Source organism: Protopterus annectens, chromosome 2.part0 (genome assembly GCF_019279795.1).
Source record: "Protopterus annectens isolate FY-2018-M chromosome 2.part0, PAN1.0, whole genome shotgun sequence".
NCBI lineage: Eukaryota > Metazoa > Chordata > Ceratodontiformes > Protopteridae > Protopterus > Protopterus annectens.
In genome coordinates, this window is record NC_056728.1 from 430,116,718 (window position 1) to 430,188,806 (window position 72,089).

Sequence of the window (72,089 nt, forward strand, 5' to 3'; positions counted from 1 at the left end):
CTAAACATATGCTGAGTGGCATGGGAAGAGACACCTGCACTGGGTGGAGGAGGGACAGCAGGCCCCTTCCTAGTACCCCTATCAACCCTCCTGCATGGCACCCTGCCCTCACTTTCGGTATGGCCAGAGTCAATAGACATTGAAGCCGCAATGGCCACACTTCACTGATTAATGGTCTCACCCTCCACCTGTCCAGTATGTGTGGGCTCACTGGAATGCATAGGCGTAGGCCTACTGGCTATGTCCAATGGAATTGCAGGGGTGGCTGTCTGTCAACCTCAGTGTCATATTCAACCTCTGCACCCCCGGACTGTGCCTCTGTTTAGACACCATCATCATCAAAATCTGCTGATACTGTGACATCAGGTGGCAAAGGGTTCACACTTTCACTGTCATGATCACCTGTGATGAAAAGCAACAAACACAGGAGAAAATTAATATCTGCACTGCTATAGTCCGATATATGCTAGCAAACTAACAGTGGTGCCACTATTACAGACAGTACAGAAATACACACAATAGGCCTGACATCAACATCACACAATAAATTATTTATTTAAATTGCACAGCAGTACTGATATAAAAAATGTTTGGCTTACCATCTGCAGGAGATATTCCCCTCTGCAAGTCAGGTGATCCTGGGAGAAGTTAAGCAAAAGGTAAGGACAGCATCATCACATTTAACAGTAACACGGGGGTAATGCATTTACCCTTTTATATGTCCATTAACTAATACTTTCAACATGAACGCAGCTGACAACTCCAACCTAAGCTAATAACTGTAGCAATCTTCAATCCCCCCAAAAAATTTAATGTGACTGAAAAGTAACATATCGATGTCAATTGTTTTACTATACAACAGTATTCAACTGTTGAGATACCAAAAGCCTATCTGAAAGCTCCTCCTGTGATGCGCTTGCTGTCTCTGAAACTGTCGCTCCAACATCCAGGACATGCTGTACTGCACTCTTCTGTGAGCTGTCTAGATCCCTGATATTGGCCAGAAACTCTACATTGGGTGTTAGTGGTGGTTTCCTAGCAGGCCTTACCCTAGTAATCATCTGGTCACAGCCCACTGCAGCTGCTCTCCTCTGTGCAGATGTGATCATGTCAGTGGCTCTGTGGCTCACCTACATATATGCCCTGCCATGGCCACCCACAGCATTCACATCATCAACTACCTGGCACCAAATTTGCATCCTGTGTGTCATATCTCCCTGTCCACTTTCCAGCATAAAAGAACCATGTTGCCTCAAGGCATCCACTATCATCAGGTTCTCAGCATCGGTGAAAGGGGTTTCTGAGTATTGACACGCCTGGGTGGCATACTCCTAGGTGACCTAAAAAACAACAGAAGGATAATGCACATAAGTATCACATAATTACAAAATAACTGTTTCCAGATAAAACTGAAAGGGTAGCCACACAGTATTACCCAATGGAGAAACATAAAACAGTCTAGAGATGTGAAATATGAACAACAGACAGGATACAAAACAAGGAGAGTAATATCAGCATATCCTTGTTTGTGCCATAGCAGTAACTCACTCCCCCCCCCCCCCAAAAAAAAGAACAGGCAAATGACACATTTTGCTAACAAGACATCTTTGAAATTCTAAAAGTGGTATCAAAGGAACTGTTCCTGAAACATTTGCACATATTTATCACCGAGCACTCCATTTTCACGAATTGGCAATGATGCATACCTCTGAAATGGCATGACAAACATGCCCATGCCAACAGCACACTTGCATACAGATAAAAGTGTAAAAGCCTTTGCTTCATATTTTTCTTAAATACATTCCAGCATATACAGTATGTAGCTGACAAAATGCAAGCATACCTACTGAAGTTCAGTAATCCTCTGTACAGATATATTCTGAAGAAGTAGCTTATGCACAGTCTTCCCAACATAAACAAGTCTTCTCACCATCAGTTGGCCTAGCTATTACTGTTGCCTTTTTATATGGTGTAGATTTGGGGCTGTTAGCATGGTAAAGAAGCAAATGAGATGTGAACGCATTAGAATTGCTGAATCCCAAATACTTGGATCCATGTAGGAGATGTAAACATACTACAGGCACTCTTTCAGAGTTTGTTACTAATGGATTGCAACTATGAATGATTTCTGGTTGGGAAAAGAAAAAACACAGTAGCACTGCAGGCTGCCTTACTTTGACTGGGTGTGTCAGGTTAGATCTACAAAGTGTTAGATGTAAGGTTGGAAATGTAAGTAAGCAGCACACAATTCACATTGTGTTCCTTAACCTCCAACCTCACCTTCATTTGTTGACAACTGCATATGATATTATTTCCAGTTAATATTCTCACACATTTTAAGGCCAGTGATATAGAATGGCTACGCAATGCATGTCTCAGAGTAGAGGTCAGATAACTGAAGAATGACCAACAAACACAGAAAGCTAAGACAGAGTTATATATTTGCAAGCAATAATCATAACAGGTTGTGTGATCCCTGAGTGCACTACATCCAAAAATAATAAATGTATAAAAAACAGTTGTATGGTTTGATATCACTGTAGATGCTGTTGCAGTTTGTAGTATGCAGAATGAGTTCAGTTCTTTGCTGCAAAGCTGTTTGTGTGGCAAAGAGGGTTAAGGCATCCATCCTGTGTTCTGAAGGGGCATTGGAGTCAGAGTTCAAATCCAGATCTACAGTATGTAGACACATCTCATGTGAGCCATCATTTTCTTGTGTGTATGTCATACATTGATTTTCCTCATGTCAACTACTTGCCCCTTGTTTTCTTTTTTTCCTTTTCTGTCAGGTATATCTCACAGAGGATACTGCTGTTGTGGAACAGCGTCCTCATCCATGTTAAACAAAGTTCATCCCTGTCCATATTCAAGCACAACTTAGATCTGTAGATGGGAAGCAGAACATTTGCTCCCATACTGCCCTCATACTATTAATGGATAGAAGCAAGTCCTAAATGATTTATCGCATGCATGGGTCCCCTTAGATTATCTATGGTATGATCCCAGTTATTCTCATCAGGGGTAATGTATAACTATTGACAAGTAAGGCCAATCTATAACCAAATGAGATAAGCTATTTCAAGCAGAAAAGGGGAAATTGGCTAGGCTTAAAATAGCCCACAAGGACAGCTAGCTTAGTACTTGTCCATGAACTTATGAACCTATATCCTCAGAATGGCAAAGACAGGAGAGGCATTACTGATAATGGTCTTTAATGCTGAATATAAATGGAAACCCTTTTTGTGTAGAAAACATCTGGCAATAGTATAATTCTTGAAACCCTGCATGGGGCAGATCTTAGACAGCCCCCACTGTAGCCTATTCAGGAAAGGGTAACTCCTAAACATGGTGGCCACAGATAAGATGAGGATTTCAGACTTGAAAGTGACCAGCTATTTGGGAACAAGTACTCAACAGAATAGTGTAGTGTATTGTTAGCTTAAATAGGTTCAAGCCAGTTAAAAGTAAGCGTTCTGCATTTAGATGAACAACTTTTGATAAAATGTGGCAGTGTCTCAGAAAATCACTAACTCAAAAGTATGGACAGTGTGCATATAGAAGAAGGGTTAATGGTGACACATCAAAACATCCATAACAGATGCAACAAACCTGCATATGAAAATGCTGTAGTGCAGAAGGATGATGCTCTAACTGAAGTTCCAGGGACCTGTGTTAATCTAGCAGGCCTTGATTTTGCAAGAGCCAGTCAGTGACAGATGGAAAAAGAGTGGTCAAGGCCAGCTCACCAATTCCAGTTGGAATGAACTGGTTATGTTCCACTGCTTAAGTAATACTTGTTATGCAGTTTTATGTTGTCTCAATAGATTAACATACACAGGCAGCAGGGCCTACCAAGAACTGCATAGCACTCCAACAGGAGTATGGATGCTTCAGCACAGTGTTGCAGGACTTGTTCCAGCAAGGCAATTACCCGCAATCTGAGGGTGAAATGAGTAGGTTAAAACAGGAAGTCTGAGACAACTGTTGATGACAACCTAACTGTAGATGACAGCTTAATGTCTGACCCTTGGTACTGCCTCACTAGCCAGTCAAAGACGGTCTTCAAAAAGTGATTTCAAAGTAAAAATAGGGGATCACCCTCTACATATACAGGATGATGTGAGAACTCTGGGACCAGCAAGACATGGCAACTAAAGAGTGGAAACTGACTAAGACAACCCAAAATCATAAGGCTCAAGCAAAAAGTAATATAGTCACTTCCCTCAAGACAGGGGATAAAACATTTATATAAAAACAAATGGAGTGATATCATTAAAAAGGAGGATGACCGAATAAATAATTCTGCTCAGTCATCATTATCAACACCACCCTTTCCCATTTCTACATAAGTTGGGGCATCATCTCAGCTGTTCACCACATCTCTCAAGTCAGCTTATCATTCATAAAGTATAGGAATTTTTACCCAAATCAGTAAGTAGCAGTGTCAAAGGTGAAGGAGACAAGACCAGTCCTTTCACAGAGGAAAACATCTTGAAAGAAGTGAAAAATTGAAGCGCAAAAGCCAAAAGTGTCACCCACACTGTAAGAGGAAGGCAACATTTCTGATGCCTGGAAGTAGATTGGTGTGATTTGTGTCCACAAGGGGAAGCAGTACAGTGGATGGAATCACAACTGAAGGAAAGAATGTTTGGCCTTCGGATTCTGGAATCCTTTAGGGCTCAGAACCAAAGCAGCAGAGATTCAAAACAGGAAAGATATGTCAAAAAATCTGAAACAGTTCCCTGGTTGGATAACTAAAGGAATTCTCTAATTTAGCAGCCAGTGCATTTGATCAGAAAGGGTTGAAAGGATGGGACATATTTATGTTGTACCAAAGAATTTAATAGCACATAAAATGTTAGTGAATAAATCTGATAAACTCAGAGAGGGTCTTAGGCTGACAGCATGGATAACACAAGAGTTAGATAATAAGAAACAGAGGCTAATATAGCAATAACCCATGGCTGGGTGTGGGTAATGCTGGATTTACCCACACCCAGCCATGGGTTATTGCTATTATACAATGACATTATTTAAGAAATTACTTTTTTTTAAATAATGGCTTTGTATAATGGCGCTGTGGTGTTCTTCCACATTGTTTCCGAATTCTGCCCTTTGATGATGTACTGTGCATGTGTCTAGGACTTACATTCCCACGCTTACACAGTACATCAGTGCTTTAGAAAGTAAGCAACAGAGAAGGGATGATCTCTGTTGCTATTTTTTTAAAGGAAAAAAATATATCTCTGGACAGTGTAGAGGTACAAGAGAGACAGGGGGTAAAATACTAGGAAAATCAGGTATGTTTCTTTAGTTTTGCAGAACGTACCTGATTTTCCTTGCATTTTCTCTGCTCTCATATATACCCTTCGACCTCTTATTCCAAGAAATGTGGACAAAGCATAAATAAAGGGGGGGGGGACAGCTTGTTAATATTGTTATTATAAACTTAGAAATCTGTGAGAATAATTGTGCATTGTCTGAAGGAAAGAAAGTCTGAAACTGATATGCATGTCATTTTTTAATGACTTAGTTCCTCAGTAATTTTTCAGAAAACCACAAATTTTATGAGGAACAAAGTCACTAAATAATGACACACCTTTCAGTTTCAAACTTTCTTTCCTTCAGACTAATGCTTGTCTACCATATACCAATAGAAAAAAAAAAAAAGTCTAGCCGCTCAATGGTAATTTAGTGACCGCATTTTTTTCTATTGGTATAGGCTCGATTTATAATGAGTACTCTGGTGGGTTTGTCCAATCAGTGTGCTCATTTATGAATGTTAATGGCCAGTCATTGTATAGTAACAAATAGAGTTCACTTGGATACAAGAATGGTAGCCATAGGGGTATCTTAGGGGTTAGTGGAAGGCTGTTGTTGTTGTATCTTTCGGCTTTTTCCCGGTTAGGGGTTGCCATAGTGGAACTCCGGTCCGCTAATGATTGGCAGTAGATTTTTTATGTACTGACTTGCCAGGCCTGATGCACAATCTTCAACGAAGGTACGCCCATTCACACACATCTCCACACAGAAGACGCTTTAGCTGAGAATCGAACAGGACAACGTCTTACTGTGAGGCGACAACGCTACCTCAGCACCACCACCGCAGCTTGAACCTTTTTAATGTTTTTATAAATGACCTTGCAGATGACCTAGAAAGAAAATTCTGTCTTTCTGATAATTGCTGAAAGGAATGCAACAGGATTAATAAGAAAGAATGTCTAGAAAAGATGACAATAGACTTGAAAAATGCAATGAAGCATTAAAAGATGGCAGCTTAAAATTAAGGAAACAGTTCAGAATAATCCATCTGTACAGAAAACAACTAGGAAAGGAATATATAACTGAGGGAAAAGGGGCAAGTATCAGATGACCTGAAGGGAAACACACTGTCCAAAAAAGTAACAAAGAAGGGTGGGGGGTCCTGGAATGGGCTATGAGTCGTTTCACTGAATTCAGAATAATTAACACTTACTTTGACAAAACTAATCTGCTAAAAATAGTTTTCTGAAGCAGGGACTGCATTAAGGAATTAAACAAAAGCCCCCCCTTCCTCCCTTCAAGGATTTCATCCACTGCACCCCAGTGCTTAATATAATCATCTCTAATGTTTCTGCATTTTCCTCATTGCAGCAGCAACAGAGCGAGCATCTTTACACAGACCACCATTAACTAGTTCTGTATATCAGTAAATATTGATATATCAGTAAATATTGATATATCAGTAAATATTGAATTCTTACTGATACGCCGCATGACTTTAGAACTGGTCATGAGACACTCACTACAATCTGCACAGTGACTGATAAACTATTATTGGCCATAGAAAAAGACTGACCCAGAGGATTTGATTTTTATGGACTCCACAAAGGCTTTTGAGAGTGTGACCCATACTATACTAGAGTCAGTATACTATAGTAATAGTGGCTTAGTAATTATTTGTCCCACAGGAGTTTTATAGTCAAGCTGAGTGGTAATTTGAAGGTCACCTTCACTTCAGGAGTATTCTTGGATCCAGACTATTCTCTCAGTTTGAGAATGGCATCACAAACTACATGCTTTCCTCATTCATCACCCTTTACATCAGTGATATTATTCACTACAAACCTCAAATGACTAAAAGCCAGTGAACCACAATGCCGAAATCAAATACCTGTAACACACAGGGGCAAAAACTCAAGATGTAACCATTTTTCAGGGGATGCCTCAGATGCTATGCTCCCCACTGTGGGGTCAAATCTCCACCCACCCAGAATGTTATAGGTAGTTCTGGGATGGTCTACACCTTTGCCCTCTAGACTTCCAAATATTAGCTAAAACATTGTTCTCCCCCATAGTGCCTTTATAGGTCCTTCTGACATAACAAATCAGAACCAAGAAAATCAAAAGGTGCTGCTGTTCATTGTTAGAAGACTAAATAAATAACTCCACTCCCCATAAACTCACCTTACCCTCAAGAATGCTGACATCTGTACAGTCACTGAGACATGGCTTAAAGCTGTGTAGAACACCGGGTAGTGCAAGGCTATAATGCCTTCCACACATTCAGACCAGCTACTACACAGGCAAGGACTAAAGGTGAAGTTGTCTCAATTTACATAAAAAATAAATATACCTCAAGCCTGGTCATGTGGGGTGATGCACTTGAGCTATTCCATGCTGAAATCATAATAAAAAAAAAATCCCATATCACTTCCTTGCAAGCTATAGCGACTGCTTACCTGATTAAGTATATTTTTTTCTGCTATTACCTGTGCGACTGACCTTTCTCGCTGAAAAGCGAGAATATCTGCTCTTTTGCCTGTTTAAAGCTGTTTTACAGTTATTTTTTACCTGCACTTTAAAAATTTGTCCTGTTTGTTGAATTTCCCCGTTGAGGCTACACACTCAAGTGCGCTAGCCTGTGTTATATATTTACTGCATTTTCTGCTGTTTGTGTACTAAAAAGCAAAAAAAAAAAACAAAAAAATTATCCTTGTTTCCCGCCTTTCCTGACCTAGAATTGTCCCTAATACAGGCTTTGCTGTATTCTGGACTTTTGGATAGTTCCTGTGTTGCCCATTTCCTTTCTTGGATAAAAGGAGGCTTCTTTGTTCACCAGTGGGAGTGGGGAGTTTAGAGCAGCCTATCTGTCCCTGGAGGAGTGAACCCAGCACAAGAATCTTGTAGTCTATTGGCCATTTTGGGCCAATTTCTAACTCTTTCAAGTACCCCTGTATAAAACCTGCTTTGGCACGGTTTTTGCGCTTGTTCCTACTCAGCAAAGCTCCTCGTGGTCCTGCAGAGTGGTGCTAGCAGCAGAGAGACAAAAAGAGCGACTGCTTACCTGATTAAGTATATTTTTTCTGCTATTACCTGTGCGACTGTCCGTTCTCACTGAAAAGCGAGAATATCTGCTCTTTTGCCTGTTTAAAGCTGTTTTACAGTTATTTTTTACATGCTCTTTAAAAGTTTGTCCTGTTTGCTGAATTTACCTGTTGAGGCTACACACTCAAGTGCGCTAGCCTGTGTTATATATTTACTGCATTTTCTGCTGTTTGTGTACTAAAAAGCAAAAAAAACAAAAAAATGATCCTTGTTTCCCACCTTTCCTGACCTAGAATAGTCCCTAATACAGGCTTTGCTGTATTCTGGACTTTTGGATAGTTCCTGTGTTGCCCATTTCCTTTCTTGGATAAAAGGAGGCTTCTTTGTTCACCAGTGGGAGTGGGGAGCTTAGAGCAGCCTATCTGTCCCTGGAGGAGTGAACCCAGCACAAGAATCTTGGAGTCTATTGGCCATTTTGGGCCAATTTCTAGCTCTTTCAAGTCCCCCTGTATAAAACCCGCTTTAGCTCGGCTTTGCGCGATTTTGCGCATAGCACAGTGCCGCTTAATCGGGTTTAAACCATTCTCGGCTCCACAAAGTCTACTCTTCACTTTTTCCCTTAAAACTGCTCTAGCTCTCAAAATAAACACCCTATTCTTAATCTAAAGCCTGGCACTTGCTCATACAAGCAATGCTATATGTTAGCACTAAAAAATTAAAAGCACTGCATCCTTACATACTCCCTTTGAGTACTCTGTTCCCCATTGGCCCTTTTGATTAAATTATAAAGGAGTTCCCTATACTATTCTAGCATGCCCATAGGTCAGTTGTCGGTTTCCTCTCCAGTCCAGCTGGTGAATCTGGGAATCTTGAGGCAATGTTACAACTGTCTCATGTACACAGACAACCCTCTCCTCCTCCCAACAAGTTATAACATATGTGAGAGATGCAACCATATAGCCAAACTGGAGGCTGAGCTCTCTCAACTCAGTACTGGCATAACCAGTCAGGAGAAGAAGGTATCCACACACACACCACAATTCCAGTCCCACATAGACCTACACAACAGCAAACCAAACACATAAACACACAAAAACATACTCGGAGGCTCTAAATAAAAATCTGCCTAAGCAGCAGAGACCTCCAAAGCAGACATCCAAGCAACCGCTACCCCAAAACAGAACATGTGCATCACATAGTTCACAAAGCCAGTGTGCTGAACAGTCACAGCCCTTAAGGCTAAACAACACACCTGATACACTTGTAATAGGTGATCTCTGTTGTCAGACACACTGACGTCCAGCTCACCAGGCTGAACAAGGAGAAGGTCACGGTGAGCTGCCTGTCGGGCGCTAGGATTTGCCACATAACACAAGCACTCAGGTCACTCCAAGGCAAGTACAAATATGACTCAGTCATTGTCCATTCTGGTGTGAATGACCTGAGACGTATCTCCCTGGACTACATGAAAAGAGACATAGAGGAGCTCTCTGAGCATGTAGCCCAGGCCGGTATGACCCTGACCTTGAGTAGCATCTTACCCTCACCAAGAATGATGCCACAATATAAAGACAAGATGATCAATTTCAACAATTGGCTAAAGTTTTGGTGTCATTCAAAGGGGATCCAGTGCCTGTCAGCCTGGGATGACATGCTCGACAAGCCACGTTGCTTCACTAGGGAAGGCTTGCACCTGTCACCCCTGGGCTTTCAGACATTGGCAAAGGCTCTTGCCACAACCATACTGCCTTTTTTAGGCAAGGTTCAAAAGACAAACCCACCTCCATAGATAACACAAGGAAAAAGAAACTAAGGGTAATGCTACTCAATGCCAGAAGTCTAAACCTCAAGATGCACGCACTCAAAGCTCTCCACAGCATGGAAAGCATCGATGTCTGTGCAGTGACAGAAACCTGGTTCAAGGCTCCTGAGAACACCCCAGCACTACCAGGTTATACCTCACACCATGCTTTTCGGCCCCAAAACTTGGACCGAACCACAAAAGGAGGGGGAGTATCCATATTCATCAAAGATACCCACACCTCCAGGTTGGTGGCACTGCACGAAGCATCGGAGACCATCCATGTGCAACTAACAGTGGGTAAAACTGCCTTTCAATTTATAGCCTGCTACAGACTACCCTCCCAAACTCAGGAACCCCACTTGGCTTTCCTGAGAATACTGAAAAATATGAAGGTCTCTCCAAACACCATTATATTGGGAGACTTCAACTACCCAAACATAGACTGGGAGCATTACTCAAGCCCCAATACCCTAGCCCAAAGGTTCCTAGAATTTATAAACTCAAATGCTATGGAACAACTAGTCACCACTCCCACAAGAGGAGAAAACATACTGGACCTGATCATCACCAACATGGGGACTCTGTGCTCCATCTCAATAAAACAATGGTGCTACTGCCAACTGCAAACGATACACAACGATAACACACCAAAGAAATTTATTTCATAAAGCTTTCGGGACTACACCCTTCATCAGTATAAAGCAATAACATTACTACAACATTTAAATAGGAGAGATCATATAGTCACATGCTTCAGCCCATCCCACTGCTTAATAATCAACCAAATCTTAAAAGGACAACACATCATTTAAAATCATACTAAAAATTCTATCTAACTATAATATTATAAAATATAAAACTTAATTAATGCATCAGTATTTAAAATACCATAGTAAAATATCTTACGATTATATTGCATGTAGTTATTATGCATGTTATAATGAATATATAAATACACATACAGACATATATAAAAAAACATGCAACCACCATCATATACATACATACATATAAATACAATTGTACACTTTTACACAACATTTCATAACTATTACATAAACATATATTTTATACATTATATGTATTTCATAACCTTTCCCTTTGCCTCTTCATTAGTAAGGGCTTTAGGCTGACGGCATTATTTAGACCAGGGGGCACATCTGCCTGAAGTCTAATAATCCATTCTAATTCTTTTAATTCTAGACAATTATTTATATCCCCCTTCCTTAGACTAATATCTATTGTAGCCAATGCTCTAAATCTGAAAACATGCTTTTCACCTTTATCAATAATGTGTTTACTTAAAGCATTTGTCAATACTTTCCTTCTAATCTCCGATTTATGCTCAGTTATTCTCTCTTTTAATTTTCTAATAGTTTTGCCCATGTAGAAAGATGCACATAATGTGCACATAGCCAAGTAAACCACCCTTTCCTCATTACAAGTGGTCATTGTTATTAATGTGAATACTTCACCATTAGTGGGGTGCTTAAAGATATTCTCTCCTTCATATAGGTCATTACAACAAGAACAGTTGTAACATTTCCTTGTGCCCATTATCCTGTCTTTGGTTTTATATTTTGTAATATTATAGTTAGATAGAATTTTAGTATGATTTTAAATGATGTGTTGTCCTTTTAAGATTTGGTTGATTATTAAGCAGTGGGATGGGCTGAAGCATGTGACTATATGATCTCTCCTATTTAAATGTTGTAGTAATGTTATTGCTTTATACTGATGAAGGGTGTAGACCCGAAAGCTTTATGAAATAAATTTCTTTGGTGTGTTATCGTTGTGTATCGTTTGCAGTTGGCAGTAGCACCATTGTTTTATTGAGTTCGAGTTACTGTGGTGTATACTGTCTGCACCTGTTCGTTAAGGAGAGCTTCAGCCCTTGGTGGATGTGATATTTAATTGGAAGTTTGGAAGTCTTATCTAGGATTATTCCAGTGGTTTTGCATTTATACCATGGAAGCGGTAAGACAAGAATCAAATGACTCAATTAAGAAATTATTGAGACTTCAAGAAAATCCTTTACTGAAAGTAATTTTTGATACAGTTCCTGGACAGCCAATAATGAATAATGAAGTAAAAGAATTTAAGGAGCAGCTTTTGTCTCTGGAGAAGAAAGTACAAACGTATAAACAGCTTCAGTGGCAGAGGCTGAGTTTTCAGGCATATTTGGAGTTAGGTATTGTGCCAAGAGGTCTAAGAATATTAAAAATGCCCTCTTATGGCAATACCTATAATGAACTGTTGATGCAATGGCAGCAGTTAAATCTCAAATTAAGTGCAGACTACATGAAGTTAATGAACACTTTCTTTGAACCAGTAGAAAATAAACTCATAGAAGAAATAGAGCTGCTGGAATACAAAATCACGAATATGTCCTGTTTTAATGATTCATTGGAACTCTATCAAAACTTTTTGTTCTGTATTCAAGCTTTAGATATGAAGTTGCAGCAGAGGAAAAAGAATAAACTGCAGAGAGATATGTATGATTTTAAACAAAATCACATTTTCTCTTGGCCGAAAGAAGAGAATGGTACTTTATTTCAAAAAAGAATACAGCGCTTTATTAACGATAATAATAACAAGAAGCCGAATCTTTTAGATCAACTTGATACCTTTGAGCAGCAGGGGAGAGTAGCGGGGCTTGATGCACATAAGAAAAATCATATAGCAGCAACTGTCATGGCTAATACTAGTCCTGCACCTTTAAATGGTAAAGAGGATGCAGTACGTGAATTACCACTAACTGATGGTGAGACTGACGTCAGAAATAATGACGCTGTACGCCTGAAGACGAGAACCAACATGGCACCGAATGGTATGGACATGAGTAAAAGAGCGTCGCAAAGGGAAATAACATCTTTTTCCCCTTTTCACCTGAAACAACCAGAGAAGGTTGTTTTACAGACACAGCAGAAGGAATCTTATTTATCGCTACAGCAGCAGCAACAGAATACGTCTGGGAAGAGAAAAAACAGCAGTCCACTGGTACACAGCAAACTAAACAGACGATAAGGAAAATTGTTAAAGGTACTTTAAATTTGTCAACAGTTGAGCTAACGGATGCTCAACTTTCACTTTTGAGTAAAGGTCTTAAATTTATCCCCAACATGAGGGATGATATAGTTCAAGCAATACTAGATTTGAAAATGTTTTTACGTAGTGTTAGTCTTAAATTAATCTTTAAAAATGATGAGTCCCATGCACCAATATGTAAGAGATTGAGTGTGTTTATGCCTATATTATGCCCTGTACTAGTCGCTTTCTCTAATATAGTTGAACGTGAGTTATGTTCATACTATAAAGGAAATGTAGCCAATAAGAAAGTATATAATATAACCTATCTAGAATATTTAGCTTTGAAAGAACTGCAAACTAATGATAATATAATAATTAAACAAGCGGATAAAGGGGGAGCAGTTATTGTCATGGAAAAGGATTTTTATCTTAAGAAATTTAATGAAATGTTAAATGATGCCTATACTTTCAAAAAAATGTCCTATATGGAAGTACAGAAAGTAATCGCTGAGGTAAACATGGCAGTTTATGAGCTACAATTAGTAAATGATTTGAGCTTGGAATTATTTAATTATTTGAGTGTTCCCTGTCCAAGAATACCTCAAATTTATGGTATTCCAAAAATACATAAAGATGTTGCTAATCCACCCCTAAGACCTATTGTCTCGGGTAGTGGATGGATAACAGAACCTATTTCGAAATATCTTCAGAATGTGCTGGGGCAATATATTTGCATCTGTAATACTGTATTAAAAGAGACAAGTGATTTTTTGAATAGTCTTTATGTATGACAGTTAGATTATGACGTAGTTGAATACATCATGGTCACTTTAGATATTACTTCACTGTTTACAGTTATACCTAATGTTTATGGAATTAATGCAATACGGAATTTTTTAAACAGTGAAGTGAGAATGTATGGAAGGGAAATTGAAACTATATGTGCTCTTTTGGAAGTGGTCTTAACGCATAATGTTTTCATTTTTGATGGGAATTTGTTTCTGCAACTTACTGGTGTTGCAATGTGCACACCAGTTGCAAACACCTACGCCAATTTGGTGTTATATGAATGGGAGAAAAAAGTGGTATTAAATAAAACAATCATCTTAATGAAAAAATGGTATTTTATAAAAGGTTTGTGGATGATTGTTTTTTATTATGGAAAGGCTCCCGTCCAGAGTTAGAAAGTTATATACAATATTTAAATGAGTCAACTGATTTTTTAAAATTTAAAATGGAGTCATCCCTTGATAGTATAAATTTTTTAGATGTAACTCTGTTTAAGAATAATAATAAATTTGAGTCAAAAGTGTATAGAAAGGAAATAGATGCGTTGAGGTATATAAGTAAAGACAGCATGCATGCCCCCCATATATTTAGAGGAGTTTTGAAGGCACAGTTTACTAGATTAAGTAAGCTTAATACAGATGAAAGTATATTTAGTGAACAGGTCAAAATTATGGCCCAAGAGTTTGAGAATAGTGGCTATTCGAAACAACTTATTAATAAAGCAGTTGAGGAGGTGAAAAGAGAGAGGCAGACTAAATTTAAACCAGTCTTGCTGGTAGGTATGACAGTGCATGGAGAAGGCCCACGTAAAGATGTGAAGACAGTTAGATATTTAACAACTTATAATTTAAATACACGTGGAGTGAGCACTATAATAGAGAAAAACTGGCCGATTCTATTAGCTATGTCTGAAGTAAGATCTATTGTGGGGGACAAACCTAGTTTTGGATTTAGAAGTGCCGAAACATTAAAACGAAAATTATGTTACAAAGATTTCCGAGAGAAAAATAAGACCAAAGACAGGATAATGGGCACAAGGAAATGTTACAACTGTTCTTGTTGTAATGACCTATATGAAGGAGAGAATATCTTTAAGCACCCCACTAATGGTGAAGTATTCACATTAATAACAATGACCACTTGTAATGAGGAAAGGGTGGTTTTCTTGGCTACGTGCACATTATGTGCATCTTTCTACGTGGGCAAAACTATTAGAAAATTAAAAGAGAGAATAACTGAGCATAAATCGGAGATTAGGAGGAAAGTATTGACAAATGCTTTAAGTAAACACATTATTGATAAAGGTGAAAAGCATGTTTTCAGATTTAGAGTATTGGCTACAATAGATATTAGTCTAAGGAAGGGGGATATAAATAATTGTCTAGAATTAAAAGAATTAGAATGGATTATTAGACTTCAGGCAGATGTGCCCCCTGGTCTAAATAATGCCGTCAGCCTAAAGCCCTTACTAATGAAGAGGCAAAGGGAAAGGTTATGAAATACATATAATGTATAAAATATATGTTTATGTAATAGTTATGAAATGTTGTGTAAAAGTGTACAATTGTATTTATATGTATGTATGTATATGATGGTGGTTGCATGTTTTTTTATATATGTCTGTATGTGTATTTATATATTCATTATAACATGCATAATAACTACATGCAATATAATCGTAAGATATTTTACTATGGTATTTTAAATACTGATGCATTAATTAAGTTTTATATTTTATAATATTATAGTTAGATAGACTTTTAGTATGATTTTAAATTATGTGTTGTCCTTTTAAGATTTGGTTGATTATTAAGCAGTGGGATGGGCTGAAGCATGTGACTATATGATCTCTCCTATTTAAATGTTGTAGTAATGTTATTGCTTTATACTGATGAAGGGTGTAGACCCGAAAGCTTTATGAAATAAATTTCTTTGGTGTGTTATCGTTGTGACTCTATGCTCCATACCAGAGGTATACCCCTCACTGGTAAGATCGGACCATAAATTAATCTCACTGGATATCCACATCCCGACCCCACCCCCAGCCCAGAAAACCACAGTGAAAAACTTCTCTATCTAAAGCAAACTTCTCACTCCTCAAAACTGTGGTGGAATCCTTCAAACCCCCCAGGCCAGTGGAAACTACGGTCCAAACTGCAGAATCCTTTATAACAGCATTCTATGGACACCTTCAGGAATGCATGGATCATGCAATCCCAAATAAAACCAAGACCCAATCCCCCAAAGGCAGGCGTCCTGTCTGGTGGACCCCACCCATAAATAAACTATACAACAGAAGGAGGAAGCTACTACATGATAGAGCAAAATCCCTAAAAGGGAAGGCATCTCTGATCAGTATTAGTGAAAAACTACGGTCCCTCATAAAATCATCTAAGGCCAGCTTCAAGAGAAAAATTGCACAGGACACTAAAGATAACCACAAGGCTTTCTTTAGTTATGTTAGGAACCTGGGTGGTAACTCCCAGGTATGCTCAGAGTTAGTCCAAAATGACAAAAAATACACTGAACCCACAGACATTGCCAACATCCTGGCTGACAGGTTCAGTGCAAACCCCCCCCCCTCTCCCAAAAGAGCAAATATCTATCCCAGCTGAGTGCTGCCCCCCTGACATCTCAGATGCTCAGGTAAGAGCTGCCCTCTCCAAAGCAAAAAACACAGCATCAATCGGACCAGACGGTGTCCCTGACTGTGTCCTACATGAATTCCAAGAAGAGCTGAACCCCAACATAAAGCTACTGGTCAATCTCAGCCTTACTACAGGATATGTACCCAAAGAATAGCGTACAGCAACAGTGGTCCCTCTCCACAAAGGTGGTGCCTCAATGGACCCTGGAAACTACCGCCCCATAAGCCTGACTAGCCTGGTCTGCAAAGCTATGGAGAGGATCATCATGGAACTCATAAATAAAGATATTGGGGACCTACAGACACTGGATCTTACCCAATTCGGCTTTGTTAAGGACAGATCCTGCCTTTTGAACCTGGTCAATTTCTTTGAAACAGTCACCAAGGCCATTGACGAGGGGAAGGTGGTCCACACAGCCTACCTGGACCTCGCAAAAGTCTTCGATACAATACGCCACTCAGGCATCATAGATAAGCACTCCAGCTTAAATATAAACCCTTATGTCATAAGATGGGTTGCAAACTGGCTCAAGGACAGAACCCACATGGTCAGAATTGCTGGAGCCATGTCAGACTCTAAACCAGTTACAAGCGGCGTCCCACAAGGCTCAGTACGGGGACCTCTCTTGTTCGGTATATATTTTTCGGAGGTATAGGCCAACACGGGAGGACTATGGCTGACCAAGTTCGCAGATGACTGCAAACTGGGCGCCATAATCGACTCTCCAGCTGACACAAGCATCCTCCAAAAGGGTCTCATTGAGACAGATAAGTGGTGCCAGAGCCATGGCCTCAAGCTAAATGCCAAAAAGTGTATAGTCATCCCCTTTGCCAAAAACAAAGTGCCCACAAATTACCACATAGGTGGAAATCCATTAAGTACGGAAGAAGTAATTAGGGACCCAAGTTGATAGCAATCTCTCCTTTGACAACCACGTGGCCAAAGTGGTTAGAAAAACCTTCTATATAGCCCACCTTATCATGAAGGGATTCACATCTAGATCAAGGGAGGTCATTGTGCCCCTTTACTCATCCCTCATCAGGCCCATAATTGAATACAATGCCCCATTCGGGATGTACCTTACCCAACACCTGCAGCAACTAGAAAGACCCCAAAAGCACCTCAAGGGGCTCAAACAGATGCCATATGCTGCTCGGTTAAAGAAACTCCAGCTCTACTCAGTTGCATACTGCCTACTTAGAGGCGATCTATGCCTGACATATAAAGCCATGTCCAACCCAGAATTAATGGACATGCTTCACCTCAGAAAATCCAAATCCCTTCGAGCTATGTGCTCGAGGGACTTGAACCTCAGCACAGAAATAAATAGGACATGCTAGAGGGACAGATTCGTAACCCAGAGGCTCCCTTCACTCTGGAATAGAATCCCAGTCCACGTTAGGCAGAGTCCTTCACTGACTCTCTTCAAGAGGAATCTTGACGAGTGGATGGGAGATCATAGGTTTACCCCGGGGATCACTTCTGTGTCACTGCTAGACAGAGGCACAGTAAACTAACCTTGAAAAAGGGCATAGCAAAACTCATTTAAATTGGGTGGCAAAAGCCAAACACACTCTGGCTAGGCTTATAAATGCCCTAGGGCAGATAGCCTAGTATGAACCTATGAACCTATGAACCTATTTATGACCCAGAAAATCCATAACACGTATTTAAGCTTACTGAGGCACTCACCATCCAATTCAATAATATATTTATGGGCAACTTTAATTACTCCACCATTAACTAGGAATCATATATGACACCAAACATGCAGGCTTAGAGATTCCTAGAGTTTGTAAGCACAAGCTCCCTAGACTAGATTGTCAATAAGGCAACTAGGGATGCAAATATACTGGGCCTGGTCCTCAGTAATATGGGAGAGGGCTGCACACCCCTAGTATAATGAATTCTCTGGTAAGGTCAGACCACCAAATTGTCTCCTTTGAAGTCAAAATAAAACCCAGAACCCCAACTAATCCTGGAATTTGCAGGAACTTCTCTATGGCTAACTTCCTACTACTAAGTGAAAACCTGTTAAAATTTCAAGACACCTAAACACTGAGAACACTGCTGCCTACATAGAAGTGTTCACAAAAAGCCTATACAAGCATGTTAATAATTATACAGAGACAGCTGTACCCACAAGGAATAGGTACTGAACTGATTCTAAAAACAAGCCACCCTAGTGGAATTACAGCATCAATGAGATGTACAACAGAAGGAAGAAAATCATGGTAACAAATTAGATGTAGCACCCAGCAAGATAAAAACACACATCAAACTAACTAAACAATTCAGAGGACAAATAAAGTCTCCAAAGCCAAATATGAGGTTAATCTGGCCTCTCAGACCAAGGACAACCAGAAAGCATTCTTTAGCTGTGTCTGCAACCTCAAAAGCAATACACAAATGTGAGCAGAGTATTGTTAATGGAGCTACCTACACTGAGCCAGAAGATATAGCAAACCTATTGCATACAGATTCAGCTCTAACTTTACCCCTCTTTCTCCCTCCTAGCTTCCCCCCAGGAAATATCATCAAATATGACTCCCTCATTCATTAAGTAACAAGTCCTTAATGTTCTCTCTGAGGCCAAAAACACTGCACTGATGGTCATCGATAATGTCCCAGGCTGCCTTCTAAATAGCATGAAACACAGCAAACCAGGCCATCTGAAATCTCTGTTTAACTGTATTCCCCAGTCCCCAGACAAACTTTATGCCTCATGAATGGAGAACAGCAACTGTCATCCCTCTGCACAAAGGCAGACTGTCTATGGACCCTGCAAACTACAAATCCATAAGTCTCACTAGTCTCATAGGCAAAGGCATGGAAAGAATTATCATGCAAATGATCAATAATGACAGAAAATCTTCAGATACTGGACTCTACCCTGTTTGGTTTTGTCAAGGGCAGCTCATCCCTATTCAACCTGGTGGATTTCTTTGAGAAGATCACCAAAGCAATGAACAAGGGCAAAGCAGTTCACACTGCCTACCATGACCTGGCCAAGGCATTTGTCACAATTCCCCACTCGGGCATTGTTGGAACATTCAAGAGGTTAGGTATAAGCCCTTATGTCATCCAGTGGATAGCCAGTTGGTTCACAGACAGGACCCAAGAAGTTGGAATTGTGGAGTGAACCTATACAAAGATGCCAGTCACCAGCAGAGTCCCTCAGGAATCAACTACTTCTCTGAAATCAAGGACAGCTGATCAAATTTGCAGGATTACAAATTAGGAGCAGACATTGAATTCCTCACCAGCAATAATTTCTCCAAGAAGGGCTGACACATACAAATATCTGCTGACAAGAAATGCATAATAGTATCTTTTGGAAGTTGGCCACCCCTGGTAACTGCCATATTAACAACACATCCCTAAGAGTTAACTCAGTAATCAGGGACATGAGGGCATACAAAGACAGCATTGTTGCCTTTGGTCATCATGTGTCTCTGGTAGTGAGGAAATCATTCTATGTTTTGCAACTTATAAACAATGGTATGGCATCAAGGTCCATGGAGGTCATTGTTCCACTGTATTCTGCACTCATCAAACCTACCCTTGAGTACAATACATCCTTTGGTATGTACCTAACCAGGCACATCTAAGAACATGAACATCCACAGAGGTTCCTCATTAAAGCATACAAGGCATAAATAACATGTACTTTGCAGACTGTCTCAAAGATCTATCCCTGTATTCTGTCTCCTACAAGCTGTTGAAGGGAGATCTATGCCTGGAATACAAGGTATCTTCGTATCCTAGTCTGATGGACCTCCTGCATATCTGCAAAGCAAACAGCACCAGAATTACCAGTTCTAAAGGCTTAAACCTTATCTGTGATATAAACAAGACCTCCAAATAGACATGAATGTATCCCAAAGACTACATCTTCTCCAGTACAGGTTCCCCATTCATGCAAAGCAGAATTCCTTCCTAACCCAATTCAAGTGTAACTTCAACAATTGGATGGAGAACCAGAAATTCATCCCTGGTTTGGCATCTGTGTTGCACATAGTCAGCTTGTAAATAGTTCATCTCCAAGGCCCCTGCTTTTAAACGTTTCATCTCCCACAACCCTGTTTATACTACCAAGGGCACCAGAACTTTTCAGAGATTTGTGATGCATGGCTAGGATAAAAAAAAGGTTGCAGTGATCATTAACCTAATACACACCTATGAACCTATACACACACACGTGTATATATATATATATATATATATATATATATATATATATATATATATATATATTTATATTTAAATAAGTTTATTAGTTGCACAAACACAAATAAGGGAGAAAGCTCCCAAAACAAAGGCAACACTGCTGGTGCACACTTGGACCCCACACTGGCAATGAGTTTCAATGGTAAAAAAACATTGTTATTTTAATCTTCAGAGTCTTGTGATTTGAACACTTGGCACAAAGGGAAGAGAAATTTGGCAACTGACCAAGAAGTCTTAAAAAGCAGACCCATTCATAAAGTATTACAAAATTACTTCTCCCAGTTATGTACATGGCTCACAACTAACCACCTTAAACCTAACACCACAAAAATAGCTACTGTATTTTTTCATACCTACCAAAAGTCAACAAAACGTCCGCCTCTGACCTTTGAAACTCCAGATAAACCTCAAATTGCTTAGGTGACACTATATAAGTACCTAGCGCTTACCCTATATTCCTACCTGTTCTTTAAACTCACATTAACATGATAATGCTTAAGTTCATAGGGTCATAGGTATATACAAGGCTAATGATTATCAGGGCTTTTATAAGCTTAGCTGTGCAATCCAACCCAGTTGTGTCCCTATGTATCATGGGCATTTATTTTTAGGGGTATATTAGTTAATAAGTTTCTAGAGGTTATTTGGGAGGGGTATGTATGTTGGGGCATTATTCTCTGCCTCTGTCTATCAGAGACATGGGGGCCAGACTCAGGACGAATTTACAATCTCCCTTCCATTCATCAAATTTACTCTTAAATAGGGTGAGGAATGAAATCTGCTTCACATGGATGAGGAGTCTGTTCCAGAGCATGGGGATCCTCTGAGACACATATCTGTCTCACCAACATGTCTTATTTATGTTCCAGAGCATGGGGATCCTCTGAGACACATATCTGTCTCACCAACATGTCTTATATATGTTCCAGAGCATGGGGATCCTCTGAGACACATATCTGTCTCACCAACATGTCTTATTTATGTTCCAGAGCATGGGGATCCTCTGAGACACATATCTGTCTCACCATGTCTTATTTATGTTCCAGAGCATGGGGATCCTCTGAGACACATATCTGTCTCACCAACATGTCTTATTTATGTTCCAGAGCATGGGGATCCTCTGAGACACATATCTGTCTCACCATGTCTTATTTATGTTCCAGAGCATGGGGATCCTCTGAGACACATATCTGTCTCACCAACATGTCTCATTTATGTTCCAGAGCATGTGGATCCTCTGAGACACATATCTCTCTCACCAACATGTCTTATTTATGTTCCAGAGCATGGGGATCCTCTAAGGCACATATCTGTCTCACCAACATGTCTTATTCATGTCACAAGCAAAATTTAAATCTTTGGATATAGTTTTTCTAATGCTGTTAATTTTGCAGATGTGCAAAAGGTCTATCATAGCTGGATCTGAGGATGTCTTGTATGTCAGATATAGATCACCTCTCAGTAACCTGTAGGAGGCAGAGTATAGAGAAAGGGCTTTAAAGTGGTCCATAGAGGACAATGTGTTTATATCCTGAATTCTCCTGCTAAGAAACTTCTGTGGGCATTCCAACTGTTACATATGTTTGGTCAGGTACATGCAGTTGGGAGGCATTATACTCAATGATGGGTCTTACAAGGGCTGAATAAAGTAGCAATATGACTTCCTTTGACCTGGATGCCATGCCCTTACTTATAAGTTGGGCAAGATAGAAAGAGTTTCTTACTACACTGGCCACATGTTGGTTAAAGGCCAGATTACTGTCCACATGTATTCCCAGATCCCCAACTGCTGGGTCAACTCTTAGGGGTGTCTTACTGATGAAGTAATTAGCCTGGGTGGCATTTTTCCAAAAGTTACTATAATGCATTTCTTGACATTGAGTTTTAATCTGTGACTTTGGCATCAGTCATTTGTCTGGGTTAGATCCTCTTGTAAGATGTTTGTGTCATGGGAGATCTATGATAGCTCCCAGTTTGCAGTCATATGTGAACTTGGTCAGCCAAATGCCTTTGACATTAGCCTTCAACTCCAAGAAAGAGATTCCAGATAGGAGCAAGAGCATGGAGCCCTGAGGTACCCCACTGGTAATCAGTCCCTTGGTAGAGGTGTGAGCTGTGAGACAGCTGGCAATCCAGCGTGTTATGTAGGGATTTATGCCCAGTTCAGCAAGTTTGTCAACATACTCAGTTGAGGTATTGTATCAAATATCTTGTCCAGGTATGTGGTATATATACCTTTCCCCTCATCCATTGCCTTGGTGACCCTCTCGGAAAAGTCCACAAGGTTTAGTATGCATGATCTTCCTTTGACAAAGCCAAACTGGGTTGGGTCCAATCAGTGTCTGAAGGCTACCTATGTCTTTGTTGATCATTTCCACGATAATTCATTCCATGCCTTTGCATATTAGACTAGTCAGACTAATAGGTCTGAAGTTTCTGGGGTTGGTTGATGGTCCACTCGTGTGAAGTGTGATAACCTTTGCAGTCCTCTATTCTCATTGTGCAACACCTGCTTTGACGCTATAGTTGAAGAGTGATTCAAGTGGTCCTGATAGGTCATGTTTCAAGCTATTTAGGAAGCATCCCAGGATATTCTTAGGGCCCTCTGAGGCTGTGTTTTTGGCCTTAGCAAACACCACCAGGACTTGCTCCCTGTTAATAGTTGGGGGGTATGCTAGTAGGTGTTTCATGAGGGCAGACAGGGGGGTGAAGGTGGGGGTGAAGTTTGAGCTGAATTTGTCAGCCAGCAAATTTGCTATTTCACTCTGCTCAGTGAAGGTGGCATCAATAACCACAAGTTCAGCGCACTAATGTGTGCTGCTTCTGCAGTTTTGTACATAGCTGCAGGTCTTGTGACTGTCTTTAGCTTGTGAGGCTATCTCGACCTTGTAATTGGCCTTGTTGTCCTTAACTAGTCCTCACAGAATATTATTTAGTTTAATTCCAGAGCTCCTGTCATTATAGGAGTTGTTCTTGCTGAATTTAGCTATAACTTTTTTTTCCCTTTCATTATATACCCTATTAAGGTTACGATTCCACCGCTGTGGTTTGTTTTTAGAGTTTGTTTTGAGCTTAATTCTAGTATGTACAACAGTCTCTATACAGCCATTTACATGGTTGTACAGGGTCTCTGTGAAAAATATCGCATAGGTTGCTGTGATCTCAGGGTTGGGAGGGGCACATAATTTGACAAACTGTTGCTTAATAGGATACAATTTGTTTTGAAATAGTCCCTAACTGTTTCAGAGTTTGCTGGAGGTTACAGAGTTGATTTTTATTTTGAAGGAGAAAGTTTTGTGGCCCAACCTCAGCAGTGAGGACATGACTCTGGGGGTGGGGCGGGTGGAGCTCTCTCCCATATTGGCGAGTACCAACATTGCAGTCAACAGTTGGCTTCAGTATGCACTCTTAATCATTATTCTAAATTCCTCTCAAACACTAAGATCATTATAATTTGCATCTCTAGCCAGGTACCACTGGATCTTACTCGTAAAATCATATTAATTTACCTTTTTTTGGCATTAACCTTTAATCTAGTCCATGAAAAATACTATACTACCTTGAAAAACAAGCTAATGGTAAAAAAAAACTGCCCCATATAACCTCTGTATACAGTCAGACAACTGCCTGATTTTGGTGAAAGGAGCTTTAGTACGATGACACCAACCAATTAAAACCACCTTCCACATGACCTTAGAACAAATAATTCAGACAAAAGCTTATCATATGACTAAAATATAGCTACTGCTTAACTTGTTTCACAGACTTGCCCTTTCGGCAAAAAAATATAAGTCTGTACAGTACTGCAGCAAACATAAAGATTACACTACTAAAGTGGTTGTTACCAATCAACTGAATGCAACCATATTTGCATGGGTGACACAGTGGTGTACCAGTTAGCATTGTCACCTTACAGCAAGAGGTTCTCTGGTTTGATTCTTGGCTGGGGTGCCTTCTGTGCATAGTCTGCATGTCCTCCCTGTGGTCGTGTGGGTTTCCTCTGGGTGCTCTGGTTTCCTTCCAAAGATATGTATCTGGAGCATTTCTCCCTGGCCCTCTGCTGAAAATGGACTCTGTCCCAGTTGGACTTTCTTGATAAACAAATGTTAAATAAATGTGCGTGTCTATATATATATATATATGTATATATATATATATATATACATATGTGTGTGTGTGTGTGTAGATATATATATATTAGTACTTTTTTTCTCTCAGCAGTGCTATTAAACATAAGATTTTTAAATATCTTCAAGTGTATGTTCCAAGGTTCAGTTATACATTTGCATTTTTCTTAAAACTCTTTATCACTTTGCATGTTATATTCTACAAGGATTGTGTTGATTTGTATTATTTGAAAATCCTCAGAATTATTGGAACTGCCACAGAGCACAGGTCATGGACTGAAAAGGATCTACGAACCAACCTATATTCCCAACTAACAAGTAAATAAATAAAAATGCTTACACACTTGCAGTTAAACCCAAACACATACACACACACTGGAAAATATAATCTCCCTCCACCGTTGTGCTGTATATGAAGAATGAGAATCAGCAGGAAATGCAAAGTTGTTACCAGCCTGTGTAGACATTAGGAAAGATCCAGACTAAAGCACAGAGTGGAGGTCTACAGGCCTCATCAGTGTAATGATGTAGACAAGACAGGGGCAATGCACAGGATGGCAACAAAATGGCTGATCTGTACCTTAAAAAACACACAAGGAGAAAGAAAAAAAGAGATTAATTTCTGAAGCCTTAAGGAAATGAGGCAGATAAGGGACATGTTAGAAACATTTAGAAAGAACTCATATAGTTCAAGTGGGTTTATTATTAAGAAAAAAAGATAAAGAAAAAAAATTACACAGTTTGATGATACAAGGTGGGCAGTTTCATGGACACACAATAAATCGTTTTTATTTTATTGGCTTGTTAATCAGATAGATACACTCACCAACATATGACCTTTTACAAGGATGGCCCAGAAGCATTGTCTGGTTAAGTGACCTGCTCAGAGTGACAGAGATGGTGGGTGACTGGAATAAGCCTTCCTGGAGATATAGTGGGCTCAGAAACAATGACTATATCCATGAATGCATGTTAGATAAATAATGCCATCCTTATGAGAACCAGGGTGGGGTTAATGGTTCATAAATGGAGGACTGTGAGCCTGCTTTGTCTGTGAGTTTTGAATCAACACTGTGGGTGCATATAAAGTGCACATATAACAAGTGTGTGGAACACATCATCTGTATGTGGTGAATGGCTAACATGCATACTATACTATAAATGGGGACGGGATACTTTCATAAGTGCCAATGAGCAGTAATACAAAAATGGTCAAATCCCTCATTTGTCACTGGTGGCTGCTACAGATTTTTTTGGCCCTAAAGTACAGTGACCTTGGATTTGGTTATAAGAAGGTAAGTGATACAGGGGGCACAGCCTATTTCATGGAGTGCTACAGAATTCCTTCCACACTTCACAGAAGCACAGAATCCTGACACCATAATATTGAAACTGAAAACACCCAAAGCACAAAGTCTTGAAAAATGCTGAATCTGAGGTGGAAACACAGTTCTAAGCTAGCACTAGTTGAGTAAAGGGACAATGTCCTGGCTACAGCCCAGGTGAGCCACATTTGACCACTAGCTCAAGCATTTGGCAGGGCAGGCAGGGAGGATGGGTATGTCCATCCTGGGAGGAAAAGGACAGTGGTTCCTGCCCATCTTATGTCATTGCTGCAATGACAGGACTTAGATATAGAGCAGAATTCAGTGTGGGGCAGATGTGGGTGTGGCTGTCAAAGTCAGTCATGGTAATCCTTGTTGGCACATGTAAGAGAGCATGTGTGGACAGAGAGCATAGGTGACCCTTGAAGTGACCCTGGTGCTCATGTTACCACAGGGGTAGGCAGGGGTTAGGCCTAAATAACAATGACTGCATTGCCAGGATGCCAGCAGGAATACAAAGCCCTCTCATGGCTGCCTGAGTGACAGCCACCTTGGGTAGCTTAATGTCTAATCAAGGGGAGACTTAATGGTCAGAAGGCCCAGGGATAAAGCTATACAAAACATGCCATCTATATAACAGAGCATGTGTACGTGGGCAGTCCACAGTCCTCATACTTAATTATTTTCTCTCCGGGTCAGACAACCTTTGAGGTAACTGCATTATTCAGTTTCAGATGTGTCAGAGTTTTGCAATAAGTTCCATGGCTGTGTGAATTCACAGAGAATAATTAATTTATGGCAATGTGAAGGGTGTGGCCTTCCACACGGTTTCAAAAGATCTTGACACCCTGCACATAGATAGTTATGCAGACGACATTGTTCAAAACTGTTTTTACCTCAAATATGGCATTTTTGTCAGGATATTGTGTTTTATTTATTTATTGCAATTTGATAATCAGGTAAGTGGACTGGTCAAGTGACCATTTTCAACCATGCTCCATGCCCCACAGGCACAAAAGTATAAAATATTACAGAAAATGCATCCTAAATATATCAGTGGGTGCTACAGGAGTTAATTTACAACATAAGCAAAAAATAAACAGCACATTTATAGAGACAAGTAAATTTAAAAAACAGAATTTTATCAGGGTCATTAATATTTTCAATATGAATAGAATAAATTATCCTTTAAAAGAGTATGTGCCTTTAGCAGAGGTAGATACACAGTTGAATGTAGCTAAACTTGATTCAGTTAGATGTACATTTAGTTAAATTGTTGTCTTGTTAATAAGCCATTATCCTGAAAGCAAGCACAGGTAACTTTCTCTTGTACTTTCAATCCACTAGTGAAGACCTTAAGTGTTTTTTCAGCTCTAATTTCAGTAGGTAGAGTATTCCAAGTTGTGGGACCAACTTTGGGAAATACCCTTTCCCCATATGGTTGTGCAAAAATAAAGCAATATCATCTTCCTTACTACCACTCAGGGCATATGAAGGGTCTCTTACGGATAGTGAGAACTTCAATGGGGGACATTAACTAAGTATCATAATTTTAAATAGAAGTATGCCGAGTAATATTTTGACTCTGCTATGTATAGGTAACCATTGAAATCCCTTTAGCCATATCTCTCAACCTTCTGTTATTAATTGTCCAGATGCAGAATTTAGAGAGATTGGCTTGAATTGCTTATTGGAGTTCAGAGATAGTTTTCTTTGAGGTCAGAAGCAGGAGATAATATACATGCATTACTATATTGAGATGTGGGAGGTAGTATGCTAAATTATTTATAAACTGTCTTTTGGCTTTTCCCGGTTAGGGTTCACCACAGCAGAACTCCGGTCCGCTAATGATTGGCAGTAGATTTTTACGTGCTGGCTTGCTGGGCCTAACGCACAACCTTCAACGAAGGAATGCCCATTCACGCATGTCGACACACAGAAGACGCTCTGAGAATCGAACGTGCAACATCTAACTGTGAGGCGACAATGCTACCGCAGCACCACCACCACAGTCTAGTATGCTAAATTATTTATAAAAAATGAAAAAAAAAAAAAAACAAGGATCCTAAAACAGATCAAGAGTACCTTTTTTTCTGAGTGGAAGTTATTGGTGTAGACTTGATGGGATCTATTTTCAAAAAAAAAAAAACATTTAAACCACTGCATGGTATTAGTCTCAAAGCTGAATTTATTAAGTTTGTTAAAATCCATTTAACCAAAAAGTCTATATCAGGAAGACCATTATTCCGATTGCAATAAATTTTACTGGTTGCCATATGATATGGAGTTCTAGTGTTGCACGTTTTTCAGAACACATGCTGCTGTTCATAAAGGAGATCATAGCTGTTTATATAATCAAACATTTGTGCGTACAACATTTTTTAAAATCTTTGTTTGGTATATTTAAATTAAATATTGGCCTGTAATGCTTAAATTCTTTTTGGAATGGTACACTGGGGAACTGTAACGCAATGTTTAAAGGGGAACAGATGATGTACCACTTTAGACGGATGATGTACCACTTTAGACATTTCTAGGTTCAGGATTCTGGTATCAGAAATTTGTGCTTCACCAAAGTGTGTGAAGGATTCTGTAGTGTCATCCTCCCTTTTCCTTCTGATAGTGCATGGGGGGGGGGGGGGGTCTCTACAGAAAAAATGGTTAAGGACTTTTTTGAATGCCATTTCAGTTTAGAAGTCCAAAATATCATTTTGACGGGTTTTTTTCAGTTTAAATAACATTCAGACTTGCTGCTTTCACTAAACTAACCCAAAGACCAATATTCTTTTCTTCTCTTAGATCCAGTTACAAACTTCTACTGTGAAGGCCGACATCATTGTATTCATGGATAATGTCTTAATTGCTTTCTGACAGCTAAGTGCAAAATGTATGTACATGCAGAGAAAAATGTCACATAGAACTTTGTCAATGTATTTGTATGTAGTTCTTGCTAACAGAATAGAGACATCCACTACATCTTCTAACCAGCTATATTAGCCAAGACACATACCAAGGTCTTTAAGCACATTGTCGTAGAAGCAGAAAATAAATCCTTTTCTCTCTCCATGGATCATTTCCAGCATAAACTCTTGTTCATGCACCCCTTCTCTGTCACATTTCCAGCACTTCCCTTACAAGTAAGTTCCTAAGGTAGACCTAACCAATGTTTCATATTTATTTATTTTACATTTGTTTACCAGGAATGTCTGACTGGACTAGAAGCCCATTTTCAACAGAGGCCTGGGGAGAAAAGCTTCATTACATTAAGACAATTGACAGTGAAAAAAGTAAAAAATACCATGATGTAATTATATCTAAGGTCCATATCTAAGGTCTATCCCCGGGATTCATGAAGCTCGGCGCAAGGCCGGCGTAAGGTCTGCGCCGGCGGTGCAATGAATAGCCGGTGCAGTAGCGCCATATGCATATTAATGAGAGTGCACCGCAACCACAGACACGTGCGTAGTGTACGTGAGCGAGCCCAGGTAGGATGCGTCTGGAGGCGTGTCTAAGCCGGCATGAGGTGAGCAACCTAATGTGCTGACAGCCACAGTCCGCCCATAATAGTAATGGCAGCAGCCAGGTCCCGTGCAGAATGAAACGCACGTAGAGTATGCAGCATAGTACCCATCCCAAATAAACGGAGAAGCAAATACAAGCCACGAAGGCTTAAGTGTACCCATCCAAGGAGCAAAGGATACGCATAAGACCGCGTTTGTCCCGCAATGCACCGTCAGTGGTTACACTCAGAGAAGGTGTACAGCAGCATGTCAGCGCGCCGCACCGACATAGGAGCAGCGACTAAGGTCACTACCTATTCCACTCTGGGTGGGGCAGTCTCTCTATGGGCAGTTGTGTCCCGAAAAAACGTATTAAAAATGGCAAATGTGCTAAGATTGTAGGACATAATGATATCCCTTATTTAATGTAATGGTAGCATGAATTGGTTATTTCTGTAACTGAAATACCTAAATGTCACAAGAAACAGAATAAGCAAGCAAACTGCCACAACAATAAGCTTTTAGTTAGGCAAACAAGTGAAGTCCTATGCTATATAGTGACTGTGTGTACGTGTCGGCCTGTAAAGTCAGATGTGAGCCCCGTAAATATCCCAGCTTGGAAACTGGAAAAGGTGGCAACCCCAGTAGCGACATGGGCATGGTCACCAGGGTTACCAGCTGTCCCAATGTGCCATGGACAGTCCCTGATTGGACAGTTGTGTCCCTGCAACAATCGGAAAAATGGAAAATGACCTCAGATCCCCTGCCAAAAATATTCCCGCAATATACATGTAATAGTAGTATAAAACATAATACATTTGTATATGAAACACATACATGGCAGAAGAAAATGAATAAGGAACCTAAATGCTTACAGAATAAGCTTATAGTATGGCAAACAAGTGAAGTTCTGTCAACTGCACTTGCCGTGGGTATGTGTAGTCCTGCAAATTCCGAAGTTTCCACATAACATGCCCCACTATGGGCATTGGAAAAGGTGCCAACCATAATGGTCACAAGCAGTAGTGAGAGTACATAGACGGGTAGCTGTGCTGACATAACAACAGTAAGGAATCAAGATACCTTAAACACAGGCAAACATGTGCATAGCAACATATCCCACACCCAGCAACGTCTCTGTCGCATACACTGGATGGCGTATGTTGAAGTGTAATATCCAGAAGCAGAACCCATGCATTCAGATGTAATACACAATAGCCTCATTGTACATGTCATTCCCACCCATGTACACCTGTGCACCCTAACCCGCTAGCATCCATGTGCAGCTATACATCCACACACAATGTGCATACCTGAAATGTGGTAAGATGTTTGTGTTAGGCAATGCCACGCGGGCAAATACGTATCCCACATGTCACCAACCCACCTCAGGTACAGATATGTAAATGGCTGCATGTGAATGTGTCTGCAGAATGTGTACATCCTGCATGTGGTATGTACCCGTCGAAACCATATAGGTTTGCATACGACACGGTGCACATAACTGTACACATGTGGACAAGTCGGGTTGTTGAACCACCGCATCGATGATTAGCTATGCAGTGAAGTCGATCACATATAGCGGAACACGTGCCCACCAAACAGGACTTCCTAACAGGGTGCTACAGGCAAAGAAGGGAAGGTGGGACATCACATGTGGAGAGAAGCGTTGCGGACGGCCAAATACACACGGTCAAGGTAAAGGACGGAACAACATGCATATGGCGGATGGATGTTGTTCAAAAATATATATAGAAACACATATGAAGTGCCAGTTTAGACTCGAAATAGTAGATAATGCATTGAATTGTACCGCATAATATGGCAGTAGAACTAAGCCTGCATGTAATTGGTGAAGCTAAGCTGTAGTATGATGGAATTCTGATCCTGGCAGTAACCAGTACAGCAGGCTTATGTCTGTCAGCATTAATTATCTGCTGGGTTACAGAACAATAAATGTATGTACATGCATAACATCACCCCTTCCCCTGAGGAGGATGGCCTTGTGAGCTCTATCGAAGATAACAGTACAACTCCTTACCAGAGAGACAAAGCAACGTATTAAGAAATTAAACGACTACAGTATCGGAACAGTCTAGGGTCCTTGAAACAGCTACAATCACAGAAGGACACTGTAATTGACAAGGTGCCTTGCAAGGCTGTGTTATTCTCATGGGAAAACATTTAATAAGCATTACCTGAGCACTGTTGTAGGAATACAATGTTGTGGACTCTAGCGATGTAAATGCCTTGTGACTGACCACATCATTAATGTGCTCAAAAGATGATAGTATACCCAATGTTCATACAGCTGTAACATGTATAGAGTAAAACAAATGTCTAAACATTTACTGCATAGTTCTTTGCCTCCTGCTGCACAGTAGTAAAACGTTAATCTCAGCTTCCTGTGTTATTGACTGTCAGTTTGAAAATACGAATGAGTGTTACAGTTTGATTTAAACAACTTAATTGACAGATGTGTACGGTCTAGCATGGGAATAGGTCAAGCCAACCATCACAATGTCCATGTGTACCACATACAAACAGCCAGTAACACGCAGTAGTAGTGCATGAAGGCATACACGACTGTGGGAATAATACAGGACATATGGCACGTGCCAAGTGCAGATGCATGACACAAACCCCAGGATGGGTGTCCCTGCAAAGAGGAACATGTGCCAACCACACCTCCCACAGATGTACCGCAATAAAAACACATGGCAAACACACAGAAACACTACTGTCCAACACACGACTGCAACGGAGCCTGGTCAAACACCAACATGAAGCATGCACAAACAGGGACTTGTGTAATGTTTGCCTTAACACCCCATAGGCCAAAGAAGAATAGAATGGACATATGCATGTAATGTTGTGAAGGATGTGTGGTAGTCCTCGGTATCACAGTGTTAGGGACACAGATACACTGTCATCAACTGTGACGTATGTGCACTGTACACAGCATACCTGCATGTAATACAGAGGACAATCATGTGCCACAGAAATATACACTGGAGAAAGAGTATAGGGATAGACAATTGTAAATGTGACAAACTATGAATATAGGTTCATACGTCCATAGGTACAGGGTAGGCCATCGTCCCAGGTTCAGCCATAACACTACACCATAGTTAGGATGACTTTGCCAACCTTCTGTGCTTCAGATAAAATACCCATGATAGTGCCGTACCTCTGTCAAGCAGGGATAATTATGTAATCCCTGGCCTATACCTGCAATTCTCCATCCAATGGACAACACACCCGCGAACAAGGCTAGGAAGGATCTCTGTCTCACATGTACTGTGATGTAAATCCACAGCATTATGAGTGTCTGGGTGATATATGTGTCACTCCAACACATCCCATTAATGACCGTGACAAGGTAAATGTCACCTGCCCTAGTGGTTCTGAGGGACGCAGATACAGTAGGTGAAGCATACACATGACATATGGGTTGACATGGCCTTGTATGTCAGGCACAGGTCAACACTAAACAGCAGGTATGTGACGTAATGTGGCAGGGGTCCTACAAGTGGGGCAGCATTACACAAAATGATGTCATCCTGCATCTGTACAACAATTAACCTATGAGGGCTTCCCAGCTGCTGTAGGTGTATGGTCAGATACAGTCTGAATGGGGCAATGTAGTAAATCATAGCTGTAACACGTAATGGGTACAAGGAGACATTGACCTAGCCTGATGTAGATGTGAATCCCTGCACAAACAGGTGGGCAATGTAGAAGTCCCACACAACCACGATAGCAACGTGTGTGTTGAATGAATGGTGACTGGCAAACTCTGTCCCCTGATCCCTGGTAATTACCCCTGTGCTGAGTGGACAGCCACCTATATGCTGGACAGGGGTGACCTAGTAGTTCTCTACAGGTATGATGTTGCATCACTTAGCATTTAGCTGTGGGACATGTCCCTGACAGCAGATATGCATATCTGGGAGGCCCCTTCGAAGGATATCTGTGTCAGATGTCCGTCCCACTATGGCACCTGTTTTGCAGTCATCTACAAACAATGTTGCCCACAAAACCCGTGTGTGCCTGTACCGTGGAAATGTAGATGTATGACAGGAGTGGACCCACGGAAGGGCCCCATGGGACACCACTTGCGACAGGCAGTAGGTCTGACACGCTGCCAGCAACTATGACCGTGTGGGTTGTGTCGCATAGACAGTTTCCAACACATTCTGTGATGTACGTGTTCACATCCCAGCCAATGGGTTTATCAACGATACTTGAGGGGGGTAATGTGATGAAGGCCTTTGCCAGGTCGAGGTAGGCTGTATGGACTGCAACACCCCATCAATGGCCTCGGTGACTGTCCCGAAAATTTCACCCATGCTTTAAAGGCATGAACCGCCCCTGAACAAGACAAACCGTGTTGGATGCAAAGTATGTATGTCCCCTATGCAGTCATATACGAGCCGCAGTATGATCCCTCCCCATGTCTTTGCAGATAGGTCTCCTCATGGTAATGGGACAGTAATAACCAGGCTCAGTGGAGGCATTGGCCCTGTGACGTGGGACTACAGTTGCCATGCGACACAACCTGGGTACCTTACCTGAGGTGAGGCTACAAAGAAATAGCTGTCCTAACTGTGGGTCTAATACCTCAATGAGATAGTGGAGTACACAGTGGGGTCACCAGCTGGTCTCATGGATGCTATGTCCACTACCCTGGAGAGAGCATGTCCCACCTGTGTGTCACAGAACATTTGTTGACCACAAACCGCTGGTACAGACATCTCCTCATGTGTGGGAGGGTGTGGAGATGTCCATACTGGACTTGTCAGCCTGTTTGTTGGCAATGTGTGTATGTTGAGTAAACTCCACCTCTTTGTGAACCCAGTCAGAGCATATGTGGGAGTGACCTCCCAGGTGTTGAGCATAGCAACTGAAGGTGGTATGATTGTCAGCCAGGTCCATGTAGGTATATCTGTGGAATGTGCCCTGGACCATGGCACGACAGTGTGTAACTCTACACATATGATGACCAAGGGTGTCATACCTCACAAGGTGTCTGCTCCACCTTGTAGTAGCCACCTCCTCGTGTTGTACATCGTGTATGGCTGGGGTACACCACACTGGATGCTTGGCATTGGTACAATGAACCACAGTTGGGTAAGTGAATGCCTGGTTCATGCAGTCCTGTAGGTACTGGTAGATGGCAAATGTGATTGATGCAGTGGCTGCAGTACTGTCGACCACTGGCGCAGGGTCCTTAAAGGAGACCACAGTAGTGTGCAGAATTGTGTAGTCTGCCTCTGAGCAAGCAATGTGTATGGTAACTGGCAACACTCGCAGCAACGGATGCCAATAGCAGAAGCCAATGTCCAAATAACATAGATTAACTTCTGCATGATACTATGTCTTATCATACATGTATTGACACGTGTGTGCTAATTACAATTGCAAATGGCCGGTAAGACTGGCCTAAAGTTCCCATGATGTACACAGTCTGGAGGTGTTGTTCCGATAATAAAGTGCCAATACCTCCCAATCGTGACCCCTGGGTATGAAAGTGGTTGCTAACCTGCAACATTGGATGTACACCATTGGGTTCTGGTGTCGGAAGACATGGTTCCTGTAGCACTACACAGTATGGGTAGACAAGCAGACATCCACGATTGCTGAACACACAGCATCAGTGAAACCCACTGCTCACAAGGACACAGTCCGACAAGCTCTACACTTTACATATGCACAGTGGTGTCCATTGTAGGACCCAAAAATTGTGGAAAGAACAGAATAATGTCTTATTTCAATGCGTACCTGAACTCATTGTCATCACAGGTACACATATGCACCGCAAACGTGTTTAATGTTGCTGATAGCTGTCCATGTAATGCAGCACAGATGCACAGAAATACCCAGGGTACCGGGTCCATAGAACTGCGTCCACATCACAGTCCCGCACACATGAAGGATGTGTAATGGGTACTGTCGATTGTTGCAGTCAAGGGATTCTGGGTATGTAGACTCTGGGCTCGGTGTTGTTTCGCAGGCAATCCTTTGTCCCGCCCCGTGGGAGGGATGTGTGCGTAGCACCTGCCTTACTCTCCGCTAATAATGCAAACCATCCACCGGAGAATGCTAAATGCAGGTGTGAAATGTGTACAGCCCTATACTACTGTCCAGTAGGCAATTCTCATGGATGGACAACCGTATGGCCAAGATGGCACCCACAACTGCAAACTAGGGTAAATTACACAGCCGTGGTAAGGCATAACACAGGAAATACACATAGGGACTACAGTTGACATTCCACATACAAAGCCGGACCGTCATGCCAACACCGGCATCCACAGCACTTAATCTGCCAGCAACAGAATGAGGAGCACCCGCTACCGTACAGCGGAACAGATGTGCGACCTGTGGAACACATACTAATGGCACACACACAACGTCAAGTAGGATATGTAAACTATGGCATTCCCACCTATGAAGACAACATGGTTAAATGAAAACATAGGTAATCAACATGTTCCGGTGGTGTTATATTGGAAATACGGTGACGGATATGTCCCATTGGGATGTCTGAGGTTTATATGAAGCAGTTGCTAACCAGCATCTTTGGATGTATGTCATTTGTTCACAGTACTAAATCACCTGGTTATGTAGCACCATGTAGACTGGGTAGTGAAACAGACATCCGCGATTGGGGAACATACACCAGCAGTGAAAAGCACTGGGCAGGTGGACACAGTCCAGCAACATCTAACTTGACATATGCACATCAGTGTCCATTGTAGGACCCAAAAATTCCATTCATGGAATGCCTGCTAGCTTCCTGCATTACTCACGTGATCTCATTGTCGTCACCACGTCACAGGTACACATATGCACCGCAAGCGTGTTCAATGTTGATGATAGCTGTCCATGAAATGCAGCACACATGCACAGAAATACCCAGGGTGCCGGGTCCATAGAACTGCGTCCACATCACAGTCCCGCACACATGAAGGATGTGTAATGGGTACTGTCGACTGTTGCAGTCAAGGGAGTCTGGGTATGTAGAATCTGGCCTCGGTGTTGTTTCACAGGCAATCCTTTGTCCCGCCCCGTGGGAGGGATGTGTGCGTAGCACCTGCCTTACTCTCCGCTAATAATGCAAACCATCTACCGGAGATTGCAAAATGCAGGTGTGAAATGTGTACAGCCGTATACCAGTGTCCAGTAGGCAATTCACATGGATGGACAAGCGTATGACTAAGATGGCACCCATAACTGCAAACCCGGTGGAATTACACTGCCGTAGTAAGGCATTACACAAGTAATACACATAGGGACTACACTTGACATTCCCCATACAACAAACACAGACAACCAGCCGATGAAGTCCAAAGCAAAGACGAGGTACTGTAGACACCGTCAGTGACCACTCAGAGCACACCAGGAATTAAATGCAGTCACCATAGTTTATTGAAGCTCTTTTCGTCTGCTTCATAAGCAGACTTATTCAGAATACATACAATGCAGTCCAACCTACTACATGTAAAACCCTTAATTGGTCAGTAAATTAGATGTGCTAGGTATTACTTACATGCCTTAAAGGCAAACAAGCAAACAAACTTTACTTGGGTTACAGACTCCACACAGTGAGGACATCAGACATTGCTTCGAAAGGTACATTCTTCATAGAGAAATAGAAATATATGTATATATATGAAAGATGAACCAACATAATGTTTTCCAAATGTCTGACTGTGTAAGTTACATATATATGTTCTACGGACTGTGCCAATATATTAAAAGAACTGCAGACACCTAGTAATATAAATGAACTATAATATACACAGATAAACCGTATGATTATGACTAATGTAAACTAGACCAACGAAATGTAAAGATTCACAATGTGGTAATGTAAATATTCATTTAGAAGGTTACTTAAATAAATCAATTCAGACATCCATGTTAAAATACTAACAGAAGGCCAGCGAGGTGCCTGCCCTCACATGTACTGGGATGTTGTTCCATAGCATAGTGAGTGTCTGGGTGATGAATCTGTCCCACCAACACGTTCTATTAATGACAGTGTCAAGGTGTACGTCACCTGCCCTTGTGGTTCTGAGGGATCTAACTTCTTTAGGTGAAGCATACTCATCAGATCTGGGTTCGACATGGCCTTGTATGCCAGGCACAGGTCACCTCTGGGCAAGTGGTATGCAACTGTATACATCTAGAATTCTTTCAGTTGGTCAGTATAACACATATTCCTGAGACCCTGCATCTGTTTGTCGATGAACTGTTGGTGCCTTTCCAGCTGCTGCAGGTGTCGGGTCACATACATTCTGAACGGGCCATTGTACCCAATCATAGGTCTAATGAGTGATGAGTACAAGGGGACAATGACCTCCCTGATCTAGATGTGAATCCCTTCATGATGATGTGGGCAATGTGGAAGGTCTACCTAACTACGTTAGCAACGTGTGTGTCTAACGAACGGTTAACAACAACCCGGTCCCCAGATCCCTGGTAACTCCCTCTGTGCTCAGTGGATTGCCACCTATATGGTAGCTAGGGTAACCTTGTTCTTCCCGAAGGGTATGACTATGCATTTCCTGGCATTTAGCTGTAGGCCATGTCTCTGGCACCACTTATCCACATCTGTGAGGCACTCCGGAAGGATATCTGTGTCAGATGTGTGTCCGACTATGGCACCCAGTTTGCAGTCATCTGCAAACATTGTCACCCATAACCCCCCTGTGTTTGCTTGTACTTTGGAAATGTAGATGCTGAAAAATAGTGGACCCAGGACTGAGCCCCATGGGACACCGCTTGTGACTGGCTGTGAGTATGACATGGCGCCAGCAACTATGACCATGTGTGTTCTGTGACTTAGCCAGTTTGCAACCCATATGGCGATGTATGGATATACGTTCAAGATGACGGGTTTATCACTGATACCCGAGGGGGTATTGTGTCGAAGGCCTTTGCCAGGTTGAGGTAGGCTGTATGGACTGCTTCACCCTCATCAATGGCCTTGGTGACTGATCCTACAAAGTCAAACACGTGTAAAAGGCATGATCTGACTTTGACCAAGCTAAACTGGGTTGTATCCAAAGTATGCGAGTCCCCTATGTCTTTATCTATGAGTTCCATTATGATCCCTCTCCATGGCTTTGCAGATAAGGCTTGTCAAGCTAATGGGATGGTAATAACCAGGGTCAGTGGAGGCATCATCTATGTGAAGTGTGACTACAGTCGCCTTGTGCTACTACAGGGGTACGTATCCTGAGATGAGGCTAAGATTAAACAGCTGTCCTAAGTGTGGGTTTAATTCCCCATAGAGTTCATGGAGTACACAGCTGGGACACCATCTGGTCCCATGGATGCTGTGTTGACTGCCTTGGAGACAGCATTTCCCACCTGTGCGTTACAGATGTTCCAGGATCTACAAGTCTCAGGTATAGATAACTCTCCATGTTGGGGGGCGGGGGAAATGTTAGCACTGAACATGTCAGCCAGTATGCTGGCAATGTGTGTAGGTTCAGTCATCTTCACATCATTGTGAACCCGGTTTGAGAATATCTGGGAGTGTCCTCCCAGGTGTCCAACATAGCTAAAGAAGGACTTATGAATGTCTGTGGAGTCCTTGTTAATTTCTCTGTTGAATTTCCTCTGGATGATTTCATGACAGCTTGTAGTTCTTCACATATAATGAGCAAGGGTGTGTTACCTTACAAGTATTCCGCTTTAACTTGTAGTATCTACCTCCTGTCGTTGTAGAGCTAGTTCATGGCTGGGGTCCACCAGACTGCATGCTTGTCTGTGGTACAAAGAGTCTCCGTTTTGTATGGGATTGCCTGATCCATGCAGTCCTGTAGGTGCTGGTGGAAGGCATATGTACGTGATTCAGCGGTTTGAGTGATGTTCACCACTGGCTCAGGAGCCTTAAAGGAGACCACAGTAGTGTTCAGAAGTGTGAAATCGGCTTTTGAGAAAGGCATATGTATGGTAACCGGCACCACTGTACACATGGAACATCATGGCAATACACCACGGCTGGATGTGGGTAATGCTGGACATACCCACGGCAGACGTGGCACGTTCCCGAGTCCGATGCCCGAGGGACCACACACATAGCAGGCCTTAGGTATAGGCCAAGTAGGCAGCCGTCTAGGGCGTTGCTCTACTCGGGGCACCTTTCCAGACTTTGTTTGGTGTAGGTAGACCAGGAGGGGGGTAGCGGGTGATGTTGCGGTGGTAACTTCTGCCTAGGGCACCACTTAACCTAAGGCCACTCTTCTCGTGGGTAATACAGCAGTACCCACACCCAGACGCGGGTCATTGCTAGTATGGCATATCATCTATGGCAAGAAACCATATATTCCCAGACATAATGGCACAGCATAATGCCTGTCCGCCGCCCAAACACAGACATACGTCACCCGCGGCGGTGCGGACGTACTGCGTGAGATGTCCGTTACCAATGTCGACATTGTCTCGCTTTGTGAAACAAACTCCACATAGCGATTCAATACTAAACAGCGACGGAGAACCCGATGTTCCCGTGGCTGAGCTGTTCAACCTGTTCCGCCATGTTAAATGTGTGTAGCACAGCGGAACCGGCCCAAACCAAGCAACGGACATGTCTGTGGCTCAGTGAAAGCCGTCACGCAATGGTAAACCCATGTAATATTGCGACACAGGTCATACATACCGAGGGTTAGTAATGGAAATAGGTCCGTTCGACCAGACCGTGTGCAATTAGTATAACAAGATCTACAACGGGTACACCGCCAATCGAGCACACGGTTATGAATAATTGGGGGTGACATGGTACCATAGACACGGACAAACGTGCCCATGTGACTCATCTAACATTCGTACACGGTCAGGGCAGTTCCGTACACTGGGCGGACAAGACCAAACCCAAAGCACCACAGCAACACCCTGACAATCAAAGGCCTGTATGCGTAGGGGATATAAGCACCTGTCATCTGAACATCCCTGCGGTCACGACATATGCATCCTGGGCCATGAGCGAGGGGGAATAAGGAATGTTTAACATGCAGTACCGCACCTTTCCCAGCAGGAGAATCGATGCCTGTGACGTGCGTGAGTGCAGGGGGGATATGTAAATGTACCTAAGTACCATGGGTATGCATATTAATGACACCGAACAGCTAATGTGTAGTGGTCACAGTAACTGGCAAACGTGAATGCAGTCACGTTTGAATTACGACTATGAAACATATAGATGTGAACGTGTATGTAATGCGTCCATGCTGCAAAGACTGTTACATGTATAAAGTTGTAAGTGCGTTCTGCACACGTCCGTCAACCGGATCAGACATATGTTACCGGAATAGTCACAACTAACACAAAACACGTAACCACACAGACCCAGTAAACATATATAAACAGAATACGGATATGCACGCCTGCGCGTAACCCACAATTCGGAAATGCGAGTGTGCGTGTGTGATCCACTGGAAGCAGGGAAGGTTAAGGATGTGTCCTCCACTCATTTACATTCATAATTGTAAAATATATGCTTAAATAGTACTTACTGATTCCATGCTTTGGAATCGTAATGCTACAATTATACACATTGATATAAAATATCCTGATCAACACACTACATTCTAAGGTTTACTCACAACAATTATCAACTATGTTTCAAGATACTGATTGTATTGACCAATATTGTATTTATATTAACACATTGTTGTCGCATTATTGTTTCCATGAAGTAATGTATGCAACACTGATTTGTATATGTCACGTTATAATCAAGACTTGTAGCACTGTCCACTTAACTATGAGCAGGTTTATTGATTATTTGACTTTAAACTGACTCTGAAGGAAGTGTATAAGGGACAACTATGTAATGCATTTCATGCTCCGACGATGCCCCATGTTAGTAGGTGAAAGAGCTCAGTATCGTTTGACTGTGGAGTCTATCGTTTTTGTCATTGTCTGTTTTGGCCGATATATGTTCAATAATGTCGTTCATGAAGATGGGCAGGACACAAGGTTTGCTGTATTTCCGCTTACTGGCACGTGGATATAGATAGGCCAAGTAATACATAATATGGGTACTCAAGCAGACATCCACGATTGGGGAACATACAGCGGCAGTCAAAACCACTGGCCAGATGGTGACAGTCCAACACGTTCTACACTTTACATATGCACATCGGTGTCCATTGTAGGACTCCAAAAATAGTTGCGTTTACACCTTCGACTCGTTGAGATCGGCCAGACAGAGTGTCAGCCGTGACTACGGCACAGCTAGACATGCACCACCAGCGTGTTTAAGGTTGATGATACCTGTCCATGAAATGCAGGACATATGAACAGAAATCCCCAGATTGTCGTGTCCATAGAAGTGCGCCCACATCCCAGTCCCGCACACATGAAGGATGTGTAATGCGTACCGTGGGGGTTTGCAGCCATGGGATCCTGGGTATGCAAAATGGGGCTCGGTGTTGTTTGGCAGATAATCCTTTGTCCCGCCCCGTGGGAGGGCTGTGGGTATAGCACGTGCCTTACTCCCCACTAAGGATGCAAAGCATCCACTGGGTAATGCTAAAAGCAGGTGTAAAATGTGTTCAGCCCTACATCAGTGTCCAGTAGGCAATTCCCATGGATGGACAAGTGTACGACCAAGATGGCACCTATAACTGGACACCTGGTGGAATTACACAGCTGCGGTAAGGCATAACACAGGAAATACATTAGGGACTACAGTAGACACTCCCCATACAAAGTCAGACCGCTGTGTGAATACCGGCGTACACAGCACTCGATCTGCCAGCATCAACATGAGTATCACTCGCTTCCATACTGCGGAACAAATGGGCGACCTGTGGAACACATACTAATGGCATACTAACAACCTCAACTACGAAGGTCATACGATGTTTCAACACTAGCGTTCCCGCATATAACGAACATGCTTCAATGAATAAATAGGGTATGCATGTTCTGTCTGTTTTATATTGACAATACAGTGGCGTATATGTCCTACTGGGCCCTCTGAGGATTACTTAAAGCACTTGCCAACCTGCAGCATTACATCAATACCATTTGGGTTAATCGTAGTAGAACATGGGTTTCGTAGCACAACATAATATGTGTAGTCAAACAGACATCCGCGAGTGGGGAACATACAGCAGCAGTCACAACCACTGGCCAGATGGACACAGCCCAACATTTTCTACATTTTACATATGCACATTTGTGTCCATTGTAGGACCCAAAAATTCCTCCTTTTGCAACGCCAACTGGGTGCAAGCGGAAGACCAAGATGAACTACAGCCGTGACTACGGCACAGCTACATATATGCACCGCCAGCGTGTTCAAGGTTGATAACAACTGTCCATGAAATGCGGGACATATGCACAGAAATCCACAGATTGTCGAGTCCACAGATGTGCGTCCACATCCCATTCCAGCACACATGGAGGATTTGCTATGGGTACTGTCGAGGGTTGCAGCCATGGGATCGTGGGTATGCAGAAATGGGTGTTGGAGATGATTGGCAGATGATCCATTGTCCCGCCCCGTGGGAGGGATGTGGGTACAGAACATGCCTTACCACCCACCAATACTGACAATCATCCACCGGAGAATGCTACATGCAGCTGTGAAATGGGTACAGCCCTACACCAGTGTCCAGTAGGCATTTCCCAAGGATGGACAAACGTACGGACAAGATGGCACCCATAATAGCAAGCCTGGTGCAATCACACAGCCGTAGTAAGGCATAACACAGGAAATACAGATGGAAACAACAGTAGACACACCCCGTAGACATCCATCCTGCCGTGCGAATCCCGGCGTACACAGCAGCCAAGGTGCTAGCAAGTATGTGGGGATCACCCGCTTCCACTCGGCGGAACATACGGGCGACCTGTGGAACACATATTAATGGCACACCAACAACGTCAACTAGGAAGGTCATACTATGGTTAAAATATGGCGTTCCCACACATAAATAACATACTGTCATGAATAAATAGGTTCTACATGTACCGGCTGTGTTATAATGACAATACAGTGGCGGATAGTTCACAATGGTACCTCTGAGGATTACTTAAAGCAGTTGCCAACCTGCAGTACTACAGTAACACCATATGGGTAAATTGTGGAAGGACACGGGTTCTGTAGCACTACATAATATGGGTAGGCAGACAGACATCCGGGACTGGGGAACATACGGCGGCAGTCAAACCCACTGGCCGAATGGACACAGTCCAACATGTTCTACACTTTACATATGCACATCGGTGTCCATTGCAGGACCCAAAATTTCTCCTTAAGTAAGTGTGGGCAGCATAGTGTGAACCAGAAGAGGTGACAGCCGTGACTACGGCACAGGTAGATATATGCACCACAAGCGTCTTCAAGGGTGATGACAACCGTCCATGAAATGCAGGACATATGAATAGGACTCCCCAGGCTGCTGCGCCCATACACGCATCGTTCACATCCCATTTCCGCACACATGAAGGGTGTGCAAGGGGTACTGTCGAGGGTTGCAGACATGGGATCGTGGGTATGCAAAAATGGGTGTCGGTGTGGATTGGCAGATGATTCGTTGTCCCGCCCCGTGTGCGGGACGTGGCCATGGCATATGCGTTACTCCGCAATAATAATGCCGATCATCCACCGGAAATGGAGAATGCAGCTGTGAAATGTTTACAGCCCTATACTAGTGTCCAGTAGGCAGTTCCCATGGATGGGCAAACGTACGGCCAAGATGGCACCCATAGCTGCAAACCTGGGGGAATCCCACAGCTGTTGCAAGGCATAACCCAGGAAATACAGATAGGGACTACAGTAGACACTCCCCATACAAAGCCAGACCGCTGGGCAGATACCGCGCACAGCACTCAATCTGCCAGCACATCAATGGGGATCACACGCCCATACAGTGGAACAGATGGGTGACCTGTGTAAACATACCAATGGCACAATCTCAACGCCTGCTGGGAATGACATACGATGGTCAAACTATGGCGTTCCCACCAATGAAAGACATCCTTCGGTGAATTAATAGGATTGATGTCAATAGACCATGGCAAACACCCAATGAACAGGAAAGACTTGCTGGCACCCTATGGCCACAAACCATGTCACACATAGGTAGATGGAACAGTCAACTTAAACATTTCATCCACGACACGTCGCATATGGTATCCAAAGGTACTTCATAGACATGTATGCGCTATCACCCGTAGGCCCCGTGAGACTTACACATAACATGGAGGTATCCAAGCTTTAAATGTCCACCCTTGCACTTCCATTTGTCACTTTCTATGCGAACAATGAACATGTAGCCACAGCATAGAAAGCACAGACGCACTGCTAACGAAACACACACATGTCAACATCACAGAAAGCATACTATGAACACACGTATTACATGATATTGTACTATGAAACACAAACAAACCATCAACCTGCGGCAAGAATAGTCCCCGTAGTTCGACACAACACAAGTCTTCGTAACATTTAAACAGTTTATTAAAACATGCAACGTTTTCGTTGTTTCCACAACGTCTGCAGAAAAAAGCAAAGTCTAAGAATGTTCACAATCAACAATGTGAGTCTTAACAAGATTTTAAGTATCACATTGTTGATTGTGAACAGTTTAAGAATTTGCTTTTTCAGAAGAAGTTGTGAAAGCAACGGAAACACACACACACACGGAAGGGACGGGAGACGAACCTACGCCTATCTACATGAACTCACTACAGTATGAAGCATTTACAGAACGCGCTACCGAGTTTACTGAACAGAGCGCTGTCGGAAGCATACTTGTAGGCTGGTGACATCACCCGCAAGACAATAGTTGGCAATAGCCAAGGTATGTGTTGCGGCCGCCTAAAAGCATGTTCATTCGCAGAGGCAGCTGGAAACACACACACACACACACACACGGAAGGGACGGGAGACGAACCTACGCCTATCTACATGAACTTACTACAGTATGAAGCATTTACAGAACGCGCTACCGAGTTTACTGAAGTGAGCGCTGTCAGAGGCATACTTGTAGGCTGGTGACGTCACCCGCAAAACAATAGTTGGCAATAGCCAAGGTATGTGTTGCGGAGCGTCTTAAAGCATGTTCATTCGCAGAGGCAGCTGGAAACACACACACACACACACACACACACGGAAGGGACGGGAGACGAACTTACGCCTATCTACATGAACTCACTACAGTATGAAGCATTTACAGAACGCGCTACCGAGTTTACTGAACAGAGCGCTGTCGGAGGCATACTTGTAGGCTGGTGACATCACCCGCAAGACAATAGTTGGCAATAGCCAAGGTATGTGTTGCGGAGCGTCTAAAAGCATGTTCATTTGCAGAGGCAGCTGGGAACACACACACACACACACACACACACACACACACACGGAAGGGACGGGAGACGAACCTACGCCTATCTACATGGACTTACTACAGTATGAAGCATTTACAGAACGCGCTACCGAGTTTACTGAAGAGAGCGATGTCAGAGGCATACTTGTAGGCTGGTGACGTCACCCGCCAGACAATAGTTGGCAATAGCCAAGGTATGTGTTGCGGAGCATCTAAAAGCATGTTCATTCGCAGAGGCAGCTGGAAACACACACACACACACACACACACACACACACACACACGGAAGGGACGGGAGACGAACCTACGCCTATCTACATGAACTTACTACAGTATGAAGCATTTACAGAACGCGCTACTGAGTTTACTGAAGAGAGCGATGTCAGAGGCATACTTGTAGGCTGGTGACGTTACCCGCCAGACAATAGTTGGCAATAGCCAAGGTATGTGTTGCGGAGCGTCTAAAAGCATGTTCATTCGCAGAGGCAGCTGGAAACACACACACACACACACACACACACACACACACGGAAGGGACGGGAGACGAACCTACGCCTATCTACATGAACTTACTACAGTATGAAGCATTTACAGAACGCGCTACCGAGTTTACTGAAGTGAGCGCTGTCAGAGGCATAGTTGTAGGCTGGTGACGTCACCCGCAAAACAATAGTTGGCAATAGCCAAGGTACGTGTTGCGGAGCGTCTTAAAGCATGTTCATTCGCAGAGGCAGCTGGAAACACACACACACACACACACACACACGGAAGGGACGGGAGACGTACTTACGCCTATCTACATGAACTCACTACAGTATGAAGCATTTACAGAACGCGCTACCGAGTTTACTGAACAGAGCTCTGTCGGAGGCATACTTGTAGGCTGGTGACATCACCCGCAAGACAATAGTTGGCAATAGCCAAGGTATGTGTTGCGGAGCGTCTAAAAGCATGTTCATTCGCAGAGGCAGCTGGGAACACACACACACACACACACACACACACACGGAAGGGACGGGACACGAACCTACGCCTATCTACATGAACTTACTACAGTATGAAGCATTTACAGAACGCGCTACCGAGTTTACTGAAGTGAGCGCTGTCAGAGGCATACTTGTAGGCTGGTGACGTCACCCGCAAGACAATAGTTGGCAATAGCCAAGATTTGTGTTGCGGAGCGCCTAAAAGCATGTTAAGTCGCAGAGGCAGCTGGAAACACACACACACAGAGACACACACACACACACACACACACACACACACACACACACACGGAAGGGACGGGAGACGAACCTACGCCTATCTACATGAACACACTACAGTACGAAGCATTTACAGAACATGCTACCGAGTTTACTGAGCAGAGCGCTGTCAGGAGGCATACCCCTATGTGGGTGGTATCATTTGCAGAGGCAATGCGCCCGATCGGGAGTTAGGTCAGAGTGCGCAGTCACGCAGCCTGTTACCATCCCAAGGTCGCCGTACAGTAACACGTTAGTGCTGCAGTCGGGAATACCAAGTAACTACTGATCAGTACATCACTGCCTACTGGGCATGCTCAGACACTTAGACTCGGCACAGAGCAGACATGCATACACATGGTGCGACGGCATGGGTGGCGGAATGTGGACCGTCGTGTGTCCAGCCACACAACAGAAACCTGGCCATGCCACAGACGTGGCTGTTGCAAAGGGGATACAGGCATGCACCCGGGGTATAACTGCAGTCGGCCGCGGTGTGCACTGTGCTGTGTGTCTATCTACACAGCTGCCTACTGGGCATGCTCAGACACTTAGAGTCGGCACAGAGCAGACATGCATACACATGGTGCGACGGCATGGGTGGCAGAATGTGGACCGTCGTGTGTGTCCAGCCACACAACAGCAACCCGGCCATGCCACAGACATGGCCGTTGCAGCAGGGAATATCTAGGTGCAATTAACCATGTGTAGGACTGGCCTACAGTTTGTTGCATGCTACAGACAACCCTCCCAAACACAGGCTACCTGCACAGATGTCCTGAGGACACTGGTGAGTGGGCATGCTCTCACAACAGCACCGTATTGGGTGACATGAACCACCCATACATAGACTGGGAACATCAGCCATGGCACAACACACTACGCCACCGGTCACAGGTGTTCTCACACCTGGCCACTGTTAAACAGCCATGCACCATACATACTAGGGGGGGATGTCTGACAGTTCTGCCCATCACACATGGTGAGGATATGCCCCACACAGGATGTACAGCCCTCAATGGTGATGCCAGACCATATAGTGGATCCACTGGTCATCCACATCCTGTAACCAACACCGGCATGGGGGACCTAAGTGATGACCTCTCCACAACAAACCACACACATCATACGACTGGTGTGGTACCCTACAAGTCCTCCATGCCAGTGTTGAACCCAGGCCAGACCGGCAACCGCCTAACGAATGCATTCTCTGAGCACCCACATGCATGTCTGCAACAGGCAAACATGATAACATCAGGACCTTGTCCACCACAGGTAGGCACATGGTGTGGTGGACCCCAGCCACTGACTAGCTGTACATCAACATGACAGAGCAATGTCAATACCAGGGAAACCATCTCCCATTCATACCGGCATCACCATACGGCCACACATACAATCATCCACGGCCGCTTGTGGGAGTGGTACTGCAGAGGGCACATGAGACAACCATAGGGCCTTCCTTAACTGTGGTAAGGACATGGTTGTGGGCACACAGACTTGGCTGGAAATGGTCCAGAATGGTACAACGGTCACTGCACCCACAGACATTGTCTGCAAACCAGCGGACATGTTCCATGCATACATCCCACCCCCCCCCAAGAGGGGACATATCCATCCCACCAGAGTGTAGCCTCCCAAACATCTCATATGGCCTGGAGTGATCCCATATCTCTATGGCGGTTGACACAGCACCAATGGGCACCGATGGTGTCCCTGGCTGTGTGCTACCCATCCTCATTGAGGGCCTCGGCCCACACATGCGGCCACTGTGTCATGTTAGCCTTACTATGGGCTATGTCCCCAATGGATGGCATATGGCATCTGTGGTCCCACTATGCCAGGGTAGTGCTCTTATGGACTGTAGACAGCCACACCCTATCCGCTTGACAAGCCTTGTCTGCAAAGCTGTGGGGAGGTCCATACAGGTGCCCACGGATACAGACAGAGTGTACAGCCAATACCGGAACATACCCACAACAACATAGTCAAGGGCGGATCCTGCCTCCCGAACCTGCTCGTCCTGTCTGGAGTGGTCACCAAGGCCATTGATGGGGATACGTGGGTTTGCACACAGTACCATGACCTGGTGGGAGTGTTCAGAGCACACTACACATGGGATTCATGGAAAGGCTCGCCAGCATACATGTGTGGACATATGTCACCCGATGCTTCTCAGAAAGGTTGGAGGTCACACCACACAGGGTTGGTGTTCCTGGTGCCTTGTCACACTCATATCTGGTCTCCAGTGGAGGCCCACAGGGCTCAGTCCTGGGCCCCCTGCCATATGGCATTCGACCTTCCAATGTGCATGCAATCATAGGGGGATTGTGGCAGACAAGGTATGCAGATGACTACGCACTGGCCACCATACCCAACACCCCATGTGACACGGACATCCACCTGGGGCGTCATAGACATGGATAACTGGTGCCAGAGCCATGGCCTGCTACTACATGCCAGAGAAGGTGCAGACCTACCCAGTGTGGAGGACATGTTCGCCCAATGTCACATGTAGGTGGTAAGCCATTCCAGATGGTGGACATGTTCATGGAAATGGCTACGACACCTGTCGTTAACATCTGTCAACACACACAATGGCAATGTGGGTGTGAAGACATTCCACTGTGGCCTCCTGGTCTGGAAGGAATCGCATCGACATCAGGGGTGTTCATTGTACCCCTGTACACATCACACACCAGAGCAATGACTGCATACATTGGCACATCTGGCCTGTAGCTAACCTGACGCCTGCAGCACTCGGAAGGACCGCAAACGTTACACAAGGCGGGGATGACGGTGCTAGGACATGTGTCACAAGCTGCACGATCAAGGGGACTCTGGCTGTAAACCTTCACAGCACATCTGCTCTGTGGTGATCTGTGCCTGGCATACACGGCCATGTCTGACCTGGGTGACATGGGCATATTCCACTTCCTAGGCTCCAGGCAAACACGGGCACAGAAGCGACTGTCACACACATCACCACAAAGATGAGTGTGACGTGCTGGGGGAACAGGGTCAACGGCCGGAGACCCCCTACAACACGTAGAGGAGTGCCAGCCCATGTGAAGGAAAGGCACTGATTGCCTTCGTCCAGGAGTAATAATGAGGTGTGGATGTGTGGATATAGTTATGCGCCAGGCATCATCTGTGTGTCAGTGCTGGACGAGGGACTGGGGACTGATGGATGTGGCATCCCCATCCTGAGGGGTGTTAGCAGCCACACACAGTCATGCTAGGTCCGCACATGTCGTAGGGCACATACCCTGTTATGTACATGTGCGCCTATGTTCCTATGTAGGGGTCCATGCCGAGTGTGGGTACCTGTGCTATGCTGATGTTGCCAGACATGCTCAGGGTACCCCACGACTACGCGTGGGGAACTAATTACAGTGCTCCCAGTAGGCACATGCAAGTACACCATCATTGTCATACGGATTAACTGAACCAACATGGTGCTACACATGTAACCACCACACATACTGTGTACACAGATCAATGAATGCTGCACCTGTCCTGCATGGTATGTCTGCTGCATGATGTCAGTGCACAACCCACATCACATACACACCTGTCACCAGCCATACACACACACCACAACATACACATCACGTACTATGCGGACACAGGTATCACATACACCTCTCACTATCTTGTCCACCCTGTGCATCAGAATATGTTTGCATAACCATGCACTGATGGTGTAGCTCACAGTTATGTGGCAGAGACTTCATCATATGCACAGGGTGATATGTGTGCCACAGGCATAGGATGTACCAATGGATGACATCATGTGTGTGTATAAGGGCCTGTGCATTGACTGGGCATGACTGTGTACATTGCATGTGGGTGTGGTGGAGCCCTACAGTTGTGTTTGCTGTGTGTGGGTTTGTGTGTACACAGTTCAGTCATCTGTGATGCCTACACGGAGTATGCTTGCCAGCCCCAGACTGGAGAGTGCAGGTGTTACGCCTGACTGTGTCCGCCGCGACGTGACCCGTGCCTGCCTGGGGTCGCACGGGCACGACCGGGTGTAGGTACAGACAGTCCACTCTCCGATGTCACATGTCCGCTGGAAATGTGCCCACGCCGGGGCCGTCCAGGGCCACGTCCACGTGGCCTGCTCTGTCCTGGTGTGGTCGGTGTAGTAGCAGCTGCACTGCTGCTGCTACCAGCACTGGGTGGGTGGGCATGGGAGGTGGCACGCACACGCTGACCTGCACCAAGTGGTGTTGCTGGCCTACGCCCACGTGCCCTATGCCTCACCCCTACCTGGTGTTCCTGCACGGACAGCCTACACTCAAGGATGGCCATGCCTCGGTCGAGGATACCAGCCATCTCACCCAATCTCCTATCCAGAACATCGGCAAGATGCTGTTGGGCATTCGCCAATGCCTGGATGTTGTCATTCAAGGAACGGATTGCAGACCTCTGCAGCCTCTGCCCTTCCTGGTTCTGCCGTTCGGCACATGCCTGCGCCACCATTACAGTCTGGAACATGCGTCTGGTTATACCAGCTGCTGCACCCTGTACGGCAGGTGTATGTCTAGCGGTGCTCCCCCTACGAGCAGCACCTGCCACATGCCTGCGTGGCACTGCACCAGTCATTACACTGGCAACATCGTGTGTACCCACACCTTCTGCAGCCACCACACATTCCTGCTCAGTGCCAACAGACGCTGACTGACCGTCATCTATGGGTAACGGTGTTGGGGTATGTGTCGGCATCCGAACCGTGTTCAGGGATGAAGGGGACGTAAGTGTGATGTTATCCAATGGCACAGTGTGTGCCTGTGATGACCCTGCCTGTGCCTCATGCACATGGTCATCACCACTAGTATCTGTGGGGACACTAGCATCAGCTGGACCGCAGGAGGGGAACTCACCTACAGCACCTGTCAATACAAAGGCATACCGTCAGTTACAATACACACACACACACACACACACACACACACACACACACACACACACACACACACAGACATCATGCATGTGATAATGCAGGTGGCATGCAGCATTCACACACCACAGACCAGTGAATGTAGACCAGACATTCCTAGTGGCAGTATGCACACTGCCCTGGTGGGAACAGTACAACAGGCAGGTGTCTTGTAGTAGGCATGCAGTACACACATTCATGGTAGTTTGCATGCATCGCAATGATACACCGTGTGGCCACGGGTGTGTTGACAGTACACATGTCTGCCGACACTATGTCATGTACACTGCATACATGTGTGGTATCATGTGGACATGTGACGATGGTGTCCCACTGCATGCAGCACATCACAATGGCTGTCATGGTGCAGTGTTATGTGTACAGTCTACAGATACAATGTATGGGTAACAGGGATGTCTGTGCAGGTGCGGTTGTTGTGAGCTGTGTACATAGCTGTACAGTGTGGAGTGCGGGCACTGTGCCACTGCACAGTAGCAGGACACAGTTATGTTTCTGTGTGATGCGTGACCTGGACGCATTACATTGCCATGTCTGTACGTCAGTTCATCCGCTCAGCAGCACGTATGTGGTGGATATTGGAGGCACCTGTAGTAGCTGTGGAGAGGCATTCCATGTCAGTGGTGTACTACATCGGATGTCCAGGGGGGCCACTATAGTGATGAGCCCACTATGTGTGTACAGGGTGCAACGGTGACTACCCACTGTGGATGTACTGTGTGGCAACATGCCTGTAGGTATCGACCATGGCCTTGTCTGTCTGGGTCATTGACAATTGTGTGTGGTGGACATCGTGCACATGGCCCTGTGGTGGCCCATGTGACATACAACCATACTAGTGTAAGGTGTCACATTCCCTACAGATATGCAGACAGTGTGGATGTCTGCTATGTCGCATAGGTCATGTCATGGTGTGACACTGTTGCAGCCAGACATCCACGTGCATGGGACATGGCATGTGCCATGTCACAACGCAGCACCCGATGCAGGGGCATAGGTCAAATTGGTAACACCTGTGCTCTGGCAAGATCACAGCTCACTATGTGGTACTGTGTGCATACTGCAGAGGCATACCGATGCATACTACACATGCAGCCATTGTGGAACACCTACACCATTGTATGCATAGCTGAATGCACGTAACACACCAATAGGTCGTGTGGTGTCATGCCACTCTACGCTAACGGTTGTACATGGGTGGTGTGTGTGTCGGGTGGTGCAACCTGTATACCGTGACTGGGGCACACACAGGTGTGCATGTCATGCCTGGACACATGGGGAATATCAATACACCATATCATGCCTTTGACTAGCAACAGACTTACCTGCAACAGACCCTTGTGTGTTTGTGACACGCCAGACGTACCTGTAAAGGGATGACACAAAGGTATACACATTATCCATTACTATCGCCACAGTCACAGTGTGCATGTCACATCATGCATCTGTGAGTTAGCATGTGCTATGCACATGTCTGCTAACACAACATAGCATACTGTAGTATGCGTCTTGTGTGGCCATATACCTGGCATGTATGGCTATATTATGTGTTGTACTATGACACCCACCCCCACGTCACTTATCATACAAACATGCAACCCTGACTTACCATGCAGCTCCAAGCTCATAGTTCGGGAGACACCCACCTCCACGATGGACGCATGGGTTTCTGTGTGTTGTCCAGTGGGTGTCCCCAGACTGGCCAGGAGCTCCTCCGTGGCTGTGAGTGGGGGCTGGGTTGGTGGCCCACCACCTGTCCCACGTTGTTGTCTGGCGATTGCAGCGGCACGCTGTCTTGCATGCCAGATCAGGTCTGTGCAGTGCCTGCGGATCTGCTGATAAGTGCGGTTGTATCCGCCCAGGCTGTTCACCCTCCTGCACATCTCCTCCCACATCTCCTGTCGTTCCTGTGCCTGCTGTGGCACATGACTAAATAACATGTCATGATTGGTATAGAGGTATGGTATGATCACCTCCTCCTCCTGTCGACTGAATGCAGGAAGCCGGGATCGTGGCATTATCTGTAAGACATAATGATGGTGGCAGGTCACATTTACACTGCTGTGCTGGCATACTGTTGGAGATACATTGCTATGACAAGTACGACATCTGCACAGTAATCTGTGAAAAGCATCATGGTAGTGACACAGCCGATGTGTTGGCTTCACACCATTGAGCAGTGTGTGTCACATCATATCTGTTTGCCACCCCATCACACTGTACACGCACCATGTAGATGTTAGCCAGCTGTGGACATGTGTACCTGGCTGCACCTGTGTCCATATCACTGGCATAGGTCCCCATGTGACGTCGGTGCTGCTGTTCACCTGGACGCTGTGTATATGTCAGTACACATCATGTCTGTAGCCATTGTGAACGTCAGCAGTGGCACTGTACACATACACATGGACACCTGCACATGCATGTGTTGTGCCATGTACATCCACACAGCACTGTACGGGTGTTGGACAACTTGCCACAGCTCACCTGTGTTGCACATGTGATAGACATAGGGCAATGTGTAACCATGACACATTAGCAGGACAGGCCATGCATAGCATGTACACACACACATTGTCCAAAGCATCACACAGCACCTGTGACATCACAGGGTGCATCACCGCCACATTACTGCTGTGTATGGTTGATAGTGAGAGTGCCTTTTGTCCATTGCACCATGTAGGACTGTGATAGCTCATGCAGCCTTGCTGGGCAGGTCTGCATGGTATGGCAGGGTATGCCACATACATGGCACTGGGTTGTGATCCACCTGGGGGGTTACGATATTGGCAGGGTGGCTGTCCATTCCATATGTCAGTGCTATGTGTATATGGACATTCAACATGTCTATCGCCATGGTGTGGACACTGGCCTCAAGCGAGGTATGCTGCACGCTGCTTGCTGAGGGTGTGTCTGGTGCATGCAGGTATCACACATCCATGCATACACTGTAACCCTGGCAGGTGCTATGTGCTGGGATATTGATCAACACAGTGCTGTATGTGGACACACACCGTTATCCCGTGCACATGGATGGTTGCCTGCACTGATGTGGGTACCACATATGTGTACATCCAGTGCCTGCTGCCACCCCATGTCTGCTGCTGCACTACACACCGCCATCCCTCCCTCTGTGAATGTGGTGTTGGGCACAGCATAGGTATCCATGTATGGGGACAGGGATGTTCACATAGCAGGGTCACTGATGGTATCGTCGATCAGACCATATGCGTATGACGCACCCCTCACACATATGACACATTCATATTGTTGTTCACAACGGTGACACAGCTATATTGCTATGCCGGAGACATTCACAGCCATACATACACAGATGCATGCACGTCCATCTTTGGCATGGCCTGGACTATTGGTGTGGTTCGTCACATTACATGTTTGACTGCAGCTGGCACAGACCTACTGTGCACATGTCTACACGGTAAGCCTGTAGGCATCTGTGATGTGCTGTGCACATGTCATATCTGCACATTTGGTTGGTGTCCATCGGTCCACGGGCCAGTGGTGGGACACAGGGATGTTGCTGAACATATATGCATGCAACCCTGTACAGCTGTAACACTAGCCTCTCAGATGCTCATGTGTGGTGGACGTGAACACCGTACACACACATGTGGTTGTGGCCTGCCGTCCATACCCATCTCCTCCTGTGGGTTGCTATCATCCCACACACTCCTTGTATTGTATGTTCAGGCTATGGACCTATGTGGGGTTTGTGGGCATGCAATACGATACTATATGCCTTTGCACCCATCACAGACAATGTCACACAGGTACACCGGCAGCCGTACACATCACAGCTTGTTGTCAGCACGTCACATGTGGTACACACATAACACATCTCCTGTGGGACATGGTCATTTGTACGGGCATGTCCAGTAGTCACATACCACAGCTACCCCTACATGACGGCTATGCAGGACATGTGTGTGTACAGCTACTGTGACATGTACACGAGCAATGCCCCCCTACCTACATCACATGGTACTACCTGTGGAGTATGTGTGTCTGCATCCATGCTATGGCCATAGATGACAATTGTACATCAATATGTGCAACATACCTCATTGGGGGTTGTCATGTGCACATGTTCCATGTGTCAATGCATTGTTTGTGTCTGTTGGGCGGTCATTGTTGTGCATGGTTTACATGGCTGACATAGCGTACTGTGTCTGATTCTAGGTACTTCATTGGGCTACCAGCATTGTACATTTCTACAGCACATTCCAGCCATCAAGTAGCCAGCTTAGATGACAGTGGGAGGTGTTCCGCCATGTGCACATATGTCACACAGTACGAGGGTGACTGACACACATTGTCAGGACTGGGTTCTGACTGCTGTGGATGTGTGTACTGGTGTTGACAACCATGACTGCACCAGATGGTGTCTTCTGGATGTGTAACATTCACAACACACACCTACATTCACATAGCAGCACATCGTCCGACAATGGACATTCCTGCATGAACACTGTGTGCGGTATGTCTGTATGACCACTGCATATATCACTGGTAGCCACCAGCATGGCTGCCTACAACAGCGGTGTGTATCCTGTGCAAACATGGGTTACACCTGTCACAACACACCTGTGTCAGATGGCCCTGTAGTGGGTGACAGTGCAGTTCCATACATCATGTAACAGTATACATCGTGCACCAGTATGTTGCAGACATGTGAACGGCTGTGCTAGTCGACATATGCACACATGACACATCACCTGGTACACCGTGTCTGCCTTGCCACCTGCTATTGTGACCACCCTGTGATGACATTGTACGGCCCACATGGAGTGGGACATGTGATGGCTCAATGGTGAATTAACCCTCCAGGTGTGTGTCTAGCCAGGTGTCCAGTAGCCAGTGGTCTGCACGCAGGGATAGTGTACATTGGCCTACTCTGTCACTGGGACTGTTGACTATGGTCATACTGTAGTTATGCAGGCATGTGGTGTTTGTCCAGTCTGATAGTCGTGTTCAACCACACTACCGTGGCACACATGACCTGTGGACATCTGCCTAAGGTGTGCAGCCCACATGTACATCTTCACATGCTATGCTGCCTGTGCAGCGGTGTCACATGTCTGTCTCCGGCAGGGCTGTCACAGGTAGGCACAGCATGCAGTGATGTGTGACAATGCTTACACCCTCCACTGTGCTGTACACAAGCACTGCACACACAGTACAGCACACATGTCATTTATCTGCAGTGCCTGGGACCTGCCTCCATGCCCTACACGCACACCTGCCAGTCCAGATTGTACACAGATCATACCTCCCAGGCACATACCTGGACTGCAACACACACGGGTGGGTGGTTCCCACACCACACAGTGATTTACACACATACTGTATATTCCCAAGACACATTGCATCATAGGTAATCCATGTTCAGATACCCATGTTCGTGACCGCTACGCACATTGTGACACGCGACAGTGAATACACTGTACACCACAGGTTACATGCTGGTCGTGTTGGCATACTGTACATTGCACCTAGGACAGTTGCTACTGCTATGTATTGACAGCAACACGCCCTTCGCTAGTATGGACTCCCATGTACCCACACATGCTTGGCCATGCAGTACACATAGCTGGGTGACACATTACATGACACATACCATACCTACACTACCCTCGGCATGCACCAAACCTCCATGTGTCTGTGTGCTAGGCCTACACACATCCCCCCTCTGTTTGCTGAACATCCATGCTTCTCATCCCTGCTAGCCACACCTAAACACACAACCATAGCAGCATGCATGGTACATACACTCTACAGCCGGTATTACCGACATCCACTGACAGAGGTAGTTGATGGCATGGCACCCCGTACGATGGACAGTCTACGTGCCTATGCCAACACTGATCACAGTGCACTTCTGCTACATTTACACTGGTAGGGACCATGCTATTCCACACTGAGACATGGTGGTACTGGCCTTTTCACAGACGCCACAGTGGTATTCCTGTTCCATGCACGTGCTGTATGGGCACATGTGCAGGCTGTTGCATGGTAGTTATGTTCACCTGTGTGTGGTGTGTCATGACAGTCATGGTGTGTCCTCATGGTGCATGACATACTCCACAGCTAGCTACCTACATGACTGCCAGACATTGCAGTGTGGGCCCTCACAGTGTGGTGGTATGTCTCTGCTGTTTGACTACATCCACATTCAATGCAGCATACCACAGTCATGCAGGCATTGCCAACACAGATGTTGCTGGCATCGTGCCTGCCAATGGGGTACCTACCAACAATACACACTCTCACTCACTACAGGGTTCCAATCCTTGGCTGGACATTGTATTAACCCTGTGGACACATACATAGTACTGCCATGCACATGTTATGTCCGGGAACACAGTCCCAATGTCACCTCAATCGCCCGTAGTTGTTGTATCCCGCCAACCTGGCTGTTACATGTCTCTGCAGCAGCACACTGCATTGACTGCTAACCCATTCATGTGCGTTGTGTACCCTGACCACCACACTACCACATCTATCACACTACACATGGGTGGTACTGCATTGCACGTATGGGGCTGCATTTGTACACCCATGACTGGGCCATTCAGTATGGCACTGGGCCACATCTTGACATACATGCTTCACACACTCATTGACTACCTGCATGCCTTTACTGGCACCCTTGTTGGGCTTATGTGCACCACAGCACACCACATCCCATGCTGGCCACCTGTCATACTATTGCATGGGTGGTTGGGGTGGTACAGAGGGTATCACATCAGACATGATCCACTCTTTGCCCTTCAGTGCCATTCCACTTTATGCTATTGCCAATGTACACATCCAGCATCACATCGTACCCTATGTCTCGGGATGTTACGCCATGTGCCTCCTGTACAGGTCAGACAGTGGTGCAGGCATATCATGCTAACTACAGCAAGTCAGGGACGTGTGACATTGCACAGTCCTCAGACATGTGGCCCCTCATGCTCAGTATTTGCATACGTACACTACCTGCTGTCACACAGTATTGTCCATGCCTACATATACCACATCTACATACCTGGCAGCATTCTAGCTCATCCTACTCATATTGCTAACAACCATACAGGTGTCAGTGTGGCAGATATATCATGTAGATATCATTGCATCAGTTACATCACACATAGTGCATACACATCACCTTTGCATACTGACAGTCATGCGGTGTGTATCACATGGATACTGTCCCTATACAGGCATATCATGTTGTACATGGTTGATGTACACACACATGCCCCACATGGTGCTGTGGTTGCCATATTCCACCATGGCGTGGGTACACATGTGCAGGACCACGCATTTCTGGACCGTATGTCTAGCTGATACCTTGGGTTCCCTTGTACCTGTGCCATACACACATGTACACATGGGCAGTGTTACAATAACACATGTGTGGTGTACCTTACACAATGGATACAACGTTACATGTCTCAGTATAGTCATGCTGTGATCTCTACCCGGCTCAGACAGTTTACATATGCAAATGACAGTCATGTAACACATCTGTACTCACCTGCATACCACTAACACAGGAGTGTAATCTACTCTGCCATGGGCCATGTTCTCCGCAGTACTGATGCATGTAGTACTCCTACATGGCGTTTGCAGTGGGCAGGGTGGGAGGAGCAGTCCTGCATGTGTGCACACATGCCACATTGCTCAGCCATCCACAGACTGGACACACACCGTGCTGTGGGACATAGGTTCTGTGCACATCCCACAGGGGCACACTGTGTCACTAGTCATGTGATAGCTCCCTTGCTGGTAGGGTGACACAGACCCATGGTACCACCACAGCGGACGTGCTGTATAGACATACAGTTGACATCCACTTCTGCCGTTCAGTGGACACTACCATGGGGGGGGGTGACACTACTGTGTACATTGCACATGTGTTTACACACAGCCCTGCCGGACATCATTGTGGCACATATTGCACCTGCTACGGAACGTTTGGACATGGTTACTTGCTGTTCCCTCCATTTTGGGTACCTATTCTGCTACTACATTGTCCCATATGTGCAGGCCATACATATCTTGTTTATGTACATAACATTAGACCATCCCTCCATCATGCATGCTATGCCTGTGATACTGTCTATGATTTCTGAACATATCCATCATGACAGCTTTGCATTACACATAATTGACATAGTCACCCTACTGCGTGGGATACGTGCACGTTGTGCGCACATTCCATATGACATCGACGGTATATGCCCATGCACATGTGTGCTGTGACACTATACATACATGTCCTATCCCCTGCTGTGGCACTTCATTGTTGGATATCCACTGCCAGCATCAGCGTGGGTGGTGGCATTGTTCTGTGTTTGAAATCCCTATGGCGGACCCGGTGTGTACATGTTGTCCCACTGCTGTGCACATGTTGTCCACAGTCGTTGGTATGCTGCATGGCTTAGCATTACATAACCAACTTTCACCACTCTCTGCCTGATGGACAGGTATCTTTACCTACACCGTTCACATACTGTACAGATTAAGTCATCGTATCATCGTTACACAACAGTACATCACGTGGGTTCGACATACCTTTCCGGCCTTTGGTTCTGTATTCGTCAGTACTTGCTTGCTACTCCTTCTGTATTCGGTATTTGTTCGGTATGAACATACGGTTTGAATATCCAGGGAGTCTTCCTTATATTCGTCGTCACCTGCGGCATGTGGGTTCATCACGCCAATAGCTGTTCCTCGGTGTGTACTTATGCGCATATCACCGGTGATCCCCCTCCATTAAATGCGTTACGCGTCGGCACTAGGCCATGGTTCATTCCTCGTGTGGCCGTTGGTTGTTTGCAATACCTTCGTGGGGATGGTATGTATTGTATCATGTTTGTGTGACTGCATCCGCTATGTGTGGTGTCAGGTACATTTCGCTGTGGTGTTAGCCGTGGATTGTGTGTGTTGGGTATGGTATTCTGTTCGACATGTGGGTCTCCGTGTCCTGGCGTCTGTCGATGGCGTTGTGCATTCAGATGTGTAACATAGCTGTTATATTCCTGTACAACGGATGCAAGGATGCATCAGCTGCTGCTAGTGTTTCCCCACGACTTGTTGCGGGTATGCGCTGTCATTGACTGCCTGTATGTTTTGCTACGGTTTTAGCTGTTATCCCTTTGATATGTGCGATGGGGTATATCTGCGGATGTGGGTGGCAGTGCGGGTGTGGGTCTTGCATTTATACATACAAGATATGCTTGTGTGTGCTCCATCCTGCTTGGGGAGCTGCAGGTTACCTGTCTGTTGTTCTGGGAATGTTTGTTTTGTTGATGTCGTGGTGTCGGTATCGCCTGCATGTGTGCTTCCTGCACGATTCCTCCTTCACATCGGTTATATATCTGCGGATGTTCGTCCGTGCCTACTATCCATTGGCATTTTGTCACTGATAGTTACGATGATTGTGATCCTATACTTGGGACGGCCTGTATGCTACCGGTAGCCTCCTATTCGTGTGCCGCTTGCTTACTTAACGGTCGTGGAACACACAGCGGTATATTGTCACACTCATATCTGGTCTCCAGTGGAGGCCCACAGGGCTCAGTCCTGGGCCCCCTGCCATATGGCATTCGACCTTCCAATGTGCATGCAATCATAGGGGATTGTGGCAGACAAGGTATGCAGATGACTACGCACCGGCCACCATACCCAACACCCCATGTGACACGGACATCCACCTGGGGCGTCATAGACATGGATAACTGGTGCCAGAGCCATGGCCTGCTACTACATGCCAGAGAAGGTGCAGACCTACCCAGTGTGAAGGACATGTTCGCCCAATGTCACATGTAGGTGGTAAGCCATTCCAGATGGTGGACATGTTCATGGAAATGGCTACGACACCTATCGTTAACATCTGTCAACACACACAATGGCAATGTGGGTGTGAAGACATTCCACTGTGGCCTCCTGGTCTGGAAGGAATCGCATCGACATCAGGGCTGTTCACTGTACCCGTGTACACATCACACACCAGAGCAATGACTGCGTACATTGGCACATCTGGCCTGTAGCTAACCTGACGCCTGCAGCACTCGGCAGGACCGCAAGCGTTACACAAAGCGGGGATGACGGTGCTAGGACATGTGTCACAAGCTGCACGATCAAGGGGACTCGCTGTAAACCTTCACAGCACATCTGCTCTGTGGTGATCTGTGCCTGGCATACGGCCATGTCTGACCTGGGTGACATGGGCATATTCCACTTCCTAGGCTCCAGGCAAACACGGGCACAGAAGCGACTGTCACACACATCACCACAAAGATGAGTGTGGCGTGCTGGGGAAATAGGGTCAACGGCCGGAGACCCCCTACAACACGTGAGGAGTGCCAGCCCATGTGAAGGAAAGGCACTGATTGCCTTCGTCCAGGAGTAATAATGAGGTGTGGATGTGTGGATATAGTTATCGCCAGGCATCATCTGTGTGACAGTGCTGGACGAGGGACTGGGGACTGATGGATGTGGCAACCCCATCCTGAGGGGTGTTATCAGCCACACACAGTCATGCTAGGTCCACACATGTCGTGGGCACATACCCTGTTATGTACATGCGCCTATGTTCCTATGTAGGGGTCCATGCCGGTGTGGGTACCTGTGCTATGCTGATGTTGCCAGACATGCCTGTGGGTACCCCACGACGCTGGCGTGGGGAACTAATTACAGTGCTCCCAGTAGGCACATGCAAGTACACCATCATTGTCATACGGATTAACTGAACCAACATGGTGCTACACATGTAACCACCACACATACTGTGTACACAGATCAATGAATGCTGCACCTGTCCTGCATGGTATGTCTGCTGCATGATGTCAGTGCACAACCCACATCACATACACACCTGTCACCAGCCATACACACACACCACAACATACACATCACGTGCTATGCGGACACAGGTATCACATACACCTCTCACTATCTTGTCCACCCTGTGCATCAGAATATGTTTGCATAACCATGCACTGATGGTGTAGCTCACAGTTATGTGGCAGAGACTTCATCATATGCACAGGGTGATATGTGCCACAGGCATAGGATGTACCAATGGATGACATCATGTGTGTATAAGGGCCTGTGCATTGACTGGGCATGACTGTGTACATTGCATGTGGGTGTGGTGGAGCCCTACAGTTGTGTTTGCTGTGTGTGGGTTGTGTGTACACAGTTCAGTCATCTGTGATGCCTACGGGTATGCTTGGCAGCCCCAGACTGTACAGTGCAGGTGTTACGGCTCACTGTGTCCGCCTGCAGCGGCGTGACCCGTGCCTGCCTGGGGCAGACGGCACGACCGGGTGTAGGTACAGACAGTCCACTCTCCGATGTCACATGTCCGCTGGAAATGTGCCGCCGGGCCATCCAGGGCCACGTCCACGTGGCCTGCTCTGTCCTGGTGTGGTCGGTGTAGTAGCAGCTGCACTGCTGCTGCTACCAGCACTGGGTGGGTGGGCATGGGAGGTGGCACCACCGACCTGCACCAAGTGGTGTTGCTGGCCTCGCATGCCCTATGCCTCACCCCTACCTGGTGTTCCTGCACGGACAGCCTCGCTCAAGGATGGCCATGCCGATCGAGGATACCAGCCATCTCACCCAATCTCCTATCCAGAACATCGGCAAGATGCTGTTGGGCATTCGCCAATGCCTGGATGTTGTCATTCAAGGAACGGATTGCAGACCTCTGTAGCCTCTGCCGTTCCTGGTTCTGCCATTCGGCACGCGTGCCTGCGCCGCCATTACAATCTGGCACATCCGTCTGGTTATACCAGCTGCTGCACCTGTAACGGCAGGTGTATGTCTAGCGGTGCTCCCCTCGAGCAGCACCTGCCACATGCCTGCGTGGCACTGCACCAGTCATTACACTGGCAACATCGTGTGTACCCACACCTTCTGCAGCCACCACACATTCCTGGTCAGTGCCAACAGAGGCGGCTGACTGACCGTCATCTATGGGTAACGGTGTTGGGGTATGTCGGCATCCGAACCGTGTTCAGGGATGAAGGGGCGTAAGTGTGATGTTATCCAATGGCACAGTGTGTGCCTGTGATGACCCTGCCTGTGCCTCATGCACATGGTCATCACCACTAGTATCTGTGGGGACACTAGCATCAGCTGGACCGCAGGAGGAACTCACCTACAGCACCTGTCAATACAAAGGCATACCGTCAGTTACAATACACACACACACACACACACACACACACACACACACACACACACACACACACACACACACACACACACAGACATCATGCATGTGATAATGCAGGTGGCATGCAGCATTCACACACCACAGACCAGTGAATGTAGACCAGACATTCCTAGTGGCAGTATGCACACTGCCCTGGTGGGAACAGTACAACAGGCAGGTGTCTTTTAGTAGGCATGCAGTACACACATTCATGGTAGTTTGCATGCATCGCCGTGATACACCGTGTGGCGGGTGTGTTGACAGTACACATGTCTGCCGACACTATGTCATGTACACTGCATACATGTGTGGTATCATGTGGACATGTGGCGATGGTGTCCCACTGCATGCAGCACATCACAATGGCTGTCATGGTGCAGTGTTATGTGTACAGTCTACAGATACAATGTATGGGTAACAGGGATGTCTGTGCAGGTGCGGTTGTTGTGAGCTGTGTACATAGCTGTACAGTGTGGAGTGCGGGCACTGTGCCACTGCACAGTAGCAGGACACAGTTATGTTTCTGTGTGATGCGTGACCTGGACGCATTACATTGCCATGTCTGTACGTCAGTTCATCCGCTCAGCAGCATGTATGTGGTGGATATTGGAGGCACCTGTAGTAGCTGTGGAGAGGCATTCCATGTCAGTGGTGTACTACATCGGATGTCCAGGGGCCACTATAGTGATGAGCCCACTATGTGTGTACAGGGTGCAACGGTGACTACCCACTGTGGATGTACTGTGTGGCAACATGCCTGTAGGTATCGACCATGGCCTTGTCTGTCTGGGTCATTGACAATTGTGTGTGGTGGACATCGTGCACATGGCCCTGTGGTGGCCCATGTGACATACAACCATACTAGTGTAAGGTGTCACATTCCTACAGATATGCAGACAGTGTGGATGTCTGCTATGTCGCATAGGTCATGTCATGGTGTGACACTGTTGCAGCCAGACATCCGTGCATGGGACATGGCATGTGCCATGTCACATGTGCACCGATGCAGGGCATAGGTCACATTGGTAACACCTGTGCTCTGGCAAGATCACAGCTCACTATGTGGTACTGTGTGCATACTGCAGAGGCATACCGATGCATACTACACATGCAGCCATTGTGGAACACCTACACCATTGTATGCATAGCTGAATGCACGTAACACACCAATAGGTCGTGTGGTGTCATGCCACTCTCGCTAACGGTCAGATCTACTGTACATGGGTGGTGTGTGTGTCGGGTGGTGCAACCTGTATACCGTGACTGGGGCGCACCCAGGGGTGCATGTCATGCCTGGACACATGGGGAATAGCAATAGACCATATGATGCCTTTGACTAGTAACAGACTTACCTGCAACAGACCCTTGTGTTTTGCGACTCAGACGCATTACCTGTAAAGGGATGACACAAAGGTATACACATTATCCATTACTATCGCCACAGTCACAGTGTGCATGTCACATCATGCATCTGTGAGTTAGCATGTGCTATGCACATGTCTGCTAACACAACATAGCATACTGTAGTGCGTCTTGTGTGGCCATATACCTGGCATGTATGGCTATATTATGTGTTGTACTATGACACCCACCCCCACGTCACTTATCATACAAACATGCAACCCTGACTTACCATGCAGCTCCAAGCTCATAGTTCGGGAGACACCCACCTCCACGATGGACGCATGGGTTTCTGCGTGTTGTCCAGTGGGTGTCCCCAGACTGGCCAGGAGCTCCTCCGTGGCTGTGAGTGGGGGCTGGGTTGGTGGCCCACCACCTGTCCCACGTTGTTGTCTGGCGATTGCAGCGCACGCCGCTGTCTTGCATGCCAGATCAGGTCTGTGCAGTGCCTGCGGATCTGCTGATAAGTGCGGTTGTATCCGCCCAGGCTGTTCACCCTCCTGCACATCTCCTGTCGTTCCTGTGCCTGCTGTGGCACATGACTAAATAACATGTCATGATTGGTATGGAGGTATGGTATGATCACCTCCTCCTCCTGTCGACTGAATGCAGGAAGCCGGGATCGTGGCATTATCTGTAAGACATAATGATGGTGGCAGGTCACATTTACACTGCTGTGCTGGCATACTGTTGGAGATACATTGCTATGACAAGTACGACATCTGCACAGTAATCTGTGAAAAGCATCATGGTAGTGACACAGCCGATGTGTTGGCTTCACACCATTGAGCAGTGTGTGTCACATCATATCTGTTTGCCACCCCATCACACTGTACACGCACCATGTAGATGTTAGCCAGCTGTGGACATGTGTACCTGGCTGCACCTGTGTCCATATCACTGGCATAGGTCCCCATGTGACGTCGGTGCTGCTGTTCACCTGGACGCTGTGTATATGTCAGTACACATCATGTCTGTAGCCATTGTGAACGTCAGCAGTGGCACTGTACACATACACATGGACACCTGCACATGCATGTGTTGTGCCATGTACATCCACACAGCACTGTACGGACAACTTGCCACAGCTCACCTGTGTTGCACATGTGATAGACATAGGGCAATGTGTAACCATGACACATTAGCAGGACAGGCCATGCATAGCATGTACACACACATTGTCCAAAGCATCACACAGCACCTGTGACACCACAGGTGCATCACCGCCACATTACTGCTGTGTATGGTTGATAGTGAGAGTGCCTTTTGTCCATTGCACCATGTAGGACTGTGATAGCTCATGCAGCCTTGCTGGGCAGGTCTGCATGGTATGGCAGGGTATGCCACATACATGGCACTGGGTTGTGATCCACCTGGGGGTTACGATATTGGCAGGGTGGCTGTCCATTCCATATGTCAGTGCTATGTGTATATGGACATTCAACATGTCTATCGCCATGGTGTGGACACTGGCCTCAAGCGAGGTATGCTGCTTGCTGAGGGTGTGTCTGGTGCATGCAGGTATCACACATCCATGCATACACTGTAACCCTGGCAGGTGCTATGTGCTGGGATATTGATCAACACAGTGCTGTATGTGGACACACACCGTTATCCCGTGCACATGGATGGTTGCCTGCACTGATGTGGGTACCACATATGTGTACATCCAGTGCCTGCTGCCACCCCCCATGTCTGCTGCTGCACTACACACCGCCATCCCTCCCTCTGTGAATGTGGTGTTGGGCACAGCATAGGTATCCATGTATGGGGACAGGGATGTTCACATAGCAGGGTCACTGATGGTATCGTCGATCAGACCATATGCATGACGCACCCTCACACATACACATTCATATTGTTGTTCACAACGGTGACACAGCTATATTGCTATGCCGGAGACATTCACAGCCATACATACACAGATGCATGCACGCCCATCTTTGGCATGGCCTGGACTATTGGTGTGGTTCGTCACATTACATGTTTGACTGCAGCTGGCACAGACCTACTGTGCACATGTCTACACGGTAAGCCTGTAGGCATCTGTGATGTGCTGTGCACATGTCATATCTGCACATTTGGTTGGTGTCCATCGGTCCACGGGCCAGTGGTGGGACACACAGGGATGTTGCTGAACATATATGCATGCAACCCTGTACAGCTGTAACACTAGCCTCTCAGATGCTCATGTGTGGTGGACGTGAACACCGTACACACACATGTGGTTGTGGCCTGCCGTCCATACCCATCTCCTCCTGTGGGTTGCTATCATCCCACACACTCCTTGTATTGTATGTTCAGGCTATGGACCTATGTGGGGCTTGTGGGCATGCAATACGATACTATGCCTTTGCACCCATCACAGACAATGTCACACAGGTACACCGCAGCCGCACATCACAGCTTGTTGTCAGCACGTCACATGTGGTACACACATAACACATCTCCTGTGGGACATGGTCATTTGTAATGGCATGTCCAGTAGTCACATACCACAGCTACCCCTACATGACGCTAGCAGTGCAGGACATGTGTGTGTACAGCTACTGTGACATGTACACGAGCAATGCCTCCCTACCTACATCACATGGTACTACCTGTGGAGTATGTGTCTGCATCCATGCTATGGCCATAGATGACAATTGTACATCAATATGTGCAACATACCTCATTGGGGTTGTCATGTGCACATGTTCCATGTGTCAATGCATTGTTTGTGTCTGTTGGTCATTGTTGTGCATGGTTTACATGGCTGACATAGCATTGTGTCTGATTCTAGGTACTTCATTGGGCTACCAGCATTGTACATTTCTACAGCACATTCCAGCCATCAAGTAGCCAGCAGATGACAGTGGAGGTGTTCGCCATGTGCACATATGTCACACAGTACGAGGGTGACTGACACACATTGTCAGGACTGGGTTCTGACTGCTGTGGATGTGTGTACTGGTGTTGACAACCATGACTGCACCAGATGGTGTCTTCTGGATGTAACATTCACAACACACACCTACATTCACATAGCAGCACATCGTCCACGACAATGGACATTCCTGCATGAACACTGTGTGCGGTATGTCTGTATGACCACTGCATATATCACTGGTAGCCACCAGCATGGCTGCCTAAGCAACAGCGTGTGTATCCTGTGCAAACATGGGTTACACCTGTCACAACACACCTGTGTCAGATGGCCCTGTAGTGGGTGACAGTGCAGTTCCATACATCATGTAACAGTATACATCGTGCACCAGTATGTTGCAGACATGTGAACGGCTGTGCTAGTCGACATATGCACACATGACATCACCTGGTACACCGTGTCTGCCTTGCCACCTGCTATTGTGACCACCCTGTGATGACATTGTACGCCCACATGGAGGGACATGTGATGGCTCAATGGTGAATTAACCCTCCAGGTGTGTGTCTAGCCAGGTGTCCAGTAGCCAGTGGTCTGCACGCAGGGATAGTGTACATTGGCCTACTCTGTCACTGTGACTGTTGACTATGGTCATACTGTAGTTATGCAGGCATGTGGTGTTTGTCCAGTCTGATAGTCGTGTTCAACCACACTACCGTGGCACACATGACCTGTGACATCTGCCTAGGTGTGCAGCCCACATGTACATCTTCACATGCTATGCTGCCTGTGCAGCGTGTCATATGTCTGTCTCCGGCAGGGCTGTAACAGGTAGGCACAGCATGCAGTGATGTGTGACAATGCTTACACCCTCCACTGTGCTGTACAGAAGCACTGCACACAGCACAGCACACATGTCATTTATCTGCAGTGCCTGGGACCTGCCTCCATGCCCTACACGGCACACCTGCCAGTCCAGATTGTACACAGATCATACCTCCCAGGCACATACCTGGACTGCAACACACACGGGTGGGTGGTTCCCACACCACAGTGATTTACACACATACTGTATATTCCCAGACACATTGCATCATAGGTAATCCATGTTCAGATACCCATGTTCGCGGACCGCTACATTATGACACGCGACAGTGAATACACTGTACACCACAGGTTACATGCTGGTCGTGTTGGCATACTGTACATTGCACCTAGGACAGTTGCTACTGCTATGTATTGACAGCAACACGCCTTCCCTAGTATGGACTCCATGTACCCATTACATGCTTGGCCATGCAGTGCGCGATAGCTGGGTGACACATTACACGCATACCATACCTACACTGCCCACGGCATGCACCAAACCTCCATGTGTCTGTGTGCTAGGCCTACACATCTCCCCCCTCTGTTTGCTGAACATCCATGCTTCTCATCCCTGCTAGCCACACCCTAAACACACAACCATAGCAGCATGCATGGTACATACACTCTACAGCCGGTATTACTGACATCCACTGACAGAGGTAGTTGATGGCATGGCACCCCGCACGATGGACAGTCGTGCCTATGCCAACACTGATCACAGTGCACTTCTGCTACATTTACACACTGGTAGGGACCATGCTATTCCACACAGAGACATGGTGGTACTGGCCTTTTCACAGACGCCACAGTGGTATTCCTGTTCCATGCACACGTGCTGTATGGGCTCATGTGCAGGCTGTTGCATGGTAGTTATGTTCACCTGTGTGGTGTGTCACTTGACAGTCATGGTGTGTCCTCATGGTGCATGACATACTCCACAGCTAGCTACCTACACATGACTGCCAGACATTGCAGTGTGGGCCCTCACGAGTGTGGTGGTATGTCTCTGCTGTTTGACTACATCCACATTCAATACCGCATACCACTGTCATGCAGGCATTGCGGCCACAGATGTTGCTGGCATCGAGCCTGCCAATGGGGTACCTACCAACAATACACACTCACTCACTACAGGGTTCCAACTTGGCTGGACATTGTATTACCGCTGTGGTCACATACATACTACTGCCATACACGTGTTATGTCCTGGAACACAGTCCCAATGTCACCTCCAATCGTAGTTGTTGTATCCCGCCAACCTGGCTGTTACATGTCTCTGCAGCAGCACACTGCACTGACTGCTAGCCCATTCATGCACGTTGTACCCTGACCACCACACTACCACATCTATCACACTACACATGGGTGGTACTGCATTGCACGCATGGGGCTGCATTTGTACACCCATGACTGGGCCATTCAGTATGGCACTGGGCCACATCTTGACATACATGCTTCACACACTCATTGACTACCTGCATGCCTTTACTGGCACCCTTGTTGGGCTTATGTGCACCACAGCACACCACATCCCATGCTGGCCACCTGTCATACTATTGCATGGGTGGTTGGGGTGGTACAGAGGGTATCACATCAGACATGATCCACTCTTTGCCCTTCAGCGCCATTCCACTTTATGCTATTGCCAATGTACACATCCAGCATCACATCGTACTCTATGTCGGGATGTTACGCCATGTGCCTCCTGTACAGGTCAGACAGTGGTGCAGGCATATCATGCTAACTACAGCAAGTCAGGGACGTGTGACATTGCACAGTCCTCAGACATGTGGCCCCTCATGCTCAGTATTTGCATACGCACACTACCTGCTGTCACACAGTATTGTCCATGCCTACATATACCACATCTACATACCTGGCAGCATTCTAGCTCATCCTACTCATATTGCTAACAACCATACAGGTGTCAGTGTGGCAGATATATCATGTAGATATCATTGCATCAGTTACATCACACATAGTGCATACACATCACCTTGCATACTGACAGTCATGCGTGTGTATCACATGGATACTGTCCCTATACATGCATATCATGTTGTACATGGTTGCTGTACACACACACGCCCCACATGGTGCTGTGGTTGCCATATTCCACCATGGCGTGGGTACACATGTGCAGGACCACGATTTCTGGACCGACATGTCTAGCTGATACCTTGGGTGCCCTTGTACCTGTGCCATACACACATGTACACGTGGGCAGTGTTACAATAACACATGTGTGGTGTACCTTACACAATGGATACAACGTTACATGTCTCAGTATAGTCATGCTGTGATCTCTACCCGGCTCAGACAGTTTACATGGCTGACATAGCATAGTGTGTCTGATTCTAGGTACTTCATTGGGCTACCAGCATTGTACATTTCT